Source organism: Podarcis vaucheri (genome assembly GCF_965113315.1).
Source record: "Podarcis vaucheri genome assembly, chromosome: 2".
In the NCBI taxonomy this organism is placed as follows: domain Eukaryota; kingdom Metazoa; phylum Chordata; class Lepidosauria; order Squamata; family Lacertidae; genus Podarcis; species Podarcis vaucheri.
In genome coordinates this window covers 25,709,850-25,777,647 of record NC_138760.1, presented here as the reverse complement: position 1 = coordinate 25,777,647, position 67,798 = coordinate 25,709,850, and the positions used below count along the sequence as shown (strand labels likewise).

The 67,798-nt window shown below is 44.6% G+C and overlaps 2 protein-coding genes across 3 annotated transcripts; both read left to right on the top strand.

The window, feature by feature from the left end:
- Positions 1-41: 41 nt before the first annotated feature.
- DNAJC14 (DnaJ heat shock protein family (Hsp40) member C14) lies at positions 42-11,331 on the top strand. The gene is made up of 7 exons (XM_082212482.1): positions 42-200; positions 493-1,987; positions 3,722-3,828; positions 6,918-7,037; positions 7,529-7,689; positions 8,486-8,582; positions 9,830-11,331. Exons 2-7 carry the CDS (start codon positions 563-565, stop codon positions 10,065-10,067), a joined length of 2,148 nt encoding a protein of 715 aa, XP_082068608.1. The 5' UTR covers positions 42-200; positions 493-562; the 3' UTR covers positions 10,068-11,331.
- Positions 11,332-31,684: 20,353 nt separating this feature from the next.
- Positions 31,685-63,416, top strand: GDF11 (growth differentiation factor 11). 2 transcript variants are annotated; one of them, XR_014216755.1, is made up of 4 exons: positions 31,685-33,770; positions 56,134-56,507; positions 58,287-60,899; positions 60,947-63,416. XR_014216755.1 is itself a non-coding variant. In XM_082212715.1 (3 exons), exons 1-3 carry the CDS (start codon positions 33,368-33,370, stop codon positions 58,665-58,667), a joined length of 1,158 nt encoding a protein of 385 aa, XP_082068841.1. In that variant the 5' UTR covers positions 31,685-33,367; the 3' UTR covers positions 58,668-63,416. The 2 variants fall into 2 exon arrangements, 1 of the variants encoding a protein (XP_082068841.1); XM_082212715.1 differs by having other exon boundaries at positions 58,287-63,416.
- Positions 63,417-67,798: the final 4,382 nt, after the last annotated feature.

Sequence of the window (67,798 nt, the reverse complement as noted above, 5' to 3'; positions counted from 1 at the left end):
ACGCCGCGGCCGGGACGGGCGATGACGCTACCGCGCGCCCCGCCCCCTTACCCACCCACGCACTTGACCCGGACGCAGAAGGCGGGGAACGAGATGTCACACATAGGCGGGCGGAAGTGGAGGCTCGCGGAGAGAGGGAGTGAGGGGGCAGGAGGAGGGGGAAGTAGCGCCCCCTCTCGTTGCCAGGGTAACAGGACCAGGTAAGCTCCCCCCCCCCCATTCCGTCCTCCCCGCTTTCTTTCGTGTCTCCTTCCCCCCCTTCGTTTGGGGGGCCACGTTTTGAGTCCTTTCCCGCGCCCCTCAAGCATGGAGCGGCCCCCACTTTTCTCTGCCCCCACCCTAGTCCTAGAAGTGGGTGGTAGGGATCTCGCTTCCTGTTAACCATTATTGGGGGGTGGGGTGGGGGGCGTTGGGGGGGGGTTGGTGCTGCGGTTTTGAGAAGTCTCGTCTGGATTTTTGAATCTCTCCTGTTACTATTATTCTTTTTTGCAGGCGGAGGGATCGACGATGGCTGTAACTTAACCACTCGTCGAGGCCAGAGTAACCCTGGAAGCCCAACGCCATGGAGGACGCTGGGTGTGAGACTGGAGATCTGTCTGGACGCAAGCCAGCTTGCCCTGATTTGGGCAGGACTGTTCCGGGTACTGGCAGCCCTTGTATGGCGAAGGAGAGCAGCTCCGTCTCAGGCGGTGCTGATGCAGGAAGCGACCTGCTAGCCGCCGGCCAGGTCTCCCAAGAGGGCTGCAGTTGCGAAGGTTGCCCCGGCAAAGAGGGGCTGGTTTTGGAAGCTCCAGAGTCTGCTGGAGAAGCTGGAATTTGGGGCGAGGAGGAGGAGGAGGGTGCTAGAGGAACCGAAACCACTTGGAAGAAAAGGAGCGATCAAGATAACGGCAACTTGCACTTTGCTGGCTACGGTGAAGCTGGCTGTTGTAATTGTCAAGGAGATATTCCCAGTCTCTCCGAAACTTATTCAGAGAAGGGGAATGGCTTGTGTGGTTTCACTTGCCAGCACTGGCTTTCGGCCTCCAAGGAGAAAGGCCCTTCCAAGTTACCACAAGGTCAGGAGGAAGACGTTGAAGATGATGCGGCATCCAAGGCCAAGGAGGAGGTCCCAGACTGTCCTCGGGCTCCTGGTGGAAGGAAGTTTGCCCGGCAGCAAAAGCACCATTCCGCAGCCAAGGGCGAAGGGCGTTTTGCACTATCTGGGGGAAAGCACAGGCAGGCCAGGAAGAGGAGTGACGGTGGGCGGCACCAGGACGTCCAAGTCCAGCTGCTGAAACATCTGGAGGGCTTAGCTTCCTTCTGCGTCTCCTGCTTCAAACTCTTTATCAGCCTGATTGTGCAGGTCACCCACAGGTGTGGCGAGGGTGTGGAAGCTGGTGGGAAGCTCCTGTACTCGTGCTGCTCCTTAAGCGCTCATGATCTGGATACCATCCGAACCAGCATGCGGACTTGGATCCAGCATGCAAGGCTGGGCTGCAGGAAAGTGACGTGGTGGCTGGGCTCGTGGCTTAGTGTGGCTTACCGCCTGCTTAAGATGCTGTGTGCAATACTCTTTCTGGTGCTCATGCTTCTCCTGGGTAGCCTGAGACTCTGCTGGCGGGTCTCTAAATCAGCCCTCTTCAGTGTCTTGGGGAGATTGGCCCACACCAGTCACGGAGCCTGGATTGTCTCAGCCGTTGACCTGCCCCAAATTTGGGCCCTCTTTAAAGAAAGCAGGACTTGCAAGTGGGCAGCCGGCCTGCTGCTTAAGTGGCAAACCCTCCTTTGGCTGCCCAAAGGATTAAGGACCAGCCAGCCAGGGGACACTGCTTATAATGGGTCTCCTGGAGGATCTGAGCCATACCAGCCTGGGGAAGAGGTGGCACGCTTGCTGGCTATGGCACATACCCCCGAAGAAGAGCTTAACCCTTTCCAGGTCTTGCGCTTGGAGGCAACTGCATCGGATGCTGAGCTGAAGAGAGCCTATCGGCACTTGGCAGTACTGGTGAGCACATTCCTTTTGAGCTGGAGGAAGACGATTGGGTGTCTTGAGAAAGGTGCCATCATATTTCTCTGCTGCCTTGGGTTGGCATGTGCTTGCAATTCACGAATACCGCTGTGTTCACTACGTGGATTTGCAAAGCTACTGCTGGTTTTCTTCAAGCTGCAGCGGTGCAGGCAGAGGCCCCCTCTGCATCTGGTTGGCACAGTTAGCAGTTTAATGTGGGTTTGTGTGGAGGGGGAGGTTCAGAGGATATTATCCAGCCAGTTTGTTCAACAGTGTCTCTCGCTTGTAGGTTTAGCAGTCCTTTTGCTTCCTCTTGCCTCGTCTGCCATGCCCTGCTGCACACTCTAGGGCCTCCAAGATTACTGTGCTACTTGGAGGGACAAAGTTTTGCTAATCCTTTCTTTTATCAGGCTGGCAGGATCACTGTCAGCAGCTTGCTTGTCCAGGTCATTGTGATGAGTAATCACTCTGCTAGTTTTTCTGCTTCAGGTATCAAGCAGCAGTATGCTGGGAAGCCAGGTTAAACCTGTCTTGACTTAATGCCTTCAGGTGGTAAACTTTCCGCCTAGTTCCTAGGGCTGGAAAATTACCAGCCTGAAGCTTTAAGGATGCAAATCTGCTCCCTTTTGCCCATCCCAAAATGAGTTAAAAGGGCAACTGAACTGCAGTAGTGCAATGTTGATGTGGGGCCATGGGCAGACATGGAGTGGACTCAGACTTCACTGGGAACTGCTAATCTGTCTCACTGACCACAGGGGCTGGTCTCATTTGTGACAAGGGTTGGTTTTAATCAAAAGCAGTTGTATCTCGTTCATTCCTTGTTATGATTGGGTATGGCTACATTGGAGGAAGCATGTCTCTCCAGTCTGAGCTTTTGAACAGAAAACATGCCAGCATTAAGAAAACATGCCTGTATTAATTGGAAGTCCTGGTTCAAGTTTCTGCCACTCTTATTCTGTCGATCTGTATGGGATATGTGGATGATAATGCCGGTTTACATTACAAGGTCCCTATTAGAATTACTGAGTTAATGAATAAAGAAATTGGCAGAGTATATAGAATTGGTCAGCATGACAACAAAAATTAGAGGTCAGGGAGAAACACAGCTGAGGGAGGAATGGGAGTTATGTATAGATTATCTAAAGAAGTACAGCAACCAAATAAATCTGCATGTAGGAATTGACATATAAGCAGATGTCAAGGAAATAAACAACTATCTGACTTTCAGAAGACATCTGAAGGCAGTCCTGTTTAGGGAAGTTTTTAATGTTTGATGTTTTATTGTGTTCTTAATATCCTTTTGGAAGCTGCCCAGAGTGGCTGGGGAAACCCAGCCAGATAGGCGGGGTATAAGTAATAAATTGCTATTATTATTATTTATTATTTATTATTATGGAGCAGTAATTACAAACTAGGTTAAGAAACAGAACAATAATGGGTGGTAATTTCCTGGCTAAGGATATGCAGCATAAAGAGGAAAAACAGGAAGCCACGGTGGGGTGGGAAGTCTAAAGGGAATAGATGGATAAAAATATGTAGGATATGCATGTATGTACTGAAACTCTGGGAAAATACAAATTAAAAAAATATATATAAATAAAAAGGATTACTGCGTTCTTGTATATGATGTGCTTTTCCCATCGGCTGAAAAAACTAAATGCTATTGATACCACAATATAGGCATTTTCTGACTTTCTGTTTGTTTTTGGGATGGGGTGGGGTGTTGCACAGGTTCACCCAGACAAGAATAAGCATCCACGAGCAGAAGAGGCCTTCAAGGTACTGCGGGCAGCCTGGGATATTGTCAGCAATCCAGAGAGGAGGAAGGAATATGAAATGTGAGTGGACTGAAATCCATTTGGCCACAATGTTTTGGAATCGAGTCCACATTACCTGTGGACTGGGAGTGTGCTGCTCTCAAAGTAAGGCCATATTTAATGGGCAGGAAGATGCACTGCAAATGAGGCCCTGATCATTGGCCTCATCTTGTGACCAAGAGTTATTTAAATGTTCCAGATGTATGCAAAATGCTGCCCTGTAAAGAAAATGGAAAGGTGGGGTATGATTCTCTTAAATTATTAACTCTCCTACAAATAGCCAATCAGGCCCTCCTGAATGCCCATCATGGGGTTGTTTAGGAGGAAGTGCATCTCTAAAACACTATTAATATGCACAGGAGCACAAGTATTCACAGCTGGATACAAATGCTCAGGATAAATGGTTTTGAAAATTAGCTTGTACCTCTAACTGCTGCTTGTGTTGATCTCTGCTTCTGCTCTCCCTTAGAGGTAAAGGCCAATACTGTGGTGGCACCTTATCCTTTATCTAATTGAAGATAAAGGGACCCCTGACCATTAGGTCCAGTCGTGGCCGACTCTGGGGTTGCGGCGCTCATCTCACTTTATTGGCTGAGGGAGCCAGCGTAGTTTCCGGGTCATGTGGCCAGCATGACCAAGCCGCTTCTGGCGAACCAGAGCAGTGCATGGAAACACCGTTTACCTTCCCGCCGGAGCGGTATCTATTCATCTACTTGCGCTTTGACGTGCTTTCGAACTGCTAGGTTGGCAGGAGCAGGGACCAAGCAACGGGAGCTCACACCGTCGCGGGGATTCGAACCGCCAACCTTCTGATCGGCAAGTCCTAGGCTCTGTGGTTTAACTCACAGCGCCACCCGCGTCCCTATATCTAATCTATATCTATATATCTATATCTAATTGAAAGAAGTGTATTATCACTAGACTCCCCCCATCCTCTGTGAATTGTAGTAAATTAATGTATCCAAATTAGTAGAAAGAAGAAATCGAACTCCTCTCCCCCTGGCAATTGTGCAAGGGTGTTATCTATAACTAGATAAGAGTGCTGGAGATAAGGGGGCAGAGTGTGCTCTTGGCCTAAAGGCCTTCTGAGGAGAAGACCCAGAGGAGTTTGAGGTACTGACTGAGGCCAAGCAGCTGCTGCTCTGCTTTGACTCCCAGCTCTTGTAGAAAAGTTTGGCGCTCTAAAAACCAGGCTTCAGCATGCTGGCTTGAAAGAGCCACTGTTTTGTGAGGCTGGCTTCTGAGTTAGTAGGCTTAGATTTAGATTTGCAACATAGCTCCAGTGGGAAGGGTGTGGAAGGTCTAGATTTCATTTAGTTGACCCAAGTGGAAGGTGGAATCAGCAAAAAAAAAAAAAGTTACTTCCAGTTAATTGGGCAATAGATCTTTTAAAAGTAACAACAGTAGCAACAATAAGGCTTCGTAAAAAATGAGGATGGTGGGCATTGTCTTAGAAGAGGCATTTTCCACCTCTGCACTATATGAGGCAGAAAGGGGATTCTGCCTCTAAAATGTTGCATGCTTTGATATACAGGTGCATCATCAAAACATGAAGTGTCCTTTTTTACAACTGTTTTCCCTGTATATAGACGTAATCAATTGTTTAGCAGGCTAATCATTCAAATGTGAGTAGATTAATCGGTAAGGTTTTTTTTTTAAATGTTAAGATCTGAAGTTACCTGCTACCTAGCAAGGAACAGTCTCAGGTCTATTTATATCAGGCTTCCTCAACCTCGGCCCTCCATATATTTTTGAGACTACAATTCCCATCATCCCTGATTGCTGGTCCTGCTAGCTAGGGATCATGGGAGTTGTAGGCCAAAAACATCCAGAGGGCCGAGGTTGAGAAAGCCTGACTTACGTTATTGTCAATTCTTGTGCAATTGTCCTTGCACCTTGGTCTGGCACAAAGTCCTCCAGAGTCTAGTATGTTCTGTTGGAGGATGCAGACACACTCTCAGGAATAGCAGCACGATTTAAATTAAACTCCTAGCCATTCCTGTCACCTCATGAGAAACTGGATACAGCAAAGGATACACACATCTTTGGAGTTAGGCGGAGTTGCATCAAATGCAAGGCTGAAATAACAATCATGTGTTTGCTGTGTGATCTAACTGAAGCCCATGCTACACTGCCAGGGAGTATCTGGGAATACATCAGGGAACATTTTGTTTACTGAGCACACTATAGTGAACTCCTTTCAAGTTCCCTGTATATCCCACAATGCTTTGACATGTTATGAAAGTGTTCCTGCTTGTTTAAAACACTGGAAGATTTCCCAATATGAGAAGCAGAATGTATCTGCATCAGTTATATTTAGGAGTACCTAGCTTTGAAGTCACCAGTGTAAATGCAGAGACAGAGTGGCATATAAGTTAGACAAGTGGCTGGGAGAGGGGGGCTAATTCTGCTTCAGCATATAGCACTTACAGTGGTACCACTGTACTGGAACTCAGGCCGGGTGGCGGGGGGAATGAAATAAATAATTGGGACAGACAAGTCATGGAGCATGTACAGAGTGCATTTTCCCATATCGCTGAGTAATAACAGCCTTCCAAGCAAAAACCTATAACCGGAAGATTCCTAAATGCCGTTTGCCAAAGGAGTCCCTATTGCAAAGATGAGCCGCAACCCGTTCTCTTGTCCTCTTTCCGTACTCAGTTCCTTGAGTAAAGATCAAGCTTATTAGCCACTCTGCTTCTCAATATACAGTGGTACCTCGGGATAAGAACTTAATTCGTTTTGGAGGTCTGTTCTTAAGCCTGAAACTGTTCTTAACCTGAAGCGCCACTGTAGCTAATGGGGCCTCCTGCTGCCGCCACGCCGCCGGAGCCCGATTTCTGTTCTCATTCTGAAGCAAAGTTCTTAACCCGAGGTACTATTTCTGGGTTAGCAGAGTCTGTAACCTGAAGTGTATGTAACTTGAAGCATATGCCACCCGAGGTACCACTGTATTTCTTACTGCCTGGTCCTAGTTGTTGTCACCTAGAAGAAAGTTCTGTTGCTTTAAGTGCTTAGTATCGCAGCCTTAGTCTGGCATTGTCCAGGTTTCTTTCTTGTACTGATGCTACCGCCATTGGCTTCTGACTTCCCTTGTTGCTCTTTTCAAGCAAGCGCATGGCAGAGACAGAGCTGACCAAATCCATGAACGAGTTCCTTTCTAAGCTTCAGGATGACCTAAAAGAAGCCATGAATACAATGATGTGTAACAAGTGTCAGGGGAAGCACAGGTAAGTGGTCAGCTGCCGTTATCTCCTTAATGGTCCCACCATTATTTCAGGCTGGGTGCAATGATAGCGAGAGCACGTCTGCTTTCCAGAGTGTGCAGTATCTCAATTCTTGCTGGGCATTGCTGCAGCAAAGCCATGTGGCAGAGGGACTGTATACTATTTTTATTTGATAAGAAAAATGGTTCTAAGCATCCATTGAAAAGCTTGGGAATGTGGACAGTAGCTGGAGAAGTTAAAGCCTAAGAAAAACAGCTGGGAAGGTTTCCAGCAGCTTGGAGAGGTGATGCTCTCATTCATGGCTTAGCTACCATTCCCTCTTCTTAGGGCTACTGATTCTTCTAACCATTTTTGGATACAGAATCTCAGCCCCCTCTGAAATGAAGAAACATTGGATGGGGAGGAGAGTTGTAAAGGTTCCAAACTCTAGAAAATCAGGCGCGCACACACACCCCCGTACTCTCTGGTCTCTGATAAACTCTTTGTTGCTGCAGGCGGTTTGAGATGGATCGTGACCCACTGAATGCTCGCTACTGTGCAGAATGTAGCAAGCTTCATGCAGCCGAGGAGGGAGACTTCTGGGCCGAATCCAGTATGCTGGGGCTGAAGATCACCTATTTTGCCATGATGGATGGAAAGGTTTATGACATCACAGGTAACGGCTCCACACTTCTGGACAAGTGGGAATGGAAGTGGAAGGAAGGTGGTTAAATGGGCTTTTAAAACTATACAGCGGTGCCTCGCAAGACGAAAAGAATCCGTTCTGTGATTCTCTTCGTCTAGCGGTTTTTTCGTCTTGCGAAGCAAGCCCATTGAAGGATTAGTGGATTAGCGCTATTAGCAGCTTTTAGCGGCTTATCTGCTGATTGGATCAGCTGATAAGCGGCTTAGAAAAAGGGGGGGAAAGGAAAAAAAAACCAGCAGGAACTCGCAAGACATTGTCGTCTTGCGAAGCAAGCCCATAGGAAATTCGTTTTGCGAAGCACCTCCAAAACGGAAAACTCTTTCGTCTAGCGAGTTTTCCATCTTGCGAGGCATTCGTCTTGCGGGGCACCACTGTATTCCCTTTTCCTCCCATTGGATACTTGCCATTCATGGAATAGATGATAAGGTCTTTATAGGCACCTTCTATTCTGTTCAGCGTGGTAGATTTTGAACCTTAAGTTAAATCTGGGCAGCTCTGCGTTTTGTGCAGCAAGCATGCTTACTGCAAGCAAGCACACCTCTCATTCAAAACACAGTGACAACTTTGACCCCCAAAGAAGGACCCCTTGAGAAGGATTTTTAAATAGTTGGATGGGGTGCCCTGTGAATGATAAATCATGCTGCTGCTGGGATTGCGGTTACTGTTGAAAGGCAGGAGCTCGGATTCTAATGGCATTCCTGCTTTCTCTGAGAGGCAAATACCTCTCACCATTTCATAGTTTACTTCTTTCCTTTTTAATGTGCAGAATGGGCTGGCTGTCAGCGAGTAGGAATCTCCCCAGACACACACCGTGTTCCATATCACATATCTTTTGGATCAAGGGGCTCAGGAGGACGGCAGAGGTCAGTGATGAATGATGTTGTTTACTCGTTCCCCTTAAAAAATGTTCTGTCCCCTAGTCTGCACACGGATGAGTCCTTCCTTAACTTTTAAAGTGATACCAGGCTCTGTGAACCCCATCCAGAGACCTGTGTACTATATTCTGTGAGTGAGGATTCCCATTCAGTACAATGTGGGGAGTGGATCTGCTCCATACATACAAGAGGCCACAAGGGGTCCAGCTCCTATATAAATACACGGGGGAGTGCTGGGCACAATCAGAGCTCTTCTGCATGGAGATGATCTGGGTTCTGATGTCCTATACAACATGGCTTGCCAGGGATGGTTGTGTTAAAACAGCCTGTATGCACAGGCAGGGAACAACTCATCTTAGTTCTAAGTATTTAGCTAATAGGTGTTCAGTTTTCTTTCTGTCTGCAGCTCGTGAGTCTAGGACTACTTCCCTCCCCCCCCCCCCAATTCATTGGAAATTTGGAACACATTTTTCATTGCAGTTGCCAGTTTCTATGGGTTAGTCACGCGGGACGCAGGCGGCGCTGTGGGTTAAACCACAGAGCCTAGGACTTGCCAATCAGAAGGTCGGCGGTTCGAATCCCCGCGACGGGGTGAGCTCCCGTTGCTCGGTCCCTGCTCCTGCCAACCTAGCAGTTCGAAAGCACGTCAAAGTGCAAGTAGATAAAGAGATACCGCTCCGGCGGGAAGGTAAACGCCGTTTCCATGCGCTGCTCTGGTTCGCCAGAAGCGGCTTAGACATGGTGACCACATGACCCGGAAGCTGTACGCCGGCTCCCTCGGCCAATAAAGCGAGATGAGCGCCACAACCCCAGAGTCGGCCACGACTGGACCTAATGGTCAGGGGTCCCTTTACCTTTACCTTTATGGGTTAGTCACAGTTATAAAGTGTTCCAGCTCCTGTGCATGAGCAGTGCTAGTTCTGGCCTTTTTCAATAGGCTGATACACTTTAGTACAGCAACTTGAATGTAGAGTATTTAATACCCAGAGACCACATTCTTGACCCTAGAGTCCTCATAACCTGTGCTGAAACTGGTCCCATTGAAACCATATAGAAATTGGGCACCTTTTGCATGTGGTGAAGAGGGTTCTGACCTAGTTGAGAGCTCCGAAGCGTACCTTCCACCTCCTGCTTTTACTGTTAAGCCGAGCCTCTTGGTCTGTGGCAGTCAGTGCTGGATCTGATGGTATCATTTGTTCTTCCCTTTCCTCTGCTCTCCCCATCCCCTTTGAAAGAGCTGCTTCAGACGGCAGCCCTGCTTCAGCTGCAGAACTGCAGGATTTCTTCAACCGCATCTTCCAAGGGAACCACGGACAAATGCCGAACGGGAACTTTTTCAGCACGCCCCAACCGCCATCCCCGGGGAGCGTGCCAACCCCTCCTGCCCCCCCATCAAAGGTGGACAGCACCTCCCAGAAAGGAGATTCGAAGCAGAAGCGGCGGAAGAAAGTGCGGCGCCCTTTTCAGCGCTGAGGACTCCTCGAGAGTTGGGAGAGAAATCTCCCAGGCCTGCTTGGATGCCAGGCTTTCTACATCAGGTAGCAAAAGGGCTGTTTCAAAAGGGAAAAAGTGTGTTCTGGTTAGTGTCAAAAATCCAGATGATTCAGGCTCCTCTGGACTAATCCTGGTAACTTCCAGCTGGAAAACGACATTCGTCTTTCCACTGCAATTGTCGACACTGATCCCGTGATACCAAAGAGCTCCGACAGACGGCTTCCTGGAAGTGTCGTCATGCAGATGTGGCACGGACAAGTGTGGGGATGGAGCAGCCTGCCTAGAGCCATGGGATCTCCTTTAAGGTGACTTTCTCAACGAGATGCTCCTGTAATTGTTCAGCGTTTCCCCCTTCAGCAGGAGTATGACTACCACCAATAACGTTAGCTGATTCTTCACTTTTGGTCCACAAGGACGCTTGGACTGTAACTTCTGATGTACTCCAATTGTCACACTATCAGACACCTCCCAAGTCACCTGAGACTTGGAGGAAAGGTGAGCCTTAGAGGGTGCCTAGTTGCCCAGGAAAGACTTGGTTTGGCTGGTGGTAATATTAAGGCAACATGTAGAAAAGAAGCGTATATCTTATTGCTGTGCAAGATTGGGAATTAAATTCTTACCCCCATGCTGGGTGTCCTACAAACTATACAAGAAGAGGGTCAAGGGAATCGCCTCCCTCCTCCGGTAAATATCCTTGCTAGAAAATATTAATTCAAGTGCTTACCATGCAAAAGATTTATCTAGGCCCCAAAGTTAGGAGAAGATGAAGATAGACTTTAGTTGTTCCAGGAGCTGCCCAAATATGATGCAGATACTCAGGATTATACCAAATGGTCTTTTTGCTTCTACGTTGAGTCAAAAAATGTTCCGCAGTTCTGTTGCAAGACTACTGAAAGGAGGTGTTCTGCACCACCCCATAAAGCAAATGGTCACATCTGGCTTTGGATGCAAAGTGACTCTTGGACAGAACCAGGTTCCTGTCTTTCTAAAGTGCTTGGTTTGCTCTTCCCTGATCCTGGGAAATACATGCTGTTTGCCTCTGCTGTCCAAGGACTGTGATCAAATCAGTTAAGAAACTGGTGGATTAAACCCCCAAGATTTAGCATGGACAGTTGGCTCTTAACTGTCCAAACTTGTTTTATTGAAGGTTACTTTTTTAAAAAAGTTCAGATTTGTATGTACATACATATATTTAATACCATGTGTATTCCCCTTTCTATAAATATAAATGCCTTGGAGAGTCTTGGCCTCGGAGAGTCATTATTACCTTTTCCTTTCACAATGCAGCTACACATTTTCGGAATGTCTTGCTTCGCTCCCCCCCCCCCCATCATTTAAAGGAGAGGATTAATGTTAGCCCTGGATTTGTCTTACGGTGGAAACTAATGACATTAACTGACAGACGAGGCTGTGCATATAGCTGTACTTATAAGCTCTAGATCCAGTTTATTAAAATTTAGGAGGTTACACACACTGCCAGTGGACTAATTGCAGTATGTGTCTAAGGACTTATGTGTAAATCCAGGAATTGTTAGAAAGTTTGTAAAGGGCGGTATATAAATTTAATAAAGAATAATAATAACTTCAGTTCTATAGGCCTAATTAAGGAGGCTGAAAAGATTAACACCTGAGAGCGAGAGTTATACCCTACTCTTCCATTAAATAATGATTAAGTAGTGGTATTTTGCTACCTTATGTCCTTGCTTGCAGGGGAGGAGTACAGCAAATCCACTACTACTTTGATAAGTAGTAGAGAAGCAGTTATCCCGTGATTCTCTCCTCCTCCTTAGGGCTTGTGGGTTGAGCTCCAAGCAGCTGAGGGAAAAGTGCAAGCAAGTCCCCAAATCACTGCCTCATGCTGATAAAATGGGCAGCTAATTTTTCTCCCTGTGACAGAGCTTTTTAGCAGCCTGTTGGCTTACCGGCAAAGGAGAGAAAGTGCTAGCGCTAGCATGTGCTTTAACATTAAGCCCAATATCTTCACCACACCCTGCTCTTGCTGTATCTCATTACCTTTGCCACTTCTCTGCAAGTCTCTCTTGTCTACATGTCTCTGCTAACTGACCTGCAGCCCTTGCTCATTTCTGTTTGACTGGACTCACGGCATTCAAACGAAAATGTGTGGGGTGAATTCTTGCAAGGCCCAAGGGAGAAGAGAAAACAGGATGATCTCTAACGCAAGCTGTTTGTTTATGCTAAAGTACCAGGTCACAGCCTGCAACTTCTTGGAGAAGGCTTGGCCCGTGATGTTCTCTGCCCTAGGGGTCAGAGTGGCTCAGTGGTTCCCCTTGTCTTCCTGCTATTCCTTTCCTTGGTCTAAAGGGACTCAATTGCTATCCTAGGCCTCCAAAACAGGACTTGCTATGTGTTTGTCAGGGCCTCACCTGAGCTATTACAGTGGTGCCTCGCAAGACGAAAAGAATCCGTTCTGTGATTCTCTTCGTCTAGCGGTTTTTTCGTCTTGCAAAGCAAGCCCATTGATGGATTAGCGCTATTAGCGGCTTTTAGCGGCTTATCGGCTTATCGGATCAGCTGATAAGCGGCTTAGCGGCTTAGAAAAAGGGGGGGAAAGGGAAAAAAACCCGCAGGAACTCGCAAGACATTTTCGTCTTGCGAAGCAAGTCCATAGGAATTTCGTTTTGCGAAGCACCTCCAAAATGGAAAACTCTTTCATCTAGCGAGTTTTCCGTCTTGCGGGGCACCACTGTATTTCTCTGCCTGATCCTTTCCCCTTTTGGGTTATCTTTTCATCTTGGCTTGGTTTTCTTTTGTACAAGCCATACATTATCTTAAACTAGAAGCAACCCAGTCCCGTGCAGACTAAGGCTGCAGTTCTGTAGTACTTACCTGGAAGTGAGTTTAACTGAAGTCAGTGAACTTAACTACTGGGCAGAGATACATAGATTTACATTGTAAATCTGTTTTTTTAAAAATGCAGTTTCTGGATGCTGATTGCATCAGCTTAGTGGCTGGATTTTGATGTTGCTTTCTCTTGGTTGAGTCCAACCTGTTTTGGATTTTTAAAAGAGAAAATTGAACTGAGATTCTGCATTTCAGTACTTCTTGTTTTGTCAGTTGGCAGCTCTGTAAACAGGTGGTTGCAGCATGCAACCACTGACATTCTCCAGAAGGTGGTGCTCTAAAACCTATTATAGGAAAATGAAACTACACAAAGGTATCTCAAAGCTGACCCCTGAATCAAACGGTACGTCCTGCAAGAGACTCCTTTATTTGTAGAAATGTTTTAGTGAATATCCTGCCTCATCACGGACCCCCTTTTATGAAGTCCCCAACAAAACTTACCAAGACACACATGGAAACTAAACAGAACTAAAACAGACCAATGGCATCAATGTGGCAGCATCAATGGAGAATTTCCTGTATTCAAAAGGACATTGTCGGAGTGTGTAATGCACTGAACTGTCTCTGCAGCAAGTGCATGTGCTATTAGACTTCAGAAACATTTTGCAGGGGACACATCTGTGGAGCTATTTGTTTCTATTTAGGTCTGCCATCATGGGTGTGGAGGTGACAACCAAGAGCCAGAAACATACGTTGAGAAGTGCAGTGAAATTATAATTAGCAGCTTCGAGATAGAATTGAATTTTATTATTTCGGTCACAGACCAGTTCCAGCCCACATACAATATCAAGGAAGTCATAAAACACGATAGGGATATATTTGAATTTGCAATTAGGTATGACAGGGACAATACAGATATAGCAACAATTAAAAATATATATAAGTCACTAACATATAACCTAAAATTATAATTTAAAACCTTAATCGTTATGATAGCACAGCTTGTTCCCTAAGTTTTATGGCAATCGCACAGAATTTGGCCACCCTTAACGTGAGGTTTGAGATAGACCGCTTAAAATTTTTTAAAAAGTAGTTGATAATCACAGCGGGGTGGTGCAGTAAGGAACAAGAAATATTCCTTCAAGGTTTTTATTGTTTGGAATGAGCCTATATTCAGTGGTATGGGGTGAGCGAATAAAGTTTTCTGGACTTCACCTTTTTCTTGCTTCAGGCCCAATAAGTGACAACCAGTGTATTATTGACATATGCATACAACTGGGTAGTTTGGGATTGTGATTTTCAGCAGGGGAGTGGGAACCTGTGCCCCCCCCCAGGTGTTGCTGGATGGACTACACTGCCCATCATCCTTGACCATTGACCGTGCTGACCAGGTTTGATTGGAGCTGTCGTTCAAAGTATCTGGAGGATACCAGGTTCTGGATATTTGCCCTAAAGACTTGAACATTTCTTAGCTTCTCTTTTAATAAATTCAGCTGAGCTCTAAGTGCTGAGGAAAAATTAGACTGGGTGAAGATAATTAGAAGTGGATTTTGTCTGTTCCAGCAAAGCCAGGGTGCAGGCATCATATAGAACTGTATTCATCAGTCCTTGGGTCCTCAGATGTTGGACTACAGTGGTACCTCGGGTTACATACGCTTCAGGTTACATACGGTTCAAGTTACAGACTCCGCTATCCCAGAAATAGTACCTCGGGTTAAGAACTTTGCTTCAGGATGAGAACAGAAATCGTGCTCTAGCGGCACGGCAGCAGCAGGAGGCCCCATTATCTAAAGTGGTGCTTCAGGTTAAAAACAGGTTCAGGTTAAGAACGGACCTCTGGAACGAATTAAGTACTTAACCCGAGGTACCACTGTACATCAGGGTTTCCCAAACTTGGGTCTCCAGCTGTTTTTGGACTAAAAGTCCCATCATCCCTGACCACTGGTCTTGCTAGCTAGGGATGATGGGAGTCATAGTCCAAAAACTGCTGGAGACCCAAGTTTGGGAAACTCTGGACTACATCTTCCATCACCCCTATAACTGGCTAAACTGACTGGGGAGGATAGAAGTTTTAGTCCAGTAACACCTGGAGAGTCAAGGCTGAAGAGCAGTGACAGAAACCAGTAGCAGAAGAAGAGCTCAGTGTTCCCACCAGTTTCATCAAGGCGGAGATCAAATGGCATATTTATACTTTGCTGAGAAGAAGGTCCTTTCCGTTCTTACTAATAGCGGTTTCACTCTTAATCACAAAGATTTGGAAAAGATGGTGATGCAAACCAACATGTCCAAAGACATTCTGGGGGATGTAGTACATAAAGCCACGATTGAAACACTTGCTTAATTCTAGGGCGCAGCTGGATTTGACCCACCAGGGCTGAATTCTGTCACTTCACCCACTTTCGCTGCTTAAATTTCTTTGCAGCGCATGAGGAGATAGACTGTTGCTGTAGTTGTATGAGGGTCTCTCCCAACTCCTGCTAGCACTTTTAAAGCCAGCTGACCTACTATCTCCGTAGAGTTGCTCCAATAATTATGCTGGGACTTGCCACTCAGGCTTCTCATATTGTAAATTACATGCCAATGGAATCTTATTTCTTACATGTATGTAGGCTGCTTGAACGTATACTGTATAATGCAGGCTTCCTCAAACTCGGCCCTCCAGATGTCTTTGGCCTACAACTCCCATGATCCTTAGCTAGCAGGACCAGTGGTCAGGGATGATGAGAATTGTAGTCTCAAAACATCTGAAGGGCCGAGTTTGAGGAAGCCTGGTATAATGTATAACATGAATCACTGAATACCTTTAATTTTCTCCCTTGCTGGGATTAGGAGGCAGGTATTACAAGTAGGTTTTAAGGCTCTTTGCCCCCCTTGTTCAAAGTAAGTACCATTCTAAGGTCGGCTGCCTGTCGGTGTCTCATATATCCCCAAATACCTGCTACTACTATGACCCACTTGGCCTGTTGGATACAGTAGGAGGGCGTTGGCTGTTGCTAAAACATCACTGGGTAGGCAAGGAATGTAATAGCTCCCAGCCCAAGGCTGCCCCAAGGAAGCCTTAGCTACCACCCTTTCTGGGAGAGCTGAAGTGTGGGAGTGGCAGATCTGTTCACAAACCAGTGTGGGCCCAAGCCGCCTCATGCTAACAGCTGGCCTCTTTTGGTGGATATCGTATACAGCTGGCAAAAAGCCTTCACAACAGAGAGAACATGCAGAGAGTACATGCGCCAGTTATTGTTCACCTTCCAATCTGCATTTATAATAATATATAATAATAATAATTTTTTATTTATACTCAGCTCATCTAGCTGGGTTTCCCCAGCCACTTTGGGCAGCTCCCAACCAAATATTAATAACACAATACAGCATTAGACGTTAAAAACTTCCCTAAACAGGGCTGCCTTCAGATGTCTTCTAAACATCAGATAGTTCCTTATTGCCTTGACATCTGATGGGAGGGCGTTCCACAGGGCGGGTGCCACTACTGATAAGGCCCTCTACCTGGTTCCCTGTAACTTGGCTTCTTGCAGGGAGGGAACTTGGCGCTGGACCTCAGTGTCCGGGCTGAACGATGGGGGTGGAGACAGTGGTACTCTGGTTACATACGCTTCATGTTACATACGCTTCAGGTTACAGACTCCGCTAACTAGGAAATAGTGCTTCAGGTTAAGAACTTTGCTTCAGGATGAGAACAGAAACCGTGCTCCGGCGGTGCAGCAGGAGACCCCATTAGCTAAAGTGGTCCTTCAGGTTAAGAACAGTTTCAGGTTAAGAACGGACCTCCAGAACAAATTAAGTACTTAACCTGAGGTACCACTGTACAGGACTGAGGCCGTTTAGGGCTTTAAAGGTCAGCACCAACACTTTGATATACGCGCGATCCAGACCCTTGCTTCCAGACCTGCAGGTTATAGTCTTCTTTCCCTTTTTCCTTAGTGTGAAATAACACCAGGCATGCAAATATTTGATTTGTAGGTATGCAAACAGAGTTGGGATAGGGGGTAGGGATCAAGGGAATTGTTGCCGGCATCAAAAGACCCCAGCGCCTTCCTAAAACGCAGGAGAAAGTGGCGATTGTCCCCTCGCGTCATTCCTTAGTGGAAGAGGCATTTGTGTAGGTGGGAGTGAAATGTTGCAGGTTCCATTCCCCACCTGCTTTCCAGCAACGGTACTTTTCCCACCCACGTGCTGACAAATTGGCTTAGGAGGAAAACTGGACAGACAGATTTACAGAGATAGGAGACATACTTGTAAAAGATACTGGTAGCGACGCAAGTGGCACTGTGGGTTAAACCACAGAAGCTAGGACTTGCCGATCAGAAGGTGGGCGGTTCAAATCCCCATGATGGGGTGAGCTCCCATTGCTCGGTCCCTGCTGTTGCCCACCTAGCAGTTCAAAAGCACGTCAAAGTGCAAGTAGATAAATAGGTACCGCTCCAGCGGGAAGGTAAATGGTGTTTCTGTGCGCTGCTCTGGTTCTCCAGAAGCGGCTTAGTCATGCTGGCCACATGACCCGGAAGCTGTACGCCAGCTCCCTTGGCCCATAGAGCGAGATGAGCGCCCCAACCCCAGAGTCGGTCACGAGTGGACCTCATGGTCAGGGGTCCCTTTACCTTTACCTTTATTCAGTAAACAAGTTAACACATATCATATCCTATGGACCTAGGATGTGCAGAGAATATAAAATCCTACAGCAACAAAAAGCTGTAGTGCAAAGTTCTCTGATTCCGGGTTCCAGCTAGCCATGACCTTTTATCAGGCTACTCCATTCTGTTGCCACTGTCTGCTAGTGTGGCACCAAATGGCTACACACCTCACAGGACATCTTTCTTTATAGTATTCTCCCCCCCCCCATATACATCATGCTCCCCCCCCCAAGTACCATTTCCTTTTATCATGTTAGGGCTATATTAAGATTTCTGTTGAAGCTTTAAGGTGGCAGTCCTAAAGCTGCACTACAGCTCAACTAGAATAAGTTAGATGAAGCAGAAATAATAATTTTTTTTTAAGATGGGGGTGGGGCAGGGAGGCCTTATGAGTTAAAGGAAGTTCTCTAGAACTGCTGCTGCAAAGGGTTTCCCCATAAGCCCTTGTGGTTGGCTGGCTCTGACCAACGGTTATGATAGTTTCGCGTTTTGTCTCCCACCAGTCGCCAGTCAGATGCCACAGGGCAGTTCACAAGCAAGGAACGATGACAATATCTATTCCTCCTATCTGTCCCCAACACCTCATCGTTGGTGCAATCCATGTATTTCTGGAACGAAAAGTGAATCAGAGAATTGTCATTCTTGAAGGCACTGGGAATGGGAAATTGCAGTGCTAAGACGCAAAAACGAATTGCTTATTCAAATTAGCCTTCATACCTGATGTGGCCAATGTAACATTGATTTTTCACATGGAGATCCTGAAACAGTCTGGAACAGCAAGCCCACAATTCACATGGGGGTTACGTTCCGGAGATCAAGCCTAAAGCCAAAATCGCGCATAGTCAAAACTCATTTGGTGCAATCTGGCGGGGGGTAGGATTGCAAAAGTCTTTTTTCCTTTTCTACTTCTTTTTTCTTTTTTCTTTTTTGCCAAGTGCATAAAGCTGAATGTGCGCAAGTTAAATGTGTGCAAGTTGCAGGCTCACTGTACACGATTGGCCTTTCACCGTGTTTTGTTTCCCAGGTAAACTGGTAAAATAAAATTGTAAAAAATGAAGACTAGAATTGGTAACGTGATGTTGGCGAACAATAAATGTGACTGCTTGCAGAGCTTATGCCTTAACACTCTCAGATAATGATGGTAAATGGTTATCACAATTTCATTTGAGTAACAGATATTTTAGAGAAATGATAAGGGATTTTATTTTTGTGTAGGAAAAGCAGGATACAATAAATAAAACCAAATAACTCGGCAGAGGGGGAGTTGAGGGAAGTCCAGAGGAGGGGAGGGAGAATAATTGTATATAACATGATGAATGAGATTTGTATTATTTGTTATAAAATTCAATAAATATTCATTAAAAAAAGAATTGGTGCAAATGAACATGTGATGTTGTCGAACAATAAATGGAACTGCTTAGAGAGCTTATGCCTTAACGCTCTTAGATAATGACAATAAATGGTTATCAAATATGTAAGGTAAAGGTAAAGGGACCCCTGGCCATTAGGTCCAGTCGTGGCCAACTCTGGGGTTGCAGCGCTCATCTCGCTTTATTGGCCGAGGGATCGGCAAGTCCTAGGCTCTGTGGTTTAACCCACAGCGCCACCCGCGTCCCTTATCAAACATGTAGGCAGGCATTATTCAGTTGATGCATTTGTCTGAATGTGTGTGTCTTTTTTAAAAAAACCAAAGCATTTTTGGGGTGTTTAACCATATTTCTTCTCACCAGCTCTATGACCGTCTTTGATCATTCATTTCCATGCCAGAGTCACTGCATCCCTATTGACTTCTACCTATTGTGGTACTGACCCCCAGCTCCTTGGGAAATAGCTGTGTTTGCTGCATTCTCCTATCTCTCTTTGCCCTGCTGCTCCCTCGCCCTCTTCATACGTGAAAGCAATCAGAAATCCCAGTTCCCATTACAGATCCCAGATCCAGCCAGGGCAACACGATGCAGAGAACATGCCTGGCCCCATTATTTTTATCTAAATCTACTCTCCATACCACAGGGACGTGGGTGGCGCTGCGGTCTAAACCACTGAGCCTTGGGCTTGCCAATTAGAAGGTTGGTGGTTCGAATCCCCGCAACGGGGTGAGCTCCCGTTGCTCGGTCCCTGCTCCTGCCAGCCTAGCAGTTTGAAAGCACCTCAAAGTGCAAGTAGATAAATAGGTACTGCTCTGGCGGGAAGGTAAACGGCGTTTCCATGCACTGCTCTGGTTCGCCAGAAGCGGCTTAGTCATGCTGGCCACATGACCCAGAAGCTGTACGCCGGCTCCCTCAGCCAATAAAGCGAGATGAGCGCCACAACCCCAGAGTCGGCCACGACTGGACCTAATGGTCAGGGGTCCCTTTACCTTTTTTACTCTCCATACCAAGAGCTCTATGTCCGACAACCCCATGCTCTTCACTTTTCAGAGTGATCTAAAAATAGTTGAGGTATTTTTTGTGGTGTTACCCCACAATCCAGATTTTCCTTTTCTTACACCTAGAAAAATATCTGACCACAGTGTTGCTTGAGGTATAACCAAGGTCAGGACCCAGAAGCCTGGCTTCTCACCATCACTGCAGAACTGTAAACTCGACCAATATCCCTGTAAACTGGTGCCGCAATGGCGGTTTTGTGCCTCTGGCTTTCAACCTGGGAGTTTTGCCCTTCAAAGCTGGATTGTTAAGCCACAGGGGCAGGAGCCTTAGCGCTTGTCATTGTCTAGGTGAGTCAATCAAGGAATTCCTATTCCCTCCGGTCCTAAATCAATACTCTGCTGTTTTCTTCTTCTGGAATTCTCCCTATCAATTCAGGCTACTACTATCTATTACCTTTGGTAAACATTTCATTTAGTGAGCTTCAGCCAGGAATCTGGTGCTAGCCTTTTGGGGTACGTACTAATTCAGATTATCTGTCCTGTTAACCTTCCCTCTGTCATCACTATAGGGTTGTTCTCTCCTTTCCATGACACATAGCTCACATTCCCTCCTTGTGTGTATGTGATGCTCATCTATTAAGATGCCTTTCAGGATTAGGCCAATTTAGCATGTATATCAGCTAGCCCTCGGTTGCATATTATGCTGTGTTCTTTGTGATGGGCCAGACTCTTTCCATCACTAACAGTGTACAGTGGTACCTTGGGTTACAAACACTTCAGGTTACAGACTCCGCTAACTAGGAAGTAGTACCTCAGGTTGAGAACTTTACCTCAGGATGAGAACAGAAATCATGCGGCGGCGGCGGGAGGCCCCATTAGCGAAAGTGGTACCTCAGGTTAAGAACAGTTTCAGGTTAAGAACAGTTTCGGGTTAAGAACGGACCTCCAGAACGAATTAAGTTCTTAACCAGAGGTACCACTGTACCTATGTATTATTTGTAACACAAGGTATTATTTGTAACACAAGGTATTATTTGTAACACAAGGTATGTATTGTTTGTAACACAAGGAAATATCTATAGGGCAGCAGCTTCCCATCAAACCATTTTAAGTTTTTTCTTCCCCTTATCAAAAGATATCATAAAATATTCCTGCCTTTCAAATCTGTGTATAGTACTACAATTGTTCAGATTTGTTTTATTGGTTTCTTAATTGTTTTTGTATTGTTTATGTTACGCCAACTGCACAGGGAAATTTGTAATGCAGATAGGAATATAATAATACTGGTAAATATCACTCTAATGCAAATTCCTATGCGCCAGTATTTTACATGGATCATGATCCCCCATAGGTTCTAAAGCATGTGTGGAAAAAGAGCTTTTCACGTTATGCAGAGAAAATATAAGGCAGAGATAGGCATCCCTGATAGATAGCATGATAGACTAGAAGTCAGCCCCTGAGACATTTTGCTGTTCAACAACCATCACTAGTAGGGTCAACACTAACATCTCTTGCTGCACTTCTTGCCTTCCCTATCATTCCCCCATCCCCAGCTCAAGTACAGCCTCAGACAGTTAGCTTTACTCTGTTGCAAGTCTTGACAGCTCAATATCTCCATAAGAACGCAAGGAAATGCCCTACTGGATCAACCCAAAAGTCAATATAGCCCAGCATCCTCATTCCCAAAGTAGCCAACCAGGTGTCTTATGAGAGGCCTGCAAGCACAATAGCCCTCTCCCACTTTTGCTCCCAAGCAATAGTACTTCTGAATCTAGAGGTTCCATATCCAGCCATCGGGACTAGGAGCCACTTCCATATCCAGCCATCGGGACTAGTAGATTCATCCTCCATGAGGCTGAAGGAGCTGGGTATGTTTAGCCTGGAAAAGAGGAGTCTGAGAGGAGATAGAATAGCCATCTTCAGATATCTCAAGGGCTGTCACATGGAAGAGGGAACAAGCTCGTTTTCTCCTACTCTGAAGGGTAGGATTCGGAACCAATGGCTTCAAGTTACAAGAAAGGAGATTCCACCTGAACATCAGGAAAAACTTTCTGGCAGTAACAGCTGTTTGATGGTGGAATGGTTTCCTTCTGGAAGTTGTGGACTCTCCCTCCTTGGAGGTTTTTAAGCAGAGGTTAGATGGCCACCTGTCATGAATGCTTTAGCTGAGATTCTTGCATGCCAGGTGGCAGGACTAGATTCACCTTGGAATCCCTTCCATGCCAACTCTACAATTCTACAAACATGTAAAATCTTTTAACGGCTTCTAAGACTGTGGCCAAGGGGCGAGGGTGGCACTGTGGGTTACACCACAGAGTCTAGGACTTGCCGATCAGAAGGTTGGCGGTTCAAATCCCCGCGACGGGGTGAGCTCCCGTTGCTCAGTCCCTGCTCCTGCCAACCTAGCAGTTCAAAAGCACCTCAAAGTGCAAGTAGATAAATAGGTACCACTCCGACAGGAAAGTAAATGGCGTTTCTGTGCGCTGCTCTGGTTCACCAGAAGCGGCTTAGTCATGCTGGCCACATGACCCGGAAGCTGTATGCCGGATCCCTTGGCCAATAAAGCGAGATGAGCGCAGCAACCCCAGAGTCAGCCACGACTGGACCTAATGGTCAGGGGTCCCTTCACCTTTACCTTTAAGACTGTGGCCACCACCACATCATGTGGCAGTGAATTCCATAGTTTGTGTTGTGTGATTAAGGTCTATGGGCCCCCAGTTTTGCTGGGAAGCCTTAGCATTATGGGAGAGATAGACAGACAGACAAGACACACACACAGAGAGAGAGAGAGAGAGAGAGAGAGAGAGAGAGAGATGTTCTGGTATGGAGATGCAGGGCTTGGAAAGAATTGGTGTGTGTGTGTGTGTGTGTGTGTGTGTGTGTGTGTTTTGTTTATCAAAATATATTGCAATTTCCAGTGGCTAGTTTAGCAAGACATTTATTGCATAGACAAGTGGTGGGCAGGCCTGTGCTTTGTAGCTCTTTGTAGCTGATCCTCCTGACTGTTTGGAAGCCTGTACATCCCTCCTGTGCTGAGTTAGTTCCCATTCCTCAAGCTTCAGGGTTGTGACTTGCTTACCTAGACTTAAGGGCTTCATTGTTTCCTAACCCTTTCAAAGCTGCTTGTTAGAAAAGTAAATGACAGAGACTGCAGACGTTTTAAAGAAATACCACCCCTTCATCAAAAGTTGGTTTGGACAGAACAAATTACAACAAACTCCTCATTATTTGTCACTATTGTAAATCTCCCCAATTCTGTATTTGTTCCCTCCTCCTTTTCCCTGAATAATTTTGTAGTGACCCCTGCTCCTCTTGACCTGCAGTCCAGCTGTAATTATGGTCAACAAATCATGCCTACTAGTGGCTCAGGGTAAAGACCGCAGGTCACAAAATACCTCCAGTTAATTGGTGGGATTTGGATGAATATAACTGTGTTTAATTGTTTGGTTTTTTTATTTTAATTCTGCTTTTCTACACAAGTATGCAAAGCTGCTTGCAAAAAGATAAAGACATCACAGCCATCACATAGGATTAAAACAATTAAAATGTGTCAATAAAACACACATGTACACATTAAAAACAGCTCAGTTTAAACAATGATAGAAGCTTAAAACACAAGAGCAGCAAATTAAAGGCTATCAAACTTGCTAAGCTGACCTGAACAACGTTCAGTAAATGTCTAAGACTACACAAGGAGAGAATGTGACAGATCTGTAATGGTAGCGAGTTCTACAATCCTGGTGTCACCACACTAAAGGCCCAGTCTCGTGTATCCGTCTGCCAAAATTCTCCAGGGGTAGCGCTACTTTTAGGTAGAATGAGGTGGCTGCCTCAGGTGGCAAGTTGTGGGGAAATGGAGCAGTGAAATGTTGTGGGGGGAGGGTTAAGGTGCTATATATTTTGCTCTGTCTCCTCACCCCTAAGCTAGCCTACTGTCCTCAGGTATGGTGAAGACAGCCAATACTGAAGTATGACACAACTGCTAATCCAGTTGGCATCCCTCTCTGGAAGGGCATCTTGTCCTTCACTTCAGGCAGCAAATTGTCTTGGACCAGTCCTGAATTTAACTATGGTTGGCCTTTGTCTCCAGTCGTAGAGAGTAGGCAGACTCACACAGTCCAACAGCAGCACAGTCCTTTAAAATGGACTTGGAAATAGATACACGGTTCAACAAAATCAGAGTAAGAAGTGAAAACCTGTCAGCACCAGATAGCAACCAGATGCGGAGAGGGATGTTCATCCTTGTCAACAGCTACTTATAAGAGCAGACCCCTCCCCATATCTACATAGCCAAAATTACATTCCCCTCCATTTAGTTTTTTCTCAGTATAGAACAGCCCTGCTACTGTTAAGTGCAGGTGGGCTTGCTTTCTCCCACAACAATATATGGAAGTACATCCAAGTAGAGATTCTTTTACGCTAGCCCAGGGGTCAGCAAACTTTTTCAGCAGGGGGCCGGTCCACTGTCCCTCAGACCTTGGGGGGGGGCGGACTATATTTTGGAGGGGGAAAATGAACGAATTCCTATGCCCCACAAATAACCCAGAGATGCATTTTAAATAAAAGCACATATTCTACTCATGTAAAAACACCAGGCAGGCCCCACAAATAACCCAGAGATGCATTTTAAATAAAAAGACACGTTCTACTCATGTAAAAACACACTGATTCCCGGACCATCAGCAGGCCGGATTTAGAAGGTGATTGGGCCAGATCCGGCCCCCGGGCCTTAGTTTGCCTACCCATGCTGAGGTTTACTCAATGTTATTGCATTAGTGTTTGGAGGAGTGTTTTGCTCTATAGTGCAACCAAAAGCAGGACAAAAAATAAACTGGAAGATTTGCAGAATAAAAAGGTACAGGGTTTAAGTAGGAAATTATAAGACATAACACTAATTGGAAATGAAGCAGTATGCCTGCCCAAAGCTTTTGCAGGTGCAAACAGTATTAGAAATGGAGTTGTGTGTAACAGTTTCCTCCAATCTATCTCAGGTACTCTGCAAATGTGACTTACCATGGAGCTTGTTTCCTTTTAATGAGAAATACCAATATTAATAGGGGTTTATAACAGCAGCTCCAATGAAGGGACTTATCCAGAGACATTAGGATTTGGAACTAAGCATTTGAAACGCACAATAAATGGGATAACTGAGAAGCTGGGTTACGGGGGTTGTAGTGTTTATATTTTGTGATCCTTTATTATTTGGGACAAGAGATTCCATGGTTGTTGTGACTGAGCAATTTTCAACACAATGGACATTAAAGTAAATAATAATAATAATAATAATAATAATAATAATAATAATAATAATAATTTATTATTTATACCCCACCCATCTGGCTGGGCCTCCCCAGCCACTCTGGGCGGCTTCCATAAAAACCAAAAATACAATAAATCAATGGTGAAGCCTTCTCCTGTGCTCAGCTGACACACTCTGTTAGCCAAAGGAGATATAAAGCATACAATATCTGACCTTTGTATAACTGAGCTTGATAGTTTGCGGAGCCGGATGGCAAAGAACTGAGATGGGCTCATCAATCTTTAGGGTTCTATGTATATGAAGGTGGCATTCCTTTTCTAATTCTCTTTTAATGGCTCTGGGCTTGATACAGTACGGCTGCTGTTCTTCAGGCAGCAAAGACCTGAGAAAGAGCTTTCTTATGCCTTAGAGTTTATTTGTCAATTTATAAAAAATCTTTATATATGGCTATATCATTTTTTGAAAAAAATCATAGCAGTTTACAAGGATATCTATATACAATAAAAACTATGTGAACGTTTAAAATCAGAGATCATCAGCTAACCATTACAGAGGTTGGGTTTCTTATTGCTGTCCGATCAACCTCACCAACTCAGGGGGTGATTAGCAACACCTCTGCAGATCATCTCAATGACTGAGCTGGAATATAAGGGCTCAGTGGTCCCTAAGGTCCCTTTGGTCTCATTTTTAAGGGCTTCATACATTGATACAAGAATCCTGAACTTGTCTTGGTATTAGATGGGCAGCCAGTACAAATGTTTTAACAATGGTGTCACATGTTGTAAGTCATGTGCCCCATCAGCTACCATATTCGGAACCAGCTAGAGCTGCCAGACCAGACCCAAGGGCAGCCTCACACAATGTGCATTGCAGTAATCCAGTCTCAAGGATTACCAATGCATGGTCTATAGTGGTCACGCTATCCCTGTCCAGGAACAATTGTAGCTGGTGAACCAGACAGACACCAGCCCAGACCTTTCACAGCCTTTCCTGATTCAGATGTTCTGGAGAAATTGGCCTGCCAGTCCTAAGAGAGTACTAATAACACCTTGCTCCAAAACTCCCAATGACTGCTCCCAACAGCTTCATATTGGTGTTAAATAGCACTGAAGAGAGAATCAAATTTTGTGGAACCGAGTGCCAGGAGGCCAACAAGCACTCACCCAGTGCTACTCTGTGAACATGGCGCTGAAGGTAAGAACAGAGGTGCTGTAAATACAGTGCCACCAATACCGATCTCAGAGTGCCAGTTCAAGAGAATATCATGGTCAAAAGCCACTGAATGGTTAAGCAGAAGGAATAGGGTGTCTCTCTCATGATAAAGGTCATCCACCAAGGCAATCCAACACTGGGTCTGAACCCAGGTTGGAGTATATCCAGAAGTCCATCCAAGAATACCTTCAGTTGCTCCACAACTGCTTTCTTCTTCATCGCTGTGGCGATCACACAGGATCCCCGGACGTTTAACAGTCTATTGATCCCTATGCTACCACTGTAGTTGCTTCCCCACTGCCACCAACCCGTTTCTCTCGGGTACACACGGAGTCCAGACAGTTGTTAAGATTAAACCAAATAAACAAGTTTATTTTATAAGCCTTAACAAGTTTATGGTTTCAGATAATTTTTCTCGTCAGTTTCTTAATCTTAGTTTCTTTACCGGCCTATACCTTCCTAATAACTTCTAACTGATTATCCCAACTGTCTATCTGACTCCTCTTAACAGATTCTCTCACTCTCTCACATCAAACTATCCCAACCCACAGACTTATCCTCCCTCTCTCTAACACCCAACTGACTCCTTAACAACACTAACTCTAATTCCTCCCCTTGGGTTCCCACTTGCCAATCACTTCACACTCATTTAACCCTTTCCTTATGACCCAGCATGATGTCACCTAGGAGGGCAAAAGCCACAATCACCTTGCCAAGAAATGGATGCTGGTGCTGGGTCCATAGTTGCTATAGTCCATTGGGCCCTGGGTGGGTGTACTAGCACCTCTTTAAGGTCAGCAGGCAACATATCATCACGCACAGTTGAATTTAGCACATCCGTGGCCCATTCTGTTGCTGGGGTCAGGGCCCTGACATCCAAAGAGAACATGTGCAAGCTATCTTGTGCCAGTCTGAGGAGCGGAAAGACTCCCACGGACTTGTGGGGCTGAAAGGCTGCACAACAGCTTTTTTATTTCTTTAAATCTCTGAGTATCAGGCTAGTATAATCTGGCTGATTTATTTTTTTTAAAGAAAAACCCATTAAAGGCAGCTGAGTTATAGCCTTCACAAAATAAAGTAAAATGGACACATATTAAAGCAGAGGAACATAAAGCATGTCATTGGGCTTCTAGGATAGTCTATTAAGTCTCCAATAAAACGTCAGCAGTATTGATGTAAATGGCAACCAACCAGAGCAGAATTAAATAACTTCATAGATGGCCTATTAAGCAGTGGTGTTATAGTCAGAGACAAAATGGTATTTCTAAATATCATTAAGACTTTATGGGCACTCTTGGATTACTGTACACAAGTATGTATTTGTCCAGAGCTTTTCGATCTGAAAACACCTGGAAACCAGCATAGGTGCTTTTCAACTCGCTGCTTAAGATTGTATTGGCTTGAAGAAAGGCAACCCCTCTTGATTAAACTTACGTATTGTGTGTGTCAATGGATCCTATAAAGTGCACATTATATGCAGGGGGAACTATTTCTGTCTTTTGAGCCATCCCTTGTGCTTTATGCACACTGGGAGCCAGTGTAGTGTAGTGGTTAAGAGCAGTAGTCTCATAATCTGGTGAACCGAGTTCGCGTCTCCGCTCCTCCACATGCAGCTGCTGGGTGATCTTGGGCCAGTCACACTTCTTTGAAGTCTCTCAGCCCCACTCACCTCACAGTGTTTGTTGTGGGGGAGGAAGGAAAACGAGAATGTTAGCCGCTTTGAGACTCCTTCGGGTAGTAATAAAGCAGGATATCAAATCCAAACTCTTCTTCTTGGTGTAGATGCAAGATGTTCTGCTCATACAACTCAAAGGAAAGCCATTTAGTCAAATGTAGGGATGGGGAAGGGACGCGGGTGGTGCTGTGGGTTAAACCACAGAGCCTAGGACTTGCTGATCAGAAGGTCGGCGGTTCGAATCCCCGTGATGGGGTGAGCTCCCGTTGCTTGGTCCCTGCTCCTGCCAACCTGGCAGTTCGAAAGCACGAAGTGCAAGTAGATAAATAGGTACCACCCCGGTGGGAAAGCAAATGGCGTTTCCATGCGCTGCTCTGGTTCGCCAGAAGCGGCTTCGTCATGCTGGCCGCATGACCCAGAAGCTGTATGCCGGCTCCCTCGGCCAATAAAGCGAGATGAGCGTCGCAACCCCAGAGTCGGTCATGACTGGATCTAATGGTCAGGGGTCCCTTTAGCCTTTACCTTTACCTAGGGATGGGAAACTTTTGGCCCTCCAGATGTTTGTTGGACTACAACTCCCATCACCTCCGATCTCTGGCCATGCTGACTAGGGCTCAATGGGATTTGGAGTTTGGTTCAGTAGGTCCCCCATTCTCTGTGCAAATGAGTACCCAGTTTTGAGTAAAGGTTGAAGATCCCAATGGCAACATGGAAGGATAAACAAAGAATCCAGTTAGGCACAAACAGGTGGGTGAGCAATAGTGGCTTGTGAGGGCCAAAAAGCATTAAAATAAAGTGAGCCAGACCATTGGGCAATTATTGTCCACAATAATTGGCAGTAACTCACTCTCCAGGGTTTCAGACAGGAATATTTTCCCAGTCCTACTTGGAGATGCTACTAAATATGGGAACTTCTGCTTGCAAAGTAGGTGAACTGCCGCTGACTTATGACCCTTCCAGGTAAAGTATGGCATATTAGATTCCTTTATATAAAATAAACAAGTTGCCATGGCCAGAAGTGAGTTGGAAGTGAATCATGAAGAACATGAGGCTTAACAATTTCAGAGGACATAGCCACAGGATGTAACCTGAAGCTCCAAAATTGCATGATGAGAATTGTTGACAAGGGATCAACCTTTAACAGCTCTCTTTTGATGATGCAAATTCTAACCCGTGTTGCCTATTTCTTTATGTAAGCTATCCACCTGCTGAAATGCCCTTTTCTTCTACACAGCTATTAGAGGTGCAAGAGCTTTCCCCTCTGTTTCACCTGGTTACTGTATGCCGGTTCTATAAAACTAAGACATTCTGCATATTCAAAATGGTTACAGTGGTACCTCAAGTTACATACGCTTCAGGTTACAGACTCCACTAACTCAGAAATAGTGCTTCAGGTTAAGAACTTTGCTTCAGGATGAGAACAGAACTCGTTCTCCAGCGGTGCGGCAGCAGCGGGAGGCCTCATTAGCTAAAGTGGTGTTTCAGGTTAAGAACAGTTTCAGGTTAAGAACGGACCTCTGGAATGAATTAAGTACTTAGCCCGAGGTACCACTGTACTTTGGAATCTCAGGACATGCTCCTTAAGGAATGCATGTATGCTCCTCTCCTGTGCTGCTACGGTTCCTTCAGTTTGCAACTGTTACAGACTTCTACAGATGAAATTATAATCTGCTTCTTTTGTCCAGAGAAATTATGAATGAATCACATCCAGGTAAATTTGTATAGGACTGCAGCTTCCAATCTCAAGCTGCAATACTTTGGGAAAGCTCTATAATGCTACTTGTGCAAGTGATGCACGCCATTGTTCCTTTATTTCAGATTACATTTGAACATGTGTTAAGCAGTGTGTTTTGTCACTATTTTTCTAGAAAAAAGAGGTGCCAGAACTCACCATGAATGCCTGCCTCCTTCTCTTTGAATGGCAATGGCACCCACTGGAGAGGCTGAAAAAAGCCCAGGGTCTACATATTGGACACATTAATTCTATGCACCGAGTGACTAACGCGTATTAGAGACATGAAACTGTGCTCCTGCTTAAAGTGAGGATCTCCGGAGTCACTTTCCTTTCCTGCTTTCCTCCCTTTTAAAAAAGAAAGAAGACTGAGCAGTTTGTAAACTACAGAAGGGGAATTCAGTCCATTTTTGTCATGTACCTTTTTGGTTATTGTTGAAAGTAGACTCTTAAACTGCATAGACTGAGTGTCAAGCTGTGACTATTAAATACCTTTTTGTGGGGTGGGAAGAAAGGAAGGGCCTAAATGTACTTCCCATCCCTTACCAAAACAAATACACCTGATGCACACATTCTTGTAAACAGCCCCAAACCTCCTGAGGTTGTAAAATTGACTATTTTTGCCAGGTCCTTCAGACACCAGGAATGATCCATTCACTGGCAATTGCCGGTTAACACTTGGTAAGATGCGAGTCTGTGTTACTCTGAGAAAGCGGAGGAGATTCTGACTCCCTTGGAGACTTAGGCTCCCTGCTTCCTCGGATTCCTGACCAGGTGCAGATGCTTGCTCATCACCTGGCAAGACCATAAAGATGACCATCTTACCACTTGGTTATCCGAACCCCACAGCACTAAAGTTGTTGTTGTTTAGCTGTTTAGTCATGTCCAACTCTTCGTGACCCCATAGACCAGAGCACACCAGGCACTCCTGTCTTCCACTGCCTCCCGCAGTCTGGTCAAACTCATGCTGGTAGCTTCGAGAACACCGTCCAACCATCTCGTCCTCTGTCGTCCCCTTCTCCTTGTGCCCTCCATCTTTCCCAACATCAGGGTCTTTTTCAGGGAGTCTTCTCTTCTCATGAGGTGGCCAAAGTATTGGAGCCTCAGCTTCAGGATCTGTCCTTCCAGTGAGCACTCAGGGCTGATTTCCTTCAGAATGGATAGGTTTGATCTTCTTGCAGTCCATGGGACTCTCAAGAGTCTCCTCCAGCACCATAATTCAAAAGCATCAATTCTTCGGCGATCAGCCTTCTTTATGGTACAGCTCTCACTTCCACACAACACTACTGGGAAAACATCACTACTGGGAAAGCGCTAAAGTTACCGCTTGGCTAAACGGCCGTCTGAATTCACCCTGGGGCGGGGCGCGGACACGGAAACGAATCATTCAAACAAGAATCGCTTTCCGGCTCATTAAGGGAAAGCGCATTTCAGGGACAGTGGGGGTTTAGGAGGATTGCCTTGAGTGCAATAGCTTTCTCTTGGAACCGCGAACCAGTCTTTTTTTTTTCTGAAGGGGAAAAGGAAAAGAGTCGTTTAGTAAAGGAGAACAGGCGCTGTTTAAGCGGGTGGCCCGCATCTGTTGGAAACGTTCAATAGAACTTCCTTTCCCCACTTTATTTCCCTCTTTTTTCCCCCAGGAAGAGGGAGGATCGCCTTTCGCTCGCTGTCCTTGGCCTCCTTCCTCCTCCTCCTCCTTTCTCGCTCGCTCGCTCCCAGGCCGTGGGCTCTCTCGCTCGCTGTCCTCGGCTATACCGCCCACCTCATTAATAGGCGTCTCACCTGGCCAGCTCCCCCCTGCTACGCTCCCTTGACCCTGGAGGCTTTGACTGTGCCCAGCAGAGCGGAGCAGGGCGGGGTGGGCTGCCTGCAAAAGGGGGGGGGGCGCGAAGAAAGAGAGAGAGAGAGAGAGAGAGAGAGAGAGAGAGAGAGAGAGAGAGAGAGAAAGATGCTCGCTCGGGAGATTCGCTGACACAAGCGAGGGGTCTCTAGAGCCCTGGAAAGGCAGTCGATGAACCCTGGGGCGGAAGGTGCAGCGCTTGCCCTCGGAAAGAAAGAGAGAAAGAGAGAAAGAAAGAAACGCACCTCCCCCGCTCGCCTTTTATCAGACGGCCAAAAACAACACCGCGGGGGAAAAAGGCAACAAAACCGCACGTGGCTCCTGGTTGGAGCCGGGCTCGGGACCTGCCAAAAAACAGCCTCCCCCAGCTACCCACCCACCGACCCCCAGGCGCAGCCCCGGTTAGCAGCGCCCTGCTTGGAGACGCGATTGTAACTTGTGAAAGGGAAAAAGGCAGCAGCGCTCTAGCATGCAAAGCAAGGAGCTGCAGTGCATTAACGCGAAAGGGCAGCGGAGGGTTATTGAGTGGGTGACAGCTGCGACGCCAGAGCCGGGGAGAAAGGCAGAAAGAAAACTGCTCGCTTGGCAGAAAACGAACCTCTCTCTCTCTCTCTCTCTCTCTCTTTTGCAGCGGAGGCGCGCGGGTCTTGCTGCGCCGGAGTGGGGAGGGGGGCACTTAAGGACTGTCAGAGCGCCCGCGACCCAGGGAGAGAGAAAGGAGGGATCTAGAAACCGTCACATCGATCGGGGATTTAGATGGTCCGGGGGCACTTAGAAACTGTCAAACGTCCCAGAAATGAGAATGAAAGGGATGTGTGGAGAGAGAGAGAGAGAGAGAGAGAGAGAGAAACTCTCTCCGCATGAAAAGGAGAGCTTAACCTGTCCAAAGTGGGCAACTATAAGGAAGTGCCAGGCGAGGATCGGAACCACGGGCGAGTAGGAGGAGGAAAAGGAGAGAGGGTCGGCAGCAATGCCTCTCCTCTCAAGTCCCCTCGTTGCTTAAATGGCCATCTCTGAACCCGACGCGGCTCATCAGCCCTTGCTCGACTCCCAAAGGCGCCCGAGCCGCCCCCTCCCCGCTGGCCGCTCCCAGCAGCCCCTCCCCTGCCAGATGCATTATTAAAACCACCTCGCAATTTGCCTCCCGGGGAAGGTAACCAGAAGGGGGGAAGGTGGCTGCGCAAAGGGGACTTTGTGTCTTTAAGGGGCTGTCAGATCCCTCTTCCCCACGCCCCCCGCCCCCCGGGGCGCCCCCTCCCCTCCGGCTTTCAAAGAGAGCTGCCAGCGCTTAAAAGGTTTGACACACAGAGGCGAGCGAGACTGGACTGCTCCGCGCTTACACGAGACGAGCGCGCAGAACTCCTCGCTCGCTTTTCCCCCTTTGGTGACAGCCCTTTTGCCAGGAGATCTTTTGTTGCCTCCGCAGCCAATCAAGGCTTTTTACGACACAGTTCAGTTGGGATATAAAAGGAGAGTCCTTTTTCCCCCCTCTCCCCCCCACCCCGGCCTTTCCTTTCCCCCAACCAGCAAGTCACCCACCATCTCCAACCCAAAGAACTTCTAGCCATCAGAAGAGCAGCAGCAGCAGCACCAACAACAACCAGCACCCAGCAGCTGCGGCTCGCCATCCCTCCCCATCCCCCCTGCACGGCCAAAGCAGGGCGATTTTTTTGTTTGTTTGCAAGAGAAAGGACCGGGGTTTGGTGCGGGCGGGGGGCGGGAGGGTGCACCGCGCAGCTCGCCCACCATGCGGGTGCCCAGGTCTCGTGTGCTCTTCTGCTGCCTGGTGCTGTCCCTGGAGTTCTGCGCGGGGGAGCCGGCGGAGCGAGGGGCGGATAAAGCGCCCACGGTGGGAGTCCCCTTGGTGACAGAGGCAGAGGACCAGGGCTGCCCGGTGTGTCTGTGGCGGAAGCACAGCAAGGAGATGAGGCTGGAGAGCATCAAGTCGCAGATCCTCAGCAAGCTGAGGCTCAAAGAGGCGCCCAACATCACCCGAGAGGTGGTCAACCAGTTGTTGCCCAAAGCGCCTCCGCTGCAGCAGATCTTGGACTTGCACGACTTCCAGGGGGACTCCTTCCAGCACGACGACTATCTGGAGGAAGACGAGTACCATGCCACCACCGAGACTGTCATCAGCATGGCACAAGAAAGTAAGTTCTTTGTTAAGGAGGCACGGCCGCGCTAAGGGGGTCTTTGGGTGCATGGGAAACGCAACTTTAGCGGTCTCTGGGGTGTTTTTTTTGGGGGGGTGGGGTGGGGTGGGGGAGCCGAGCCAAGGAAGAAAGCAGGCTTCTCGCCCGGCCACCCCACATCGCCTCTGCTAGTCCCGGAGCTTATTGTTTATTTCAGCGAGGAATAAATCACTCTGAGAGAACAGGCAGCGCTGCCATCCTCAGGGACCCCGGAGCCCAGATTGGTTGCTCTTCTGTATGTGGAGGGGGATGCGCGCTGACCAGGTGTTCAGGAGGCATCTTCAGCCGCCTCCTCCTCCTCCACAGCGCTGGCAAGATTTCTCAGACTCTCTCCATGAGAGAGAGCTGCTTTATTCCATGCTGAACAAGTCGAGAGCAATGGCCGGGAGGGGACTGACCTGAATGGTTGGTTGTCCGTGTGTTGGTGCACATTAAAAGGTATCATCTCCCTGCCCTCAAAGATACCTTCGGCTCCCTTTCCTCTATTTGCAAAAAATAAAATAAAAAAGGGGAAATGCAATGAGGTTATCGCCCCCCCCCAAAAGCCCCACCGTCGCTTTTAAGTTGTGCAAAGTTCTTTGCCAGCCGGCTGCGTCTGAAGAAGGAAAGGTCTGCTTTGTGTAGAGTGGCTCCATCGAGCCTTTTGCGTTTGGAGTATTATTGTGCAAACTCGTCTTAGCGGTGAGCTTTGTCGCTGTGCTCTTTGCGGATCTTCTGTGGATTTCCGAGCTGGGGCTTTGGAAAAGAAGGCGGTGGGGGTGCGCGCGCGCGCGCATAGGTTGGCGTTGCATGAAAAGTACTCCCCCCCCCCTTGCCAAAGCCAAATAAACCTAGGAGAGGTCATGGAGAGGCTCTGGCCCCAAGCGCTGCTGCCAAAGGTGTCATGATTCTGAAAGCGGTCTGCCACTCCAGCTCTCTCGCAAGTAGAAAGGCGGAAACGGCATTTCTCAGCTCTGGAGAGAGTGTGGCTCCTTTTTCTCCCCCTGCCAAGTGAAGGCGTAATCCCTTTTGTGAGGTTGCCTTTCGCCAGCTGCAAACAGCTCGAGAAGTTTGCCCAGCCCGAGGCTTTGGAATATCCAGCTGCCTCCCTGAGCATGCACACACACACTCCCTCCCTGTTCCCTTTCCAGGTCTGCCAAGATCCATGGCCCTTTGTACTTCTCTCACTTATTGTAGACTCACATGGATGGCATTTCCCCCCCTTTTGTGCAAAAAAAACCCCAGTTAAAAATAAATGTTTCTTAGTGTTTTGGGAAAACAGAGTCGCCAGGGGGTGGTGACAGCTTGGGCCTAAGTGCTGTGCAATATTTCTTGCTGCTGTGTCCTCTTGCCAAGTTTATTTGTAAGTGGGCTGAATGTGAAAACCCAACAGCAATATTCAACCTCTGGGAACCTCTGGTGTTCCAGGCATATTTCAAAACTTGGGGCATCACCGCATGTGTCAGGGCTTGGTGTTTGAAACCAACTCCGGAGTGAGTACTGCCAGATATTTTTTTTTTTTTTGTTCTGGGCATGCAGTTATTTGGAAAGAAGGCCTCTTATTTATTCACTTTGAAATATGCGCCTTCTCTAGAACATAATAAGTGACATGGGTAGTGTGGCCTGTGGGTGGAAGATAGAATGTCAAGCTTTCTGTTAAAATCTCTGTGTGACAGGAGCCACAACGTTCTCTTGGAGCGGTAGGGACATTTGCTCCCAGTGCCAACTGAACAGGGACACAAAATGGGCACAAGAGATCTTGTGCTATTCCTTCAGGTATTTTTAAACAAATGTTAAATTTTGTGGCTCCCCTCCACCCCGGAATAATTATACAGTGGTACCTCGGGTTACATACGCTTCAGGTTACATACGCTTCAGGTTACAGACTCTGCTAACCCATAAATATTACCTCTGGTTAATAACTTTGCTTCAGGATGAGAACAGAAATCGTGCTCCGGTGGCACAGCGGCAGCAGGAGGCCCCATTAGCTTCAGGTTAAGAACAGTTTCAGGTTAAGAACGGACCTCCGGAACGAATTAAGTACTTAACCCAAGGTACCACTGTATTTATTTTAAACCAGCTCTTAGCTTACTGTGAGGCTCAATGAGGCTGACAGCCCAGGACCATTTGCTTAGCGCCAGCAGTCTAGCACAGTAAAGCACATTCAGCCATTGTATAGGGGAGAGGGCCAAATCCTAAACATATGGCTAAGCAGATATTACTGATTGGATAGCAGCAGGTACTTTTTTTGTACCACAGCTGACTTGCTGCAGTGCAGCAAACAGCAGGTGCATTCTATCTGAAGAGTGAGTCCTTGGAACCTCAGAAGCGGTACCTTTAGGGGTAACAAAATCTAAGCTTCACTCACTCAGTCTTTCAAAAGTTGTGGGGTGCATGGGAGCCTGAAGAGAAGAGCAAGTATAGACAAGACTAGCTACCTAGCTACAAAACATCAATATCCTGGAGTGTAATGCCCAACCATTCTTCATATGACAGGTGGTCCTATGTGAAAACACTACATACAACTGGCTCCACAACTGCTTAAAACTTGATTTAGCATATCTCTCTTGTAGCCAATTCAAACACACATGGCCTTCATTTGTTAACTGCAAGTCAAGCAATTATTCTCCTGTGTGAAGGAGTCACCATGGATCCCGAGGAACAGAACTTACAATTTCCTTATATTACATTGATTTTTTTAAAAAAAGATAACCGCATGTGTGAACTATCAGCTCCTATCCAGCTAAAGCTTGATATCACAAAGCTCCATTGAAACCAATGGAACAAGTTAATTGCAAATTACTTACCGTATTTTTCGCTCTATAACACGCACCAGACCATAACACGCACGTAGTTTTTAGAGGAGGAAAACAAGAAAAAAAATATTCTAAACGAAATAGTGGATATATGATTTTTATGGTTAATGCTGTGGCCACAGACATGTGATCTGACAGTGAGTTTGGAGTAGCCCAGTGCAAAAATCCTGAGGATCCATGTGGATCCATGCTTTGTAACCACGGAGGAGGGAAGGAAGGGGAACCATGGATCCTCTGCTCACGACTGCAGCAGATCTCCCCCGCCACCCGCAGGCATTTGCTCCATAACACGCACAGACATTTCCCCTTACTTTCTAGGAGGAAAAAAGTGAGTGTTATGGTGCAAAAAATACGGTAATTTTCTATTGCTTTCAGTGAAACTTGACCATGATGACTAACTTTTGCAGGATTGGAGCTATCAGCACTGATCAGTAGCGCACATCTTGAGTCATACTCTGGTCCTCTCTAGTTCTAGTTTTCAATGAGGCTGCATGTCAGTGTAGAATGCAATGACAGAACCAAGGGAGAGCTGAGATTCTGAATGGTAACCGCACGACAATACTTTTCTGGATGCTAAAAGTCATTGTAACTCAGCCAATTTTCCAACACTCAGAATGCTAGTGGTGCTCACTGAATGCTAAATAGTAGCAACACCTGAATTAGAGCACACTGTACACCCATCTTGTAACTTCTTATATAGATGTGAGGGGTTTTTGACCCTTAAATTGCAAGAACCAGAACAGACCTATTTGACTCCAGCCATGAACCACATGGAATAATTACCTATACAGTATGCACAACCTCGTCAACTTCTTGTTACATTTATAATATGTTTGTTAGCATTTTAATATGCAAGCTGACTTATAATCCTTACCTAATTAATAATTTTAATTCCAGAAAGGCAGATACATAAAAACAGGCTTTGATTATGGTAGGGAACTCATCTCAGAACTATTAAATGTCTCTAAATCCATTGTCTGCCCATGCCATAAACATTCATGGCTGGATCATCAGAACTAACTCTAACTAACTCTTAAATCCCAATTTCTGGTGAACTGAGAGCTGAGAGAAGTTGGAGTGTACCTGAGATTAGAAGGTTAAACAGAATAATTGTGGGTACTATTGATTAGTGTAATATTATTTTCCTCTGACTTCCTTAACCCAAACGTATTTTACAACAACCAGCAGAAATATCGCAGCAAAAATGACCCAGCACTAAATAAGCTGGTTTTAAGCTTCTGTAGCAATTTGTGCTGATTATATTAGCTCAATAAAGTTCAAAGAGACATGTAATGTTTCTTCTTCGAAATCAATATCTGTCAGAGGATAATCATAATTACTTCACTGGCTGTTAGCCAGATATTCAGGCTAAGGAATCATTAGTGAAATCACTATGTGGCAAAAGCTTAAGTAACCTGATGGTGAAGTGAGCAAGAATTGACAGGTAAGGAGTACTACCAAACATAATGAAGTACTTGCAATACACTTCGTCCATATTCATCACTAAATTTAGAGCAATGCCATCTCATGTTTGAAGTGTGGGAATGGCCTCATGTAAAGTAAGTAGTGCATCATCGACTCAACCATAGTTAGAGAGAGTTGTTCATGCAGTCTCCTACATAAATAGAGCTGCCAGTCTACCTTGAAAATTCCTCTGACTCCAGCCTTGATCTCGTTTAGTTTCCCTACATATTTCTTAATGACACTGAAAACTGGAATAGGATTTGAGGTAGTATTAGAAAGAAGGCCTGTTTGGTCCATCTCGATCTAACCCTAACCCTTGCAAAGGCATATGCAGTTATTATTTTTTCTGGAGAAGTGTGGTAGGATGCGATATGTACCCAAGGATGGAACTTCTGCCTCCATCATGGGCAGAATAGCTTCACATGCCTCCTTGCGGAAGGATGGAAAGAGCAAAGCAAGCAACTGTTTGCTGTGCTTGTTTGGTATAAAGGTAAAGGGACCCCTGACCATTAGGTCCAGTCGTGACCGACTCTAGGGTTGCTGCGTTCATCTCGCTTTACTGGCTGAGGGAGCCGGCGTACAGCTTCCGGGTCATGTGGCCAGCATGACTAAGCCGCTTCTGGCGAACCAGAGCAGTGCACGGAAACACCGTTTACCTTCCCACCGGAGCAATACCTATTTATCTACTTGCACTTTGACGTGCTTTCAAACTGCTAGGTTGGCAGGAGCAGGGACCCAGCAGCGGGAGCTCACCCCGTTGCGGGGATTCGAACCGCGACCTTCGGATCGACAAGTCCTAGGCTCTGTGGTTTAACCCACAGCGCCACCCGCGTCCCTTGTTTGGTATAGTTTAGGACAAATCTTGGGTGTACAAGGTCTCATCACGCAGTGGTGATACAGTGAGCTTGGTCCTTCTTTTCTGTGGGTGGAATTACCTGTCCAAGCTCAAGGGTGTAAATAAGTGTGGGGTGCTGTGAACTTAGGGGTTTAACTATGCTGAATAGTTGGAATGATTTTTATGATTCTCTGTAATACTGGTTTTATTTATTGCTTTGATGTAATCTGCCTTGGGATCATTTTGTGATGAAGGGTGGGATAGAAATGAAATAAATAACAATGAATAATAAATAATCTGCTTGCAATATTGTAAGGCGATGTTGACCCAAAGCAATCCTGATTTAAATCCTTAGCTGTCTGACTTTTAGGAGGAACATTCTACCACCACTACCACCACATCCTTGTTCATAGATATTACTCTATTCAATAGCAGGCTTCCTCAGCCTCGGCCCTCCAGATGTTTTGAGACTACAATTCCCATCATCCCTGACCACTGGTTCTGCTAGCTAGGGATCATGGGAGTTGTAGGCCAAAAACATCTGGAGGGCAGAGGTTGAGGAAGCCTGCTCTATTCTAACAGTGACTTGCTTCCCCCCAATGTCCAAAAGATCTTCCAGATCAGTTTGTTTTTTCCTTTCATATATAGCTTAAAAAAAGAGAGATGGAGAGAGATATGTCTTGTTTGAGTTGAATTGACTATTCAGTATGGGGTATCTTATTCTTCAGGGTTTCATGTTCTACTGCTGAAGGCTTAGTACATAAGGGATCCCTTCACAAATAACATTTTATAACTATGCTTTTTTTGTCATTATGGCCTCTGTGATTCCATCTTGTTTTTGGACATGCCAATTTAGAAAAAGTTAGTCTGTTCCTTCCTTCCATCATCCTTGTTGTTGCTTGCAACTGGATCATAGATTCTTCTGAAGTATTGTGTGGCTTCTGGAGCAGTATCTCAATGGGGACAGTTTCCCTTTTATTTTGTATCTGTGTGCATGTGCGGTTTGCATACGTGCATTCAGGACATGCCGCAGCCCTATGCAGAACACAATGCAGAGAGTAGATTATGTTCTAGAGTGCATCAAGGCTTACTTCTGACAGTGTAAATAATATGGATTATTAAAATTATTCTTTCTTTTAATCCATTTATATCTATTTGTTTCTGTGTACATTTTTTTGGTTTGTCACTTGGTTCTCTTTCTGCATTGCCACAATTACCAGATCCCTACCTTGCTTCTTCAAGACTGTGTGAGGTTAAATAATTATTTACCAGTTTGCTGCTGTTCAAGGAAAGCATCTTTGTTTTCATGAATACACAAGGTGCTGCCATCACAACTGGGATACACGATCCTTTCTGATGAGCCTTTCCCTTTGGAACAGCAATTTCCAGGAAGCCTGCGATATCAAAAGTCTGATGGTATCTTCTTGTCCATACAGTTTTTTATGCAGGACAGAGAACCTGGAGGCCATCCGCACAGAGGTCTAACATTGGATAAGTATATACTGGATGGAGAATCAGGATTCATTAGTCAGTCATGGAAACATAGTGGGCGGGGTCATCATGAGCTTGTGTCTAGTGGAAATTGGGACTCAGTCAAGTATAGAGAGGAAAGGATATGTGTTTGGATGCTAACTCAAAAGGTGAGAGTGACAAGAGAGGCTTCAACAAAACAATTTCCTGTTAGAGAGCGATCTCATTATCGATCTGTGCTGGATGCTGGGTATTTGCTGCTGCTGAGATGGAAATGGTTGACTCTTGATTATTTAGGCATATTGCTTGACAAGACAAATCTTCTTGCTAATCAACAGTTACTTAAGCACCTAGATCCTAGAAGGAGCAGAGCATCCTAACCCTTTTACTGTCTGGGCAGCAGCACAGAACTGGCATAAAAAATAATTTGGTTGGTGTTTATTAGAAGCTGAACCTGCTTCAGCTCAAGTTATAGTCCCAAAAGTTAGGACAGTTAGTGAAACTGCTGGAACTAAGTCAAAGGCAATATTATGTGTTGGAGGTAGGCACTCAGTGGTTCTTAGGTAGGCTGGATGTATTTCTTTGATTATTTGATTGTTGTTAGCCGCCCTGAGCCCGGCTTCGGCTGGGGAGGGTGGGATATAAATACAATTTTTTATTATTATTATTATTATTATTATTATTATTATTATTATTATTATGAGCTTACGGCAACAAGATTCATGACATGAAATCTGACATTAAAGCCACATAGAGGCTGTAGCTTGAAGAAGGTTAGAAGCAATGGGCAAAATCCTTCCTGGAATAGAAGAAGAAGAAGAAGAAGAAGAAGAAGAAGAAGAAGAAGAAGAAGAGTTTGGATTTGATATCCCGCCTTTCACTCCCCTTCAGGAGTCTCAAAGCGGTTAACATTCTCCTTTCCCTTCCTCCCCCACAACAAACACTCTGTGAGGTGAGTGGGGCTGAGAGACTTCAGAGAAGTGTGACTGGCCCAAGGTCACCCAGCAGCTGCATGTGGAGGAGCAGGGAATCGAACCCAGTTCACCAGATTACGAGACTACCGCTCTTAACCACTACACCACACTGGCTCCAGGAATCATATCTTTATGATTCCTAGGCACTATATCATGCATTGCCTTGCATCCCACTACAATATGGCAAACAACAGCATTTCCAGACCACAGTACTATTTTATTATACTGAAGGGCTCAGGCCTGTGTGAGGAGGCTTATCAAAACCAGTGGGCCAGTTGGCACAATCCAATTGGATGTGGCTCATAGACTTCGGTTATCAATCACTGGCTTACTGGGGCTTAGACCAATTAGGCTTATTTTCCTGTGTTACCAAATAAGTGCCTGTGTTAACAACTCTACAAACACAATCTTTTTCTGCTTCACTGAAATAAGTATAGTGTCAAAGAATATCGTAAGGGTTCTGATGTTCTAACTGTCCTCTTGCACTCTTTTGGGAGTGATAGAGAAACTTGATTATGTAAGAGGAGCTATGATTGGACATGGGAGGTGTTCACGGTGAGTTTTGGCAATTCTTTTTCTAGAAAAATAGCACTGGATGAAAGCGTTGTGGTTGTGAGGCTCCCAGCAAAAAGAGCCACCCACTGCTGGCTGATCTGACCCCACAATATATAGAGATTTATTTACAAAGCCTGAGCACTATTCGGCGAGTTATTTGCATAAATGGCACATACTGGCTATCCAGAAAGTGGTTGTTTTTAGAAGTGAGAGATCTAAAATGGTGGGTCAAGCCTCTACATTGGACTTGGCTGCTATGTCAGGCTGCCTCCAGAACACTACTGAGGTGGTTAAGGGAATCAGAACACCGAAAGCCATTAAATTCTCAGAAGGGGTGATTCACACCGAACCGCTGGACTTGAAATCAACTCGGGAGATTGCATGGCTGAAAAAGAAGATCTGGCCTCTGAACAAGAGACAAAATGGCCACCAGATTTAAAAAACACACAACTGCTCTAGGAGCCTCGTAAGGAAGACATGCAGAGGTTTAGAAGAAAGGTATTTGGAATAGAGGCACACCTATGCAGTCATGTAAAGAGGATGGCCACCAGTGCTTGCAACAAGATACTGGGCTCTGAAAGTAAGTTTAAAGTTAACAGATCCAGGATTCTCAGAGGAGATGTGAGAGGTGGGCAAAGTATTGCTACCATATTACTGATCCATATCTTTGTATCAGGATGAGTAGGGAATAATTAATGTTGGAACTGGAACTCACAGCTGCCTGTATGTGGAATTTTCTATGCTTCCACATCAGCAGAAAATCTCTGCCCCCCCCCCCAAAGAATACATTTCCATTGTGAGACTGAAGGGTGAGAATGTACAGCAGGATGCACTGAATGTGCACATGTTTTGGAACTATAAGTATGACGCCACTGTTTCTACCAAAGGAGGAATTCTGTAAAAATCTATGACTCAAAATGTTCACTCAAGCTGATGCCAACTGGGAGGGGAGGCAGAGTATGGTCTGGAGTGTGTGAAGGCTGAGCGGAAGGAAGGGGTGTTGGATGGGAGGGTGTGGGGGGCACAAGTGTGAGGAATCGCAGTAGGGAGAAGGACTTCCCTCCTGGCCAATTCTACAGCTCATTGAGAAATTTCCTTCTCTAGCATTAATAGACTTGGATGGCTTTGAAATTTTACTGCCCATAAAATCGGCGACACGCTGGGGCTTTTTTCTGTGTTAAACGTTTGCTGCTGCTCCCCACAACCAACTCTTTCCCTTTAACAACTTGCTCCCTCCAACACACACCCCCCTGCAAAAATAAAGCCAGCGTGCACACACCACCCAGATTGAAATTGACAAGGGTAGTCCAATCTGATTTTAATTGGCCATCTGGAATAATTCCCCTTGCTTGTAGGCTTACTGGATTGGCTGGAGCCAATCTATTGGACCCACAGATTCCATCTCCTAGAATCTTTATCATTCATCCTCACTCCCTTTTTCCTTGATGGCAGTTATGATTTTTGCTCCTGACACTCTTTCATGGAGCAATTGTGTGTGTGAGTATTTTTATGGTTCCTGAACAGAAGGAAGGGAAGGCTTTATAGGCAGTGGGGCCATAAACCTTTCTGGTTCCCCTCTCCTCACTCCTTCTGTCCTGTCCTCCCCCCTTTTTTAATCTAAAGCTTACATTTCCCCCACCCATAGACAAGAAACTAGGGAAGGATAATTGGGTTCTAAACCATTTATTGGCTACCCATGACCCCTGATGACCTTTCGTTTGGGCATTGGTGGTGGGGAGGGGAAGTTAATGAAGTACCTTGAAGGGAGACTGGGGGTGTGTGACAGTGTGAAATCCACCAAATGCTAACCCCCCCCCTTTAGTACTGCATTCTGACAGCTTGGAGTATGTCTAACACAACAGTGACTTCAAATCTACTTGCAGTCATCACTACTTTCTGGGTACAGGGATCATTTTCAAAGTGGCAGTTTTGCTGGAAAATGTAAAGTTGGGATTTTGCAGCAAGAAAGCCAGGGACACTCAACGCTGGTATAACAGGGGATTGGGAACTGTAAGGGATGGGCTGAGTTGTGACTTCAGACATTTAAAAGAAGTTGCTGAATAAGGAAAATATGTCAAAATCAGACAAAAACTAACTGCTGTGCTGATATTTTAGGAGGGTAAATAAGATACTCACATTAGTTACAGGTTGTTTACAAGATAATATACAAAATTGTATTTCAGTGCTAAGAATGCCTAATAGCGTTTTGTGTGTGTGTGCAAATATGTACCAAATTCTTCCAGGTTAGTGGCGCAGCAGCATATAATGTTTTGAATTGGATTTACATGGAGTTCCTGCCCAGGTTGCACTGAAATCAATGGAGTTGTAAAGTACCATTACTTAATTTCCCCCCAGAATGGATATAACTATATTGAGGTTTCATTATTACTGCTAGTGGAATTCTAAGGGTGGTCTTAAACACTCTTGTGTGTCAATATTTAAGGTAGTTATTCCCTTTTCACTAATGAAGCACACAAAATCAGAGAGAGCTGTGGAAATGCTCTCAAATGCAGAATAACAGTTAACTAGGAATTACAATAGCCTTCACCGGTAACTGGAAGAATTACAACAGGCTTCCTCATCCTCGGCCTTCCAGATGTTTTTGGCCTACAACTCCCATGAACCCTAGCTAACAGGACCAGTGGTCAGGGATGATGGGAATTGTAGTCTCAAAACATCTGGAGGACCGAGGTGGAGGAAGCCTGGATTAGAAGAATTGACAGCAGTTGATACCACTAGAATACTAGCAGTGCAGTGGTACCTCGGGTTACAGACGCTTCAGGTTACAGACACTTCAGGTTACAGACTCTGCTAACCCAGAAATAGTACCTCGGGTTAAGAAATTACCTCAGGATGAGAACAGAAATCGCGCGGCAGCGGGAGGCCCCATTAGCTAAAGAGGTACCTCAGGTTAAGAACAGTTTCAGGTTAATAACGGACCTCCGGAATGAATTAAGTTCTTAACCCGAGGTACCATTGTATTACAATGACTCCACAACAGTTGCATATAGTAAGCTGATTAGTGCAGTCCAGATCACTCAGTTACTCTAGTCTAGTGTATGGTAGACTATATTAGTGACTATCCATTAAGGAATGATTGTATAGGATTTTACAAGTATGTGTGTCATGTCAGCAAGGTGACTATGGCTTCCTAGTGTGTTGCTGTAGCACCAAGTACTACCTCATCCTTGGATGACCACCTGGGCAGCAGTGGGTAGGGCTTGATTACCTGTTAAATTGAGTAATTGACAGAGTAGGGCCCCAGCCAAACTAGAACTCTTTCTGTGGTGAAAATTCATGGATGTTTCCCATGACGGAACCTGAAGTATGCCCATTCTTCCGTCTCAAAGCATAGTAATTGATCATCCGTCAGAAAAAAGGGAGTGGTGGTAATGTTCCCATCTATAGAGAAATTAATAATATGGGAATTAATAATATGGGAATTTTTAGTGTGAAAAGCAGGACATTGTAGAACAATTCAGAAGCAGGACAGGACAGATCAGGAAGTGAGAGGCTTTGTGTGTTTTGAATGCTCTCAAAGGTGAACACATGGTTCATTAAGGGTTAAAGATACGTGAAACCTCATAATATGTTTTAGAAGAGACACCCTGTATTCTTAACCTGGTTCTGGAGGCAATGAATGTACCAGGATTTTTTTTTTATAAAAAAAAACACCCAATAGCCCTGCCATTTAGAAATGTGGCACTGGGACCTAAATATTCTAAATATCGATTTAACTCAGTGCAGCAGGACCGGTGCTTTAAAATTATGCTAGGTGCCTAAGGACTGGACAAAGAATACATGTTCATAGCATACACAGAACAGAGAGATTCCAATAAATTCTTAGAACTATGTTTCCTATTCAGATACTTAGAACAATGCTACACAGAGAGACAAGCGGGAATGATTAGCAATAGAACCTAAAGTAAGCTGGAAGGATATGTTAAGTTCTATCTATTTAGCTACCAAGGAAAGTTTAAATATAGAAGAGGGAGGAAAAATAGAAACCAACCGTTGAATCAAAATGAACTCCACTTAAAAACAACAGCCAAATATTTACCAGAAGAACTAGCCAATGGAACAGAATGCCTGTAGAGGAGGCAAGTTCTTCATTGGAAATAAGGACCATTGCTTGGGTTCATAGAATTCAAAGTGTGCATGTTAGGATGAATAGACTTGAAGATCTCTGTGGAAATTATTGTATATTCAATCTCGCCTCATTTGTGCAGCAGCAGAAACAAGATGTGGGGCTCTATACTGATCCTATTTGCCTCTTGTAGCCCATCTCTGATTGGTAGAGACCATATATATGACCAGGATGCTGAAAATCATAATATCCTCCGGTGTTTCCACTCACAGAGCAACCAGACTCTATAGAAGTGCTCCCTGCTCTGGTACTGAAACTTTTAAACAAAGAACAAATAATAATAAGAATAATAGCTTCAAATTGCCTGTGAATGGTAACTGGATAAATGAAACTTTATAAAAAAAAGTTTCTGTGGAAGCATGGTGTTCAATGGTTTCCATTGCTCTGGCTGTGGCATGTGTATTTTGGGAAAGAGTGAAGAAGGGTTGGAAAAGAAATGTGTATATCATAAGAGCAGTATCTAGTCATGTTCAGCAACAAAGTTCTAAATGATGGGGGCCCAGGATACATAGAGGACACAGGAAGTGTTAGAAGTCTCTTCTTTTCCATATCCCAATTGATTATGGTTGAAGGCATGACTGGTAAGGATGCAGAAGGGGCATTTTTGTGGTTATATCCAGATTAGGGAATTCTGTCTTGGAAGGTTCATTTGGGCCCTTTTTCTTGGCTTTTTGCCATCTAGTTAAGATTTTTTTATTCTGGCACGCATTTGATTTGGTGAGTTGGATGATTCTTAATAGGCTGATATTTTGTCTTAAATTGTTTTCCTTTGCAGTGCCTGTCTTATCCACCTCTTTAATCTATTGGATTAGAGGTTTTAAAAATTAATTTTCACCGCTGTTATCAACTTCAATGTTAACAACTCTGAATACTGCATTACATCGGAAGGATGGGGTCTAAATTTACCGAAATAAAACAACAAACAGGTGCTTCTCATCTAATAAGTAGCTACCAGAGACATAAACATTCTCTTCTCAATTTCTGTCTGTAAAGCAGTCAGTGTCTGAGTGCTTGCAGGATCAGGTCACAACATTTAAACAGATTGCAGGTCTCCTGAAACAGGAATGGATGGGGTGGAGACCACACTCCAAATGAGAGCTGAAGACAATTCTACAGTCCCACTTGGAGTGAATTGAGTAAGAAAGCTTTCATAAATGACTAAAAATAGGTGAAGGTTATTATGAACTTGGATGTAATGAAGGCATAGAGAAAAGTGAGAAGAAGCAGAGCATCCAGTTCTGACTGTTTACCCATAGTGGAAAGTAGCACTGCCCTATTGCATAATCTTTCCCCTCTCTTCCCTATTGGCAGGTGGGGAATGGCTACTGTCAGGGCACAGAACCATGGACAGCGCCCTGGTAAATTTTGGGTGGGGCACATTAATTGCCAATGAGAAGACAGAGAAGATGAACCACTGGAACAGAGTGTGGCTATTGACTTATGCACACAGACAAGTTTGACTTAACTGGAGGCTTCCACATAACAAACGGCAGAATTTCACATCAAACTTGGGGGACCTGGACATAATAAGCCAGCATGCCTTTGCTTTGAAGGCTAGATTGTGTGCTTTCCCAGCCCCAATCTCATAATTGCCCTTCCCACCTTAGTCTGCGCAACGTCTGCGATTGTGCGGAGGGTTTTGCATAGCTAGGCCGAAAACACCGAGGGGAGGGGGAGAGGTTTTCTGTCACTTTAAGAACTGGCAGAGACGGGGGTAGAGAGAGGAGTTCCCAAGGGAGCACAGCATTAATTTGGGACTTGTGCACAGCAAATTGCCTTGGGCATTTGTTAGCAGAAGCCTTTGCTCCTGGTTGGCTGCGCAGGGTGAGGCAGCCACTCCGTGTCATGACCTTGGCGTGTTAGCCGGGCCTGCAGTTCATGGCACATGCAGCTGGGGGTGATTAAACGGAGCGGGGTGCACCAGGCAGGGGCAAAGGGGCACTCCTAGCTCAATGTAACCCAGATGTCTGTGAACAGAGAGGAGTGGGAGGGGGTCGGCCACTGGGAGCTGCTGGCTGGAGCTGGGAAGAGGGGGAAGTGCCTCCTTCTCGCACCCCTTAGCCTATGCGAATGGCAAAACGACTCTCTCCCAATCCCCAGTTTGCCTGTTTAGACTGCGATCATCCTCTATTATTCTTCCTAGCCATTCTTTCTGAGTGGAAGGTAGGCGAGAGTATTCCCCACCCCCCTGAGCTTCGCTGCTTGACTTGCGACATACATATTGGTTTGCTTGTTGTAGGAATTCAACGGAAGCGTCAATTCAATTCTTTATGTAGTGAGGGAATTATCCTATCTGATAATGCACCGGCTTCTGCAGGCGTGGCCTGTGTATCGCACTAACCCTACATAGCATGGGTAGGCAAACTAAGGCCTGGGGGCCGGATCCGGCCCAATCGCCTTCTAAATCCGGCCCGCAGACAGTCCAGGAATCAGCGTGTTTTTACATGAGTAGAATGTGTGCTTTTATTTAAAATGCATCTCTGGGTTATTTGTGGGGCTTGCCTGGTGTTTTTACATGAGTAGAATGTGTGCTTTTATTTAAAATGCATCTCTGGGTTATTTGTGGGGCATAGGAATTTGTTCACCCCCCCCATATAATCTGGCCCCCCACAAGGTCTGAGGGACAGTGGACCGGCCTCCTGCTGAAAAAGTTTGCTGACCCCTGCTATATAGGGTATTACAGATGCATGTACTTCAATGTATAACATCTATGTATATCCTACTACTCTTGTAAAGCTCAGGGCAGCTTATATAATAACAGATGACTCTGTACCTGCCCATACAGAGTATGTATATTCTCTTTCCCCAAGAGCAAGTTTGGTCCTTCACACTTTCCCAAGCAGTAGAGTGTTCTAGCACTGCTTCAAAGCAGGGAAGGTGGCTTTCCAGGTCTCTTTCTTTGGTGTTTAGAACATGCCTCAGGCTTGGTTTGTTTTGCCTGACTGAAGTGTATCACTGAACTCTAATAATGCCTCTTTTTTGCCTAGACCAGGGTTTCCCAAAGTTGGGTCTCCTGTTGTTTTTGGACTACAACTCCCATCATCCCTAGCTAGCAGGACCAGGGAATGATGGGAATTGTAGTCCAAAAACAGCTGGAGACCCAACTTTGAGAAACCCTGGTCTAGATGGAAGGAAGTGAAGGGGATGTGAGCGTATGTAGAAATTAGTTTACTCTACAAAGGCATTATTTTCTTTGTTGCTCCACCTACTGTTTTCACTGGCCTCATCTGCCCCTGGCATGTGACCCTTGGGCTGAAAAAGTTTTTCTGCCCCTACTTTAAAGCACCATCAGTTCTCCTAAAAGACAAATGTGGTTCCCTCAAGAGTTCCTTCTTCTCAGACTTGTAATCTGCCTATGATCAAATCTGCCAAACTATTGTTCCAGTTCATTCCCAAATACCGTAAGTAGGGTGTGCTTAGTAGAAGCACCAGCCATCACCGCTCAAGCAGTGAATGAAGCCATCACTATCAACTGAAGAAGCATGTTTAACTTTTAGCTAAACAAAAGCATAGAGAAAAGATCACTTCCTATTTTAGCTGTTTTGTAAGGAACCATGCAGCTGTATTCATAAATAAGCTTTTTAAAGGTGAAAGATTCATCTCTCACAGTAAATTCCATCTTCTGCCTATTATTTGAGCTACCCTTCTCTGATTTGACTGTGTGCTACCCTCTTATTCTGTTGCCTGTTCTCTTGAATGTTTGTGTGTATTTGTGCTGCTCCCCTAAATACACACGTTGAACTGGGTGTGGGTGGGCGGGTAAGGGAAATGCTATCTGCTGTAAATACTGTACCTGGCCTGTTCATTCAGGATGTACAGGAACATCTATTGTATGTGCTGTACTGCTTTTGGGGAGGTCTCTGCATCTCACCAGTTCACTTTTTATCTATTCATACTGAATTTGGGGTGAGCAATTTGTCTCTATCCTAGCCTAACCTGCAATGATGCGTGCTTAGAAAGAAACCTGGTTAACTTTCAAAAAGTGCTGCCAGATTGGCACTTTCCTTCCCCACTTACTCTAGAATAAACTGAAGTTTTCCCTACTACAGCAGGCAGGAGATGTGGGCAAAGGAGACTGGCAGAGCAACTCTCCTGCTGCACTCAAACTTTTAAAGACAGGATCTGGCAACCCTATGTTTGCGGATAAACCTGGTTCTTCCTAAATGTCCAATTCTGTCTCAGAGGTAGGTGGTTGAAAGGAAAACCGAATGTGCTTTGTGATAAAACTACCTAGGACTATGGACGAAAGGACGGGTGGAAAGTTTAAGTTTAACAGGAGCAATCACAGTATGTCATTGCAAGGGAGAAAGGAGTGTGAGTTGAAGTGGACTGAATGAGTGACTAGATTAGAACAAACAAACTAAAGAGGATAGGAAACTCTTGACTACCAACGGAATGGACTATAGGCCATAGACGACAACAGCTAAATCATCTGATAACCATTATATAAATGCTGACGTTCTGAAAATAGGGATGTGCCAAAATGGGAAAGGACATGCCAGTGCTGAAGACTTAAGAGTGTTCAAAGGGAGGAAACTGTAAAAGTACCTTCAGAGCTGACTGTGCTGAAGGCATCCGCATAACACCATAGCATAATGAAAGCAATCTCCAAATCACAAAAGGCAATGAAATAACACTGTCAATATAGCAAAGCTTCTCTTGGATCAATCACTAATAATAGATTCAGAAACAGCAAGAAAAAATACAAATTTATATTCCACAAATAGCAAGAATCTGTGCTGGGACCAAAGCTTGTTAAAGAAATCCAGGATTATTTGATTACTGGAGGGTAGAAGTGATCAGTATCGGGGCTGAAATAATAACCTGCTGTCTTATAAGCCTTGTTTAAGCATTCAGATGTGGCATTCATTAGAGACATGGGGTGGTATTCAACTAAGTGCTAGTGCAATTGAGGACCCCCCCCTTGCAAATCTCCTTCCCCACTCCATCCCCAAATCTGCTCCAGAAGGTTGGGGAAACACTTAGAACAGATTTAGGGGGCACATAGGGGGAGGAAAGGAGAACATTCTGTTACACAAGAAATCCTTTTATTGGTGAAACTAGTGACTCAGCACTGCATTGGCTACATCCTATGGTATGGAACCAGTTGTCCTTTTTTGTATGACTTGTTTAGGACAAGCAACAAAGTATTACTATGGATAGACATGGAATGAGAATGTGTATAGATTTGGATGAATTTTCTGAGTGTTGGGTTAAATAACACATGAGTCTTATGCTAGAGTTAGACCTCGTTTTAGAGGCCACATAACTGTGGCCCATTGGACACACAATTTCTCTGCCTTCATCCCAAGGCATCACTGGGTGAGATCAGTTGTGCATCCAAGTTAACATTTTTGTCTTCCGTCAGTGACTCACCAGATTCATGGAAAAGCTTATTAGCAGGCAGCAGTAGTGAAATTCACCCCAGCAGCTAGCCGCTAGAGAGACACTATGGCTAACATGGGTCCTGAAATTCTTGCTAGCATGGCTAGCAGTCACTACTGGGCCCATTTATATTATCTAGTTCTTATATAATTCCATCTATAGACATACACACAAGTCAAAGACAGGCTGTCTTCTTTCCAGTCTCTTGCCCTGTCACACACTGCGTTACTGAAGCGGACAGAGGACTGGGTATATAGACGCACACTATTATGACTGCTGTCCTTGGCTCAGCACTGAAATACAGTGGTGCCTCGCAAGACGAAAAGAATCCGTTCTGTGATTCTCTTCGTCTAGCGGTTTTTTCGTCTTGCGAAGCAAGCCCATTGACGGATTAGCGGATTAGCACTATTAGCGGCTTTTAGCGGCTTTTAGTGGCTTATCTGCTGATCGGATCAGCTGATAAGCGGCTTAGCGGCTTAGAAAAAGTGGGGGGGGGAACCCCCAGCAGGAACTCGCAAGACATTGTCGTCTTGCGAAGCAAGCCCATAGGAAATTCGTCTTGCGAAGCACCTCCAAAAGGGAAAACTCTTTCGTCTAGCGAGTTTTCCGTCTTGCGAGGCATTCGTCTTGTGGGGCACCACTGTAGTTCTGATAGTCTGGAATAGGAACCATCTCTTTTTACTAGAGCCCATACAAAGTCTCTATTTTGAAAGAATATAACAATTCATACACTATTCATTTTATGTTTGAAGGATGAAAATATTGAAGAAGCAGGTTATCTAACATCAATTAAACACTCCCTCAACATCAGACTACCAATTTACCCATCGAGGAAAATGAAGGAATAAAAAGGGACGTGTTGCAGTGGTGCCTAAGCTTCAGTCGGAGAAAGGCGGTTTCCAAATGACAATCTGGTTTCTCATTCTTCCAGCTGAGCTTGGAGCTAACCAAAACACTATAGTGTGCTAAAATGGGTACAATGAAATCAGAAGAAAGGTTGAGACTAAAAAACTGGAAAAAACAACTCACACTCACAAAAAAAGGTACAGGAATCAGCCTGTGTTCAAATAAGTAAAGGTAAAGATAAAGGGACCCCTGACCATTAGGTCCAGTCATGGCCGACTCTGGGGTGGCGGTGCTCATCTCGCTTTATTGGCCGAGGGAGCTGGCGTACAGCTTCCGGGTCATGTGGCCAGCATGACTACGCTGCTTCTGGCATGACTACGCTGCTTCTGGCAAACCAGAGCAGCGCACGGAAACGCCGTTTACCTTCCCGCTGGAGCGGTACCTATTTATCTACTTGCACTTTTGACATGCTAGGTTGGCAAGAGCAGGGACTGAGCAACGGGAGCTCACCCCGTCATGGGGATTCAAACCGCCGACCTTCTGATCGGCAAGTCCTAGGCTCTGTGGTTTAACCCACTTAAACACAATCGTTAACTATGCTAAGGATCATGTGATGGTCCTGATAGTTGCCCTGTGTATTCTTTTGCAGGATACTGTAGAATGCAGAACCCAAAAGGCTGCAGCATCTCTAGTGAAATGAAACATAATCCCTTTAGGAGGCAAAATACAGAAAACCTTGTATATTTCTTGGATTCAAGGTTTACTCTACTTTGCATCAGAAGCTAGATAAGCTTTTAAACTATTGGTCATTCACGTAAGTCAGTCAGTCAGTTAGTGTAAACAAATGTAAGGTGATGCATATTAGCACAAGAAATCTTAATTTCAAATATGCACTCATGGGGGTCTTAGCTGACCAGGAGAGAGACCTTGGGGTCATAGCAGATGTCTCTTGCTGTGCTGTGACACTGCACCTGTTTGGTGAGGAGAGGAGAGGGACTGGGAGCTGGCCACCCCTCTCCATTGTGCCTACGACTGCCACGGTGAGTGAGCCACTAAAGGAAGGCAGGCAAATGCAGTGACGCAGAGAGGTTCCGCTGGCTAGCAGCCGTACTGAGGCTAAAAGGTGAGGGAAATCCTGCAAGACAGCCCCCATGCCTGAGCCGTATTAGCCCTGAGGGGCCTGACTCATAAAGGAGTATGGAGCTGAAAGGAGGCAAATTCTGGCCAGTTGGGCCAAAGCCCTAAGCAGTTAGTTTGAAATGGTTGTTTTCTATTTTATTATTTGCTTGTATAAGCTGCTTTGCGAGGGCTAGCCCTTAACAGGTGACCTATATCATCCGAGGCCCTTCTTGCTGTGTGTCACCCACAGGAGGGTGACAACACGAGAACAGGCCATCTCTGTAGTGGCACCCCATTTGTGGAATGCTCTCCCCAGGGAGGTTCGCCAGCCGCCTTCATTATATATTTTTAGGTGCCAGGCAAAAACGTTCCTCTTTAACCAGACCTTTGGCCGATTAATATTCTATGGGCTTTTAAATGTGTATGTAGGAGAGAGGGGGTTATTGTTTGCTGTTTTGTTTTACTTATTTACTTGTTTTTATCATGTTATTCTGTAAAACGCCTTGAGATCTTATAACGAAGGGAGCTGTAGAAATCTAAATAATAATAATAATAATAATAATAATAATAAGAAGAAGAAGAAGAAGAAGAAGAAGAAGCAGCAGCCGCCATATCAGTCATGGTCTGAGTGAGTGATGGGCTGACTATGGAAGGATTTCAATTTTGTGATAAGGAATTGTTTGATCAGGGCAAGCATTTCAGTTTGCCAGAGAACAATCTCCTCTCCTTGCTGTTCTAGGGGTGCTCCTGACTCTGCAAGCCATTTTTAGGAGTGGGGGGAGCAATGGGGGAGAAAGCCCCATTGTGCAAATGGAAGTCCTTACATAGGACTTCTGCTGACGGGGTTCATCAGTTGAATGCCACCCTATGAAAACAGTAAAGAGGTAGAAGAAAAATCTGGTTCCAAAATGAAGCCTTAGACTTAGGAGTGGACATTTATTAAAAAAGTATTAAAGGGCTGTAGCTCTGCCGTAGAGCATATGCTATGCGTGCAAAAGATCCCAGGTTGAATCCCTGGTGTCTCCCTGTGAAATACTGTTGACAATACTGAGTGAGATGGACCAACGATCTGACTTGGTATAAGTTAGCTTTCTATGGTCATGTGAATTTTTTTTTAAAAAACCCCCACAAACATTCTGGCACATCACACCTGTAGCCGGTAGTGGCTACAAAGGGTTGTTTTAAACTAACTTTTATTCAGAGCAGACTCATTCAAGTTAATGGCCATGAATAACTTAGCTCCACCAATTTCAGTGGGCCTACTCTGAGTAAAGGTTAGTTGAAGTCAGCCTTAAGAAAGGAATGCTGAAGGGAGAAAGGGCAAGAAGTTTATGATGTTGGAACAGTGCTGGATGTTAACTGGTGGATCAACTTAGCCTTGAGAAAAATGGTGGTGCCAAATCAGGCTTTAGTATGGCTTGCTTCTAATGCAGTTATATAATTTTTTATCACTGGTCTTAATTTTTTGAGGGATGCTCATTTAATTCTTTCCTTTTTTGCATCTTTTCTTGTCTGCTTGCATTTATTTTGACAAAGTCTGTGTTCCTCTTTGTTCTCATTTGGATGTGATTTCCATTTTCTGAAGGAAGACTTTGATAACTTCTTTGGTTCTTCTCATTGACCATGTTCACACCCTCTTGGATTTGGTTTCCTGTGATGCACATTTTATTCTTGGTATTAATATTTTAATCCTTGGTATTAATATTTTATTGGAAAGGGTTCAATTGTAACGAGTTGTTTGTAACCCCCCCAAAAAAAATAAGTTTTGAAGGGCTGGGGGAATCCTCAGCAATGATGTGGGAATGGCTGCAAAGGAGAAGTCACTAGAAAAAGTAGTTTCTGTCCTTTGGAAGGCTATTGACTTTACTAGGCTGCATAACCTTTTTTACATAAGGTAGTGCCATTTTAGATGCATCCAACTGACACATAATCACCAATGTGTGGGTCCTTTTGGACCCAGAAGAAGGTGGAAGGGGGGGCGTAATGGGGTGAGGCATACTTTTGTGTGCTCTGCTGACAGAACCCCTACACAAAATGGTTGCTGCCTGTATCGTGACCCTTCTCACCCAAGCCCTTTTGACGCTACCGCCCCCTGATTTTAGTGTCCCATTTTCATGGCTGCCAATTTTCCAACTGATAATCAGTGTACAGTGGTACCTGAGGTTAAGTACTTAATTCGTTCAGAGACCTGTTCTTAACCTGAAACTGTTCTTAACCTGAAGCACCACTTTAGCTAATGGGGTCTCCCGCTGCTGCCGCGCTGCCGGAGCACGATTTCTGTTCTCATCCTGAAGCAAAGTTATTAACCTGAAGCACTATTTCTGGGTTAGCAGAGTCTGTAACCTGAAGCGTATGTAACCCGAGGTACCACTGTACCTCTTTATTCTTCCCTTATTTGTTAGGATACGCAAGAAGGGGGTCTCTTAATTGCTTTTATTTTTTAGCTTCAGATCTATAGAGAGTTGTATCTTGAAAAATGACTACCTGACTGGAGAGATTAATATTCACTGTACCTGAGGCTGATTTACACAACCAGTTGAGGGCATCTTATTTGTGTACAAGACTACCTCCATTGACAGGCACTGTATTCAATCAACAAGAAAGTACTTTCATACACACATGTGATAAACAGCTGTGTGAATGGCTCCTTAGGCAGAATCCCCTGACCACAGCACTGGGAAATGGGTTGTGAAGACATTCTGCTCACTGCTTCTCTCTCTGTCTTTCCCAGCGGACCCTGTGGTACAGATTGAAGGCAACCCGCACTGCTGTTTCTTCAACTTCAGCCCCAAGATCATGTTCACCAAGGTAGTAAAGGCACAGCTTTGGGTGTACCTGCGGCCTGTTCAGCATACCTCCACGGTCTACCTACAGATCCTGCGTCTCAAACCAGTGACGGAGGATGGGAGCCGCCATATTCGTATCCGCTCACTCAAGATTGACCTGAATTCCCGCATTGGCCACTGGCAGAGCATTGACTTCAAGCATGTACTGCAGAACTGGTTCAAGCAGCCTCAGAACAACTGGGGTATCGAGATCAACGCTTTTGATCCCAATGGCAATGACCTGGCCGTCACCTCTCTTGGGCCTGGTGCTGAAGGCCTGGTGGGTAAATAGGAGCATTGCTTTTCTTCTCTCTCCATCTTAGCTTCTAACGTAGAGCTGGAGGCCAAAGAAATACCTTTCCCACAAAGCTCACCCAAGCTGCAAGTGTTTGCTGACGTCAGGAACTGAGAACATGCCTCAGTTCCCTGTTGTAGCATTACAGTAAGCTGTGCTGAAGTGAGTAAGTGGAAGATTAGTAGAAGAAGCAGTCTTTCAGAACTAGTGATGGCCCCAGTGCCCCTGATTCACTGTTCTGTTACATACGTACAGGGTCACCAGTGAGCTACATGTTGGGAAGCTTTACTGGGAGAAAGGAAGTGCTTTCCCTTCCATACCTATTGGTTTGCCCTCTTGGTTGTATCTCCTCCTGCCTCCTACAAGTTCATTGAGGGCTGTAATACTATTGTACTGCACGTAGTGTAGGGGTGTGCTTTCATGCCAAATCATAGTATTAAGTCTTACTTGCGAGCATCTCTCACTCACTTGGCTGGTCTTTAAATAAACAGCAAAATCGTTGTACGTTTTGATATTACTAGCCTCCACTTGTGTAAATAGCCCATCAACAGGTCTGGAATAACCATGCACAGCTCTCACTGCTCTCCAACAGATAAAACCACCATCTACCTTCTGTACTTCACAAAGGCTGAACATTATGTAACTCAAGACAGCAGAATTCCTATTTGTGCTAGCTCTGAAGTCTCACTAACACTCAGACCACCGCCTGTAAAATATCCATAATTCAGCAAAATATTTGATATTCTTGGCAGGATATCACATTTTGAAGTGGCATCTTAATTCACTGATTTTCTGAAGGAGATTGCATGTTACAGATTATTGGATACATACATTCATGATTCAATCTTATTCTGTTAGCCTTCAGCTAGTCTTCCATGTAAACAGATGCAATTTACTTAGATTCAAATAACGTTGAAAGTTGTTTTTTCCCCATTTTAATTTCATAAAAATATATCTTCTTGGTTTATTTTCCCCTCCCCTTTTATTATCTTTAATCTCTTACTTGTCCCTTGAAGCTTATTCAGTTAGGTATAATTACTCTGCGAAAACACACCTGATTAACTGAAACCTTGCTATATGCAGATGGTTTGAAAAACCACATAAAGACATGCACATATTCCTTATGGAGCTCCCTTTATTTCATATCTTCGCCCACTACCTACAAATTCATCTCTTGGTCTCTCTTGTCAGATTGTGCACCTCATTTTTTTTCTTTCTCGCAGCAGGTGATGGGTCAGCAGCCCATATATTGCATTCTCTCTTGTTGACTTTTTTTTTAAAGGAACATATAGACACACACACAGAGAGAGAGAGAGAGAGAGAGAGAGAGAGAGAGAGAAGGAGGGAGGGAGGGAGCTGCACACGGTCAGCCTGTGCCTGGCTTTCTAAAGGGGAAAGCAATACTCTAGGCTCCTACTGGGAATTGGATAAATTACTGTACGCTGTGATAAGTATTGTTAGGATTGGAGAAAAGATGGCTTGTCTTGGAAGGACAGATAAGGACTCGAGCTGGACAGAGCTGGGATATGGCTAGGGAGATAAATATGTGGTTTTAAAAGATATACAGAGCAAGAGGACAGATGGGGCTGGAAAGATGGGTTGTGGGCTGATGATAATTAATGGAAATGGTGTGCTTCAAAACCATCCTTGTGAGCTGGGCTCCTGCTATGGGGCTAGTTATCTCTGTCTTTGTGATGTGGGTAAATAGACACTGCACATAAACACATAACTCTTTTGTTTTCTCCCTTCCATTCCCACCCCCAGCACCCTTTCATGGAGCTACGCGTGCTGGAGAACAACAAACGGTCCCGGAGGAACCTGGGACTAGACTGCGACGAGCACTCCACTGAGTCCCGTTGCTGCCGCTACCCACTGACTGTTGATTTTGAGGCCTTCGGCTGGGATTGGATTATCGCCCCTAAGCGGTACAAAGCCAACTATTGTTCCGGCCAGTGCGAGTATATGTTCATGCAGAAATATCCTCATACCCATCTGGTGCAGCAAGCCAATCCCCGGGGCTCAGCCGGGCCTTGCTGCACACCCACCAAGATGTCCCCCATCAACATGCTGTACTTCAATGACAAACAGCAGATAATCTATGGCAAAATCCCTGGCATGGTTGTTGACAGGTGTGGATGCTCTTAAACCCTCTGCCTGTCCTGTCACTCCTTCCTCATGATTTCCCTGGATTCCTGCTTCGATGATGCATCCTGACACTGATGAATCCATTCCTGATCATTTTAAAACATTTCTGAAGAGAAAATAATTGTGGGAAAAGAACAAGATGGATAGAATTGTGTTGAAAATCTCCGAAGTGACATCATGCACTGTGCAATAATCAAAACAGACGTCACGTTACTGGAGAGTGAATGAGTTGGCTTGGATCAATACTTTCCTCGCTGAGGCAGATCTGAAATGACCTCTTCTCTTCCAAAACCCTTTGTTTGACCCATCATTGCTCAAGCTTTACTTTTACTGGTATTGTTTTTCTTCCCAACCCCCTTTTTCTCTCTCAATCTGAGAGTAAAATGATTACAAAGTGGGAAAAGTTCATCAGAAAGAGAGAGGCTCTTCAGCCCGTTTACAAACAGTGAAAGCTTCCTAGATTGTGATTGTTAAGTTAAATAAAATGTTGTATGGAGCTATAGAGATAAAGAGGGAAAAAAGAGGTAAATATTTTGTATTAAGATGAAGAAAGACAGAGAAAGGGACCAGCCAGCTTGGGGAATATTTGGCATTTTGGGGGGTGGGTGGGAGGGTGAATATGATGTGGGACTTTGAGGGTTGCTGAACCTGCCTGCCTTTTGTGAGACAGACTCCCTTAAAAGTTAGGAGATGCCCAAGAAACAGAAACTAGAGTCCACTTGGCATGTTTTCCTCTGATGCATAGTTCCAAGGTGATGAAGTAGAAGTGTAGTCCGTAGACTTAGAAGGGTGTTGGAGGAGCTGTCCAGTCAGAGGAAAAAATTAATTCCATCTGCCTTGGGTGTAAGTCCACCTCCTTAGTTTCAGTATCCCTCATGCAGATTGACACTATCCACTTCAAAGTTGATATCCTTCAGTGTTAGTGTCCTTAGGAAACTGTAAACTCAACTCATTGAATTCAAAGTTGCTGTTAGCTTAACATGTACTTAACCTAAGTTCATTTTTGAAGCAGTGGGGAAAAGAGTCTTGTTCATGTGAGGACAAAGGATCTCTGTCCCCTTTTACTCCTCTGGCATAATTTGACTTATACCACCAAGGGTTTTCACTTGCAGGGTAGGAGTCTGTCAAAGATGCAGTAGAGGAGAAATATTTCCTTTATTTATTGAATCATTCTCTGCATTGGAGCTTTCCTTTAAGCATAACTTTTGTTTAATGTTTCAGTGATGAAGGCCCCCACCCCCACCCAATGTATATATAGAACTAATGGTTTTCTTTGCTAACTGAACTAGACACACACATATGATTTGGCTACTTGCAAGAATTGTTTCTAATGGCTAGAGCAGGAATGGGGAGCCCATGTCCCTCCAAGATGATGTTGGGCCACCACTCCTATCATCCTTGACAATTGGTCATGTCAGCTGAGGCTGATGGGATGTGAAGTCTAATAGCATCTTAGGGGCTGCAAGTTCCCCATCTCTGGGAAAAATGGCTTGTTGGTGTTAGGCAGTTTTTAATAACACAGCAGTCGCATGAGTGCATTGCTGTGTCTGGCTCCTCTTCACCTTCACTGTTGTATCAATGCTCTTTTTATTTTAAAATGCACTTATGTAGATCCTTAACCTGTCTATAGCCTTCCATGAAACTACAGTGTGACCTTCCTTTCCCTAACCAAGAAACACAGTGCAATTCTGCTTCCTACTATTTGAGGCAACAAAGCCCAGGATAACATAGGGAAATTATACATTAACTCATAAAAAGAGATGCAATAGTCTCTAATTGTTTTTATGCCACAGAATGTATTTAATCTAGAGTTGGTGTTACTTTTTTTCAACAGTATATTGAAAAGATCATTGCTTTTCAGATGATGAAACACTAGCCAAACACTGGGCATTTAGCAAATGCCATATTTGAGCTTGATTTCTAGGTTTAGAAACTGGCATAGAAGGGTCAGATAGAATGCCTGCTGAAGCCTCTACATTGATGTCCCCAGACAGATGTAAGTTACTTGATAATGCCAAATTGGTTGTAGATATTGTCACTGGCCTCCTTCAAGTCGACAGCCTTGGGAAGATGTTGGGTTATAATGGATTTCATATCCATGGCTTACGATTCTTAGAATCAAAGGAGGATATAAAAGTTTAAATAGGAGAAGCTCTTAGGGGAGTATAAGGTCTTGATAATTGTGGTGTTACCTATAATGGCTCTAAATGTGGAGTCAAGGTATTGATTCCAGTGTGGATTTTCAACCCAAGTGACTAATGCTATACTGCAATTTGGAGCCAACAGAGCAACCCATTAGTTAGTGGTTCACATCCTATGTGAATTAGAAATTGTTGCTGTTTGATAGTCACCACAATTCAACCATTCCCTGTAAATTTTCCATCTGTGATGGGACAAAAGTTTGAATGTAGTCTGTTTGGGGGGAGGGGGGGACTCACTTGTTCAATTAAGCAGCCAAATTATAGATTGAAGGAGCCATTGAAATATTGTTCTCAAAAGCTGAAGCACTTAGGCAGATGAAATGGCATATATAGTGAACTTTGTTTCTTGCAGAAGTATTTCTATATTCAAATAGGGAAAAAGTTAGGTGTAGGAAAGCTCTTATAGTGAGTAGGTGGCCCCAGGTTATTTATGGCATTTGGAAAGTAGACTTGCGCACCTCAATTTGTGAGGTCAAAGTATGAATTCTATTCATGCAAGAGTTTGCTTCTGCAGGCTGTTCATAATTTCTCCAATAAATCTGAGGTGCAGAATTTGGAGTTGCTTAATGAAGGAAGGGGAAAGAGCAAATGAGAATTCTCTCTGAAGTAGACAATGCCTTATTGCGCCAAACTGGAACAGTCAGGCTCAGACTACTCATACCATTGTGGCGTCTTTACTTCCCTTCTGCTATTTTCATGACAGTATGAAATCAGAATCCCTGTTTCTCCAGAGTTCAGCTGTTCCTGCTGCTTTAGGGCTTGTTTCTCCACTTCTCTGCTTGGGCTGTCTAGCGAGCTGCTGTGTGGCATGATGCAACCCTTCAGAAATTTCTGTCATGGGTCTGGAACCTGGGTGTGGGGGTGATGGACTGGAGGGGAGTCTGTAGCAGACCCTGGAGCCAAGTGTTTGTTCAAATTTTTTAGCAAGACTCTTTTGAGCCACCCATCAACTTGTTTGCCAGAATTACAGCTGTTCTATTGCATGAAAGCAGCTAAACTATGTCACTCAACTTCTCCTGAAGTTGCTTTTTTTTTTGGATGGATAAAGAATCAGATTAAACCACCAGGAACTAATTCATCCTACAGATTACCACCTTTCAAAATCTAGCACTTATTGTATTAAAGAAGCTGTGTACATCACCACCCAGTTCAATTCTTGTATGGACAAATTTTGGTCCTTTTGTAGGTCGATACATACTATGGAATCTTTGCCTTCCTGATCTGAAGTTACAGGGTACCAGAATGTTGGGTAAACTTTGAATGAAGGCTTGGATGAAGGTGCATAGGATGAGATGCTGTGGAAAATCTTAACTCCCTACCCTGCCTCTTACCCTGTTGCTAGGGAGTTCAATGCTGCCCTAGCTAAGCAAAATCTTAGCACTTCTCATGGGTTTAAACCCTAAAATCCAAAAAAGGGAACAGTCCCTTGCTCAAGGTTGCACAGAGATCAGCTCTTTTTTGCGCTACACTACCCCTCTCTAGCACTTATAGACTGAAGCGCTTCACTCTTTTTCAAAGCACTCAAACTTACCTTTTCTTATGCTAAATTACATTAACTTAACTGTGCAAATGATCTAGCTAGCTTAAGTATATACAGGACAGCAGCTCTGCAGATGGAAGCCCATGACAGGATTTAAACCAGGAATCCTCAACAGTTTGGGGTCACTTGGATTCTTTAAGGTGACTGCAAAGCATTTAAGTTCTCAATATGTTATATTTGTTACCTTCATTTCCTTTTTCTGCAGCTTGTACTTTGGGTGGATCATTAGATTAAAAACAACAGAAACTAAATTATAGTTTCCTTCATAGTGTGCCACCAAGCATCACAAAAGAGAATATCAGAAATATGAAGGACATATCTTGCTAGTTTCATATTAAAATATACTGTATTTAGAATAAAAAGCTGAGGGAAGAGAAGTGTACTTACTACATGTTTTTTTACTGTGAGATTTATCTAACAAAAATATATCCCAGCAATTTGACATGAGTGGAATTGGTATTTTTTATTAATGGGGAATCTGAGGAGTTGCTACATGGTGATGTAGAGCAATGCCATTCTTCTTTCTCTCCAGTTCCTGAGAAATCAAAAGAAATAAATCTCTAATTGTTGTGATTGATCGGAACAGCTTTCTCTGGAAGTCTGAAGAGAATCTGGTATTTGAAGAAATGTCACCAGTCCTTTTGATGCAATGGAAAATGATGATCGATTCCATTTGTTCTTGTTCTTTCTCTGAAGGATTCCATTGCTCTGGGCCTTTGCCAGATGTACTAAAGAAGTCACTTGTTCAGCAATACTTTAATCAAGCACAGTTACCTCTACTTCATGCCTCTGCTTTTCCCTTTGAAAAACATTAGCTTTGTAGGATCTCTCCTTGAACTGGGAAAGAGCATAGGAGCAGGTGGTTCAAAGAAAAGATGTGAGATGGGATTCCTTGATTGATGCCATTGACTTTACCAAGTGATCTTTAAGGGATGACACTTCTTCTTTGCATAACAGCAGGATATATATATATATATAGAGAGAGAGAGAGAGAGAGGGAGGGAGATAGATAGATAGATAAATGATAGATAGATAGATAGATAGATAGATAGATAGATAGATAGATAGATATAGATAGATAGATAGATAGATAGATAGCATATTGATCAGCTTGTGAGTTAAGGAGCTAAGGCCCTCCACTAGAGATTGGTGAAGAGGTACAGAAAAGGAAGATGACTTTTAAAGGAAAAGAAATAATCAGGCACTGGTCTCTTTCCCCATCTAGTTCATTCCTTAATACAAAGAACATTTGACATTATTCCTCTTCTAACGTTAGTTGAAATACAGTTGCTTTTCTTACTGGATCTCTATTGTTCCTCCCCAGCCAGCACTTAGGTATACAAACACCACTGTTATCATTACCCACTCTGGCAACAAGGTCAATTTGACAATCAGGACAGTGTTGCAGAACCCATTTTCTTAACAGATTCAGGAGGACTGTGCCTGCGGCCTCCTCAGTCCAACAGACTTGATGTACCTGAACCATGAAAATCCAATTCAGACTGGCAACAGCATGCTTTACTAATTTAATGAGGGTGTGCTTCCTAGAGAGCCAAGTTACTGAGATATAACACACACATGTATAACACTGGCTTTGATAAAGGACTAGGGGTTTGAGAAACCCAGTGTTACTTTTTGTCCAAAGGATGCAACTTTCATGTTTGCTTTCTAAAGTGCATAAGTGTACAGTATCTATGCATGCTTAGAAAGCAAAGGGGATCTTGAACTGGTCTTACAGTGTACAGGAGGCAATTCTAGCTAGTATCCTGTTACAACTCTTGTCTTCCAGCCCCTTGCCTCTCTGCTTCTGGAAGTATAAAAAGAAGTAGAACATGAGTTCAGATTCAGTTGCAGTGGCCACATCACTGGTTTTATGTCATGCATAAAACAGAGTTATGTGTTCTGTTATTGTTTTAGAAGGAATTGTGGTTGGAAGCTGAAAAGAGGGAAGTGTATAGAAGTGAGATTTCAGGTTAGCAGTGTCATACTCTCAGACTGTTATATCTGGCACTATTCTATAAAAACAGAGTAGGAAGATAGTTGTGCAGTTTGTTTTAAAATCAATAAGCAGGCTTGAGTTTTGTTTCTGGGACTGAAATCAGAATGTTTGAATTGAAAAAGGAATTTGACAATAACATGCAGATGACTGTTAATCTGTGATAGGAAAAGCACGAATCAATGTTATAATCCTCACTGACGTGGTATATTACCTCACTCAGCTATCTAATATCTAGCAGATATTATTACACAAAATCTCCATTCAGAGAGGACCGTCGCAACAAATGTTCCACAAAAATGCTTCTTCCTAGAACCCAGTTTGAAATCTGCCAAGACCAGCCAGGGTTTATTTTGCTGTTATGTTATCAGATACTTAATTGTAATCTTGCTTTAAGAAGTTGTTCTTAGTTGAACTGCTATGGCACAGGGCCACATACTTTGCACTACACAACTCTTCCCTGTTGCGAGACGCAGAGGGGGGAAGTGTACGACAAAACTATTTTTCATTAAATATAATTTCCTGCTGGTGGCTTTGCTCAGCTGTAGGGGGTGGAAAGATATAGACACATCATTCTGGAAAACTGAGATGATCATGGTCAAATTGGATCCCTAGGAGTTGGGCTTCTTCCAATGGGACATCTCCAAATGTCTATTTTTGAATGCAGTGTAGTTTTCCAAAAAACAGTTCATTGCTGTGACTTGCTTGCATAGTCAGTAGAGAAACAGGACACATTTTTTAAACTTGTTATAACAGCAGACATTCAAAATGATTAGCTGAAAATAGCTGAAGTTTAGAGTTAACACAGAATATGCAATTAATTGTATTGGGATGGAATCACTGTATTGGGATATGCCTACAAGTAGCTCATTAGATGCATTTGTACATCACAGAGACTATGGTCAGAAGGGATTGTTGAGGGAATGGCTGATAACTGGAGAACCTTTTTTTCATAACCTCTCTATTATTTTTTTACCAGTTCATTGTGTTTTGGTTAATGCGTACCTCATTAATATAGAACAGACATAGGGACCCCAGGGCCCTCCACATATAGTTGGACTCCTGGTTCTTATTAGCCCCAGAAAGCATGGTAAAGGATGATGGGAGCTGTAGTCCACCAACACCTGGAGGGCCAAAGGCTCCCATTCCTGATAACAGAGTTTCTGGTTAGTGAAGAAAACTTAAGAGTGATGGAGAATCTATTCCTGAATCTCACATGTGGAGATAAAAGTCCCAGTAGAACAAATGCCATTAAGTTTTGAGAGGCATGCAACCTGATCCCACGAACGCTTATTCAGAAATAAGCCCTGCTATGTTCAGCAATGCTTACCTTGGGGTAAGTGCGCTTAGGACTGCAATGATACAGTCCATTTTACCGTTCTTTTCCTGTTAAACACTAATCCAGCCTACCCATTAAGTACGGTACACAAAATAGATGGGCAGGTCTCACCTGAAACGTGGATGTTTTCTTTCTGGGATTTGGGTGGTTTGATTCCCCACCCTACCCTTCTACTGCCCAATGGTGCTAAACTAGAAAGATAATTCCAATTCACCTGCTACTAGTGGCTCCTTTGATGGGATAGTATTTTGCTTTGGGTAATTTGACTCACAAAAGGCAAACAGGGATGGCTATTTTTGGATGTATGCATGTAAATATCAGTCCTACAAGTATATTATTATTATTAACTTTTTTGTTGATGTTACTGTGCATAAATGTCATAGGGGTGTATGAGTGAGTGTGAGCGCGAGTGTGAGCATGTGAGCGCATGTGCCTGTGGGTATGAAATGAAGAAACGAGTTTGAGGATGACAAGTGACACAGGCAAAGTATTTTTTAAATCACATGACCAAAAGGCCATTCACTGGTTAAGATTGTTTTTGTTTGTTTGTTTTGATCACATGACCAAACACAGCACTTGAACAACAAAATAAAAATGTAAAAATATATAAAAAAATTAAAATATAAAAAAATAAGAGTTCAGAGCTTTTCACTCCAGTCCTGCATGTGGGACGTGCATAGCTGTCATCTCAACCTTTCCAGATGGAAACCCGTTGGCTGTCTTGAGACTGACTGCCAATGAGGGGAAACTGGGATTCTGAGAGGAAAGCTAATGCCACTATAGCCTGCATCGTGCCATATAGTCATTTTAGTTTCCCCAAGAGGTGCAAGTTGGTTTTAGGTCCATGGCTGGTGTTAATCAACAGGGACTTCTGTTGTATTGGGGCGGTTTGTGTCCCATTCACACCTATCCACCAACATCTTGAATGGCTGCCTTTCTCTACAAAAGGGATACCAGTTCACTTTGGAAGCAAGAGGCCATCCTGTCAGGACATTTGAGGAGGCCTCAGAGACTTTGCAGGAGTGAAGCAAAGCATCTGGACTTAAAAATGCTGAATGTTCACTGTAAAAATTGTCTGTATTGAAAGACTGCTTTGGGCTAAGGTACCATTTGCACTATAGAAGGTTAAAGAAAATTTAAAGAGACTATGGATGGGCTTTCCCTTTTGTGACACACCCTAGAGCTCAAGAAGAGATACTTTTATGTCTGTGCTTTCTCTTTTTGTAATGGCTGTGTGTGAAGATTAGTGCATATGAATCTTGGTGTCGAATCCTTTCCTGCCGAAGGCAATACACTGCGTAGTTCTGCAATCTCAGCAACCACACATTGTTATATCTGACTTCCAAGCCACAAAGTGTCTTGTTACTGCCATGCCACTGAATACAATGCTCATAGGGCAAACTAACTCACTAGCTGATTTCTTAGTGAAATAAACACCTACCGGCCATTTATGTACTTCTTCTTGCTATCAAATCTTTCTCAAGATCTTTAATAGTTTAGAATTAGTCAACCAATGTCCAGCTAGCTTTAGTTTCCCCCAAGTTGTCATGGACGAGCGAGAAGAACCCATGCCAAATAATTAAGTCTGAGAGAAGAGACTGAAGTTAGACTTTTAGCACAATTACAGATTGTGCCTCATTTATGGGGAAAAGAGGAGTCCTAGAAAGACAGTTTTTTGCTGTTGCCTGCGAGTCAAGAATGTGTCAACAGGAGAATGGATGGCATAATACTTAGTACTAAAGGGCTTGCTCTTAAAACTATTTAACTCTTCTGTGAACTTCAGCACCAATTTTGGTGTAACTTTGAGGCAAATTAGCTTTATCTCTGTATCATCCGTGGAACAGGGATATCTTTTATACCAGTAGTATGAGACTTAATTACAGAATCCAGAAATGAGGAAAACGTAAAGGCACAGAAATGACTGACAGTTACTCTAAGTGGGGTGGGGTGTGAAGTGGTAGATTTTTTTTAAAACCCTGCCCATTGATTTCAGTGGGGGGAAATTATTTATACCAGCTTTAGGCTGACATAGGTGGAGAGAACCTGATCGTTGGG

What these genes read in the sequence shown, in the direction of transcription:
- GDF11 (XM_082212715.1), top strand. Translation starts at nt 33,368, where the DNA reads ATGCGGGTGCCCAGGTCTCGTGTGCTCTTCTGCTGCCTGGTGCTGTCC. An exon ending in CATCAGCATGGCACAAGAAA is followed by an intron (nt 33,771 to 56,133) that starts GTAAGTTCTTTG and finishes TGTCTTTCCCAG; the next exon opens with CGGACCCTGTGGTACAGATT. An exon ending in GGCCTGGTGCTGAAGGCCTG is followed by an intron (nt 56,508 to 58,286) that starts GTGGGTAAATAG and finishes TCCCACCCCCAG; the next exon opens with CACCCTTTCATGGAGCTACG.
- DNAJC14 (XM_082212482.1), top strand. Translation starts at nt 563, where the DNA reads ATGGAGGACGCTGGGTGTGAGACTGGAGATCTGTCTGGACGCAAGCCA. An exon ending in ATCGGCACTTGGCAGTACTG is followed by an intron (nt 1,988 to 3,721) that starts GTGAGCACATTC and finishes GGTGTTGCACAG; the next exon opens with GTTCACCCAGACAAGAATAA. An exon ending in AAAGGTTTATGACATCACAG is followed by an intron (nt 7,690 to 8,485) that starts GTAACGGCTCCA and finishes TTTAATGTGCAG; the next exon opens with AATGGGCTGGCTGTCAGCGA.